Here is a 60,948-nt window from a genome sequence, read left to right on the forward strand (position 1 = left end):
ATGGGGCAGGTTATTTGTGGGACTGCCTCTCCTTGAGGTTATCTGCCTGCCCCATCATGTCAGATACAGTGGATATTCTCCAGGTCTCTTCCATTAAACGTCACCATTTAGTGGGATCTAGGAAGGGCATCTTTCCCATAATGGTCTAATAATAATGTGGTAAACCCTTTATGCAGTGATCCAGCAGGCTTCCAATCTTTTTAACCTTCCAAGAGTGCTGGCTCTTCCCCCAGGACAGTGGTGGGTTTCAAATTTTTTTACTACCGGTTCTGTGGGTGTGGCTTGGTGGGTGTGGCATGGCTTGGTGGGCGTGGCAGTGTAAGGATACTGTAAATTCTCCATTCCCTCCCCAATCTAGGGGAAGGTTACTGCAAATCCCCGTTTCCTCCTGATCAGCTGGGACTCGGGAGGCAGAGAATAGATGGGGGCAGGGCCAGTCAGAATTTTTACTACCAGTTCTGCGAACTACTCAAAATTTCCACTACTGGTTCTCCAGAACTGGTCAGAACCTGCTGAAACCCACCTCTGGGTTTAGGAGCTAGAATTGAGTAAAATGGGAGCCTGTGTATTGTTTTGTCAGCATCACCCAAGGAAAATGGCAGAGGTACCAGGTTTGTTTTAATGGCTTTGTTTGTGTTCTGTCCCCTCCTGGCCTCAGCCACACGAGCTGGCTAAATGAGCCAGTAATTGAGTTCACGGCTGCTATCAGTCCTGGCAGGGAATCTGCAGCTGCCTGCCAAAGTCTCCCTTATCTTGGGGTTGCCGAGGAAACAGGAAGTAACACTCCAGGCTGAATGTTCAGCTCAATTCTCCACGAGTCAAAGAGTTCAGCTCACTTCTCCACAAATCAAATAGTTCAGTTCAATTTTTGTTCGTCACGGAGCAGAAGAGCAGCCAGGGCTGCTTTTATACTCTGTGGGGTGTGGCTCCGTGACTCAGCACTCTCTAGGCCTGCCCCACCCCTTCCTTTGTTGTAGCCACCTCTCATATCTCCGAAACCTGGGATCTAGCCAGGCCTGATTGCCATCAGCCGGGTCTGGAGGCGTGGCCTGGGGGAGAGTCAGGGGACGGAGGCCTCGTTATCTCCTCCACCTGGCCTGCCTCTGGCTCCTGGAGCTGAGCCAGAGGAGCCGTGCTCCAGAGGTAAGTCCTGATGGCCCTTCCCCCTCACTTTCCGAGTCACTTTCTGGCAGGGGGCCTGGCTCGGGGCGCACAGACACAACAGTTTGTTTCTTGTTTTCATTATCAGGAACTGCCCAGAATTGTGTTCTAAGATGGGCAGACATACAAATCTTTTAAACAAACAAACTGTAGAACTAAGTGTCCCTTGTGTTTATATCCTGCACTTATTTTTTTTTATCAAGAAACCAGATCAGTAGTGTTGCACCAGGCACCTTCAAATCATAAGTTTTTCCAACCAGACATCCTTCAAATGTGTTGAGTTACAGCTTGTCAGATTCTCTCCTAGCAATCTGGACCGGAAACATTTAATCCCAAAAACAGATTTCTCAGAGCTCTAAGTAGCAACATTTATTAGAAAAAAAGTTTAAGGTCCCAATAGTACAGAATACATGTAACGCAGGGATGACCTGTTGGGTTCTTGGTGTTCTTTGAACTCAGTTGTTGTTTCCTGGTTCCTTCATTACCAGGCTAAGTAACATGATCAGTGCATGGAACAGTAGACTTGACTGGTTGGCAAGGAAAGAAACAATAGCCTAGTCAGGAACCATCAAGGATACTATACCCTCAACCAAGATTGGCAGGGCAAACTACTATATGTAAATAAATCAGCCAACTCCCCTCTCTGAATGTGTGCAAAAAGACAACTCACCTCAAGGTATACCAAGAACCCAACCAAAATCTAAGATTTATCATAATAATTTCAATGAATAGTCAATTTTGAAATGGAAAAACTTAAGCAAATCATTGCAGCTGTTATGTGACTCATGTGGTCAATGGCCTGTCCCATTGACTTTGCTTGTCGGAAGCTGGCTGGACAGATTGCAAATGGCAATCCGATGCCCTGGGACACTGCAGCCATCTTAAATACATGCCAATTGTCAAAGAGACTGATTTCTGATCTCGTGACCATGGTGGATGCTGCAATAGTCAGAAGTGTGAAGACCAATCACAAGTCACTTTTTAGTGAATGATTGCTAAACAAATGGTTATAAATTGAGGACTGCCTGTATGAACCAGATACTGTTGACTTCTAGATCTCTTAAAGTAAACTATCTAAAGGCCTAGACTTTAGCAAGGGGTTCTCTCTCAGTTGCTGGGTGGCCATGGCCATGGTGGCTGTGGCCTAGTCGGCCTCCTGCAGCACGGCGGGTGTGTGTGTGTGTTTTTGCCCTCCCCGGGCTCTGGAGGCTTTCTTCGAGCCTCCAGGTGGGCAAAAACTGCCTCCCCAGGCTCTGGAGGCGCTCTGGAGGCCGGAAACGGGCCCATTTCCAGCCTTCCCGAACTTCCAGTAGGCCCATTTTTCGCCCTCTCCCAGCCTCCATGCATGCCCTGCACTTACCTGCATCCAAAACGGGCCACGTGGGGACTCCTGGGATGGGCAGTGTGGGGTGGGAGGGGCCAGCCAGGAGTGTGGGATTTGGGGGTTCTCCGAACTGCACAGAATCTTAGAGGTTCTCCCGAATCCCTGCAAACCCCCAGCAGCCCACTTCAGTACTAATCCCCCACTCTTTTAAAAAAGATCTTAAGCAAGAGAAACACCAGCAGATGTTTCATCTGCTAAAGGAGTTTTGTTAAAGAATAGACCTGGAGATATTTTTTTATGATAAATATAATTATTAAATCCTTTGGCTGACTAAAAGTGAATTTTAAGAAGATAAGCGTTCCATCAATCACTTTGGACTACTTCAGGCTAGTAAACATTCGTTTTATAGAACATTTAAGAAATAAAAAGAAAGTTATTATCACAAAGAGTGGTTCACTGGGTAGATTAAAAGCAAGCACTGATTTCTGTTGCTACTTAAAATCTTAACTCTAACTTTTAGTGGAAAGAAGCATTTACTGCTGTTTCTGGGCTAATTCTATTATTTAACAAGTTATTATTTTTGCTACAAATTGTAAAATAAGTAAAAACAAATTTCTGGAGCAATGGCTCAAAGGAAGTTTCTTTATCCCTACAGATAATGCATTGTAATATCAGTCAAGAATCTGAGAAATGACCTTGTAAAATCAAACATATTTTTCCCAGAACACCCAAAGAAGGTATTTTTAAAGAAGCCCAACTGTAAAACCTGAATAGTTTGCTTTGACGTTGGCACAAGCTTACATTCCAACATAGCGTACTCTAACTACTTCACAATTGCCATGTTTGGAAGACTTAACAATATCATTCATAATTTTCTTAGCAGATTGTGGTAAAGTTGTAGCTGTAATGTATCTTGATTATAAAAGCTTTCGGACAAAGTATCCATGACATTTTTTTAATGCAAGGTTGTTAAGGGTGTGTCAGCTTTGGAAGCCATACTAGGCTGAAGGCTTCCACGCTGCCACTTTCTCCTGTGTGGGAAAGTAGGAGAAGAGAGGGGGGGTTGATACAAGGAGCCATTAGACATAATAACATTCTTCCTGCCGCTCAAGGTCAGGCCAAGACTGCATCTGGAGAAAGAGTGTTCGGAATGATGCCTCGAGATGGGACGGTTGGTGCTTGGAGCACGTGATCAGGCAGAGGAGTCAAGGGGGTGGTGGTCTGGGGTTTTGTACTACTGAGGAAAAACCCAGATCTCCAGATTCGGAGTTTATCCAGCTGTGCCAGTTTACCTATGCTAGTAAAAGAACTTTGAAAGATGTTTGCCTCGGAGTCTTTTCTGCAGGAGGGGGTTTTCTGGAACGTTGACAGGGTGAATAGCAGGGCAAACAGATATACAGCTAACCTGAACGTTGATGTCGTGTCCCACTCCTCCGCTGACGGCCGGGTCAGGGAAATCCGAATCAGGCTTGCCTCTGCAGCTCTGCCCAAAGTCCTAGCAAAGTCCTCAGGGCAGGCAGGAGACCAGTAAGTGACTTCAGCAAGATAAGTTCGACTTTTGCCTGACTCAGAGACTGCCAGAAAGCAGATCCTTTATATAGGCCATGGGGTGTGGCTCCATGACTCAGCACTCATTAAGGCCTGCCCCTCCCTTCCTTCTGTTGCCTCCGCCTATCCAATCTTCTGATGCGAGGGTCACTCCAATCAGCTGTTGGTAATAAACCCTCCTCAGGCTCACATGCTGTGGAGGAGGGGGAGGGGTCTAGCTGCTCCGTTTGCCTGGGCATGGAGTCAGGGCTGGGGCCAAGAGGTGCTCCTTCTTCTGCAGTTTGTCTGGGCATGGAGCCAGGACTGGGGCCGGGAGGCATACATTCCTCCGTGTTCGGGAGCAGATAAGAAGGCCCCGGCTGCTCTGAGGGCGGGCAAGACACTACACTACAATATTAAAATAGGCCCGCTGGGAAAGCTGTTTTATCTGTTTCGAATATAAGCCAAACGTAAGTTTTTATAAAACAAAAATAGATGCATCTTTCTCATCTATAGGCACATCTGTCTCATCATCTAACTATAAATAATATGTCATTTTTGTTATATGTTCAAATCAAGTTAGAAATCTACATTTACAAAAGACTGATGACAGATTGTCATTTCTATAATAGTGGAATTCAAAGTAATTTCTACAGGTGCAGTTTCTTTTCAGTCTATTTTCTCATGTATCTTGACTTTAATGAAAGTTGGACAAATCAGGAACTCTTTAAGAGCCAACAACCAATAATTTGACAATTAACAAATTATTTCCCACTTTTTCTCAAGTCTTTCCTTGTTTGTTTTTAATTTGTTTCTTTAGGTTTATTTTCACAGTAAAAGACACATTAAAATACACATTCTGTTCAAGGAATAGGATATATGTCCTGGCTTGCGCTTTACATTTTCTACTGTTTGACAGCTTACCTTTAGAGCAGAGTGACAAATAATCCTCTCCAGTATAGTATTTCAGTTTGTGTTTTTCTCTTCCTCGCTTTATTGTTCTATTGCTCTGCATCTGCTTTTGGTATAATCTTCAGTTTCTCAATACTGTATAAAAGTGCTTTTAATTTTTCAGCAGTTTTTCACATTTTTTGATTGTTGCGTTATGTTTTCATTTTCATTTATGTTGCCATTTTCTGGTTGAACATATGGAAAACATACCAGAACAGAATATAAATTTCGTTATCCCAGATTAGTGCCCTCGGGTATATCAGAAATTGGCTGGAAATCACCAGTCTAACAGTGATGGTGAACCTAGGGCACGTGTGCCAGAAGTGGCATGCAGAACCATCCCTCCAGGCACGCCAGTTGTCGCCTGTTGCTCTTCCGTATTCCGCTAACTGGTCTTCACATGTGAGGGAGCGCTGAAATCGGAAGAGCAGCTCCCTGGTGTGCATTTAAGGGAATTTAAGCTTTGTATCTCTGGCGCCCACATGCATACCAGCCAGCTGGTCTTTGCACGTGTATGTGAACCAGAAACCGGAAGACCAGGTGACCAGTGTGCATGCCAAGAAACCGGAAGATCAGCTTCCTGGTGCGCGCATCCCCGACTAATTTTTCTACCTCAGGAGTTTGCGGCTACTGCCACAAACAACGGGAACTTAGTGGGCGACATTCCTTCGTGTCTCATTCTACCCAGGGCTGAACTGAAATCTGACCACTTTGAATATCACAAAAGATTGCAAGTCAAGGAATTCTTCAAACCCAAGCAGAGGGATAGAATCAAAATCACGTGAAGTGTTAATATCACTTTCTAATGCCTTGGTAAGGCCACACTTGGAATATTGCATTCAGTTTTGGTCGCCATGATGTAGAGAAGACATTGAGACTCTAGAAAGAGTACGGAGAAGAGCAATAAAGATGATTAGGGGACTGGAGGCTAAAACATATGAAGAACGGTTGCAGGAACTGGGTATGCCTAGTTTAATGAAAAGAAGAACGAGGGGAGACATGATAGCAGTGTTCCAATATCTCAGGAGCTGCCCCAAAGAAGAGGGAGTCAAGCTATTCTCCTTTGGTCGCCATGATGTAGAGAAGATATTGAGACTCTAGAAAGAGTACGGAGAAGAGCAATAAAGATGATTGCTTTGTTGAAAAGTTGAAGTCCACAAATCTTAAAGTTGTCAAGGTTGGAGACCCCTGATCTAGTCCAACCCCTTGCTTAGGCAGGAAACCCTACACCACTTCAGACAAATGGTTATCCAACCATTTCTCCTTAGTTCTGGGTTGAATCTATAGCAACCCAGAACTAAGGAGAAATTTCCTGACAGTGAGAACAATGAATCAGTGGAACAACTTGCCTCCAGAAGTTGTGATTGCTCCAACACTGGAAGTTTTAAAGAAAATGTTGGATAACCATTTGTCTGAAGTGGTGTAGGGTTTCCTGCCTAAGCAGGGGGTTGGACTAGATCAGGGGTCTCCAACCTTGACAACTTTAAGATTTGTGGACTTCAGCTTGCTGGCTGAGGAATTCTGGAAGTTGAAGTCCACAAGTCTTAAAGTTGTCAAGGTTGGAGACCCCTGGACTAGATGACCTCCAAGATCCCTTCCAACTCTGTTATTCTACTCTATTCCTATTCCTATTTCTAACTGTACACAAGGACGTTTATGAAGTACTTTCAGTCTCTTCTCGAGGCAAGCGCGGAGAACTGCGCCTGCGCACTCCATTGCGGTTCGGCCGTTCCGCGCGCTTGGACATCATCCTCACTATTCAATGTAAAGAAAAACCTCCTCGGCTATTGAGGTGAAAAAAAACAAAAACCTGGACCAACGGGATGCTGGGCACAGGGAACGGGCCAGGAGGTGGGTGGGGGGGAGGGAGGGAAACACAACAATGAGGTCATCACTAAGCGTCGTTTTGAGGGTAGCGGGCTTTCCGAAAAAGTCCAGGGCCGCCCGGCTCCGGGCAAAAAAGCACTCGGCGCGTCCTTTTGTCGTCATCGCTTGTCGCTGTTGTCGTCGTCATCGCTGCTGCCGCCACCGCCGCCGCCGGGTCCCTTCTGCCCGTGCCTCACCCTCGCAGCTGGTTCTGCCTCTGCCGCCGCTGTGCAGGCGCTCCTTTGCCTCCTGGTCGGAGTGGGCCCGCGGTAAGGAAAGCGCGGGAAGCCGGGGACTAGCTGGAAGGATGCTCGATCGCCGGCCCGCCCGGCTTCCTCTCCCTCCTTCCTCCCCTCCCCCTTCCCGTCTTTGTCTCCATCTCTTTCTCGGCTCTGCCACGGGAGGCGTGGGGGGGGGGGCGGGGAAGCGATCCGGGAGGAGACGGTGCCGCTGGCGTGGACGGCGGGCCCGAGGTGCTCTCATGCTCGTGGTGGGCTGGGAACCCTGGTGGGGGGATCAGGCAAGCGATCCCCGAGGGAAGGCGGACGGGGAGGCTGGAAGAGAGGAGGGAAGATGGTGGCAAAAGTCGGGGGGGGGGAACCCCGAATAAAATAGGGAAGTGGGGGTGGGGCGGAAAAGCGGGGAGGGGGGACCCTCGAGAGACGGTGGAGGTGGGTGGGGGCCTGCTCGATTCTGGAGAGGAACGGTGCTGCATCGGAGCGAGAGACACAGAGAGAGAGAGGAGTTGTGTGTTGGTGGGTGGATGGATGGAGGAGAATAATAATGTGAGAAATCTGCCGTTAGGAGGGATGTGCGGTAGGAGTTTCGTTTCCTAACCAACGATGAGCAGAAGAGAAAAATAAATAAATAAATCGTGCCAGAAGGGAGGGGAACCCGGGATGATCTGCCCTTGAGCAAGGAGGAGGAAGAACGCCTTTATGATGAGATCAGAGAAATGGCCTTGTGGAAGATATCTCCCCTTTTCACCAGCAAGCTGGAAGAAATAAATAAATCTTATCTAACACAGAATTTAAAAAAAATATTCTTTAGCTGTTAGACATGCATTTTAAAAAAAAGACAAAACAAAAGGAGAGTGCTGACTGTGTAGTGAAATAATGATCCATTGGTCATGGATGGGAATGCAAGCCTTGAAGCAACTTGATTAGATTAAATTAGAATAGAATAGAATAGAATAGAATAGAATAGAATAGAATAGAATAGAATAGAATAGAATAGAATAGACTAGACTAGAATTGAATTGAATTGAATTGAATTGAATTGAATTGAATTGAATTGAATTGAATTGAATTGAATTGAATTGAATTCTTTATTGGCCAAGTGTGATTGGACACACAAGGAATTTGTCTTTGGTGCATATGCTCTCCGTGTACATAAAAAGACAAGATACATTCATAAAGAATCATAAGGTACAACACTTAATGATAGTCATAGGGTACAAATAAGCAATCAAATCATACCAGAAACAATATAAATCGTAAGGATACAAGCAACAAAGTTACAGTCATGCAGTCATACGTGGGAGGAGATGGGTGATAGGAAGGGTGAGAAGACTAATAGTAATAGTAATGCAGGCTTAGTGAATAGTTTGACAGTGTTGAGGGAATTATTTGTTTAGCAGAGTGATGGCATTCGGGAAGAAACTATCCTTGTGTCTAGTTGTTCTGGTGTGCAGTGCTCTATAGAGTTGTTTGAAGGGTAAGAGTTGAAACAACTTATGTCCAGGATGTGAGGCATCTGTTAATATTTTCACAGCCCCTATTTTGACTCTTGCAGTATACAGGTCATCAATGGAAGGCAGGTTGGTAGTAATTGTTTTTTATAGCAAGTCCTCTTTGCAGCTGTCTCATCTAGAGAGTTAGGGTGGTGATGAAAACTTTGCAACTGGTTCTTGCATTGGTGATCTTTACTGGTTGTAAAGCAAAGGAAAGCTGAATGAAGATCATAAGCACAGTGACAGTTTCATTTAGCGCCCACTTGGATTGGCGGCCTGAATTGCTGATCCCACTTGTGATCACTATTAAATGAGGACTACCTTTACATTGATCATATGCAAACTGTTATGCAATATAATGATCTAGGTCTTTTTCCGTAGCAGGATGTGCAGTCTTGGTTTAATTGTAGAGACGATTTGAAATAGTTTGATTAAATGATAAAAATGTATTAATGACTGTATTTGTAAAAATTAGTGGGTTTGAATTATGGGGTGTTTTTATATTCATACAGAGTTAAAAGTTGGTTGCAGACTGTTTTATAGTAGAAATAAAGTATGTGAGAATAAATTCAGTGCTTAACCAATGATTCAATATTGAGAGCACATAAGGCAGTGCCCCTTGATTTTTTAATATGTATTTTTTACATAAACCTTTTCTTGGGGTGAAGTTAGAAGTCTGTTGGTTGAAGGCATGAATATACGTAAAATGTTAGCATATGAAAATGTTAAGGGAATATGGAACTGCAAATTAATGTATCAAAAAGATTGAGGGGGTTGTATCAGACATAAATAACATAATGTTGCAAAGTAAATGTTAATGGCAAAATATGCAGCAAATAAGTGGCTATATGAATCTTGGTAGATTGTTCCCTGAAAATAGAAAAATGAAGGAATTTTAAATACAAATGCTGATAATAAAATTCTAGGTAGTTTGTGATCTGTAGCAGGGGATCAACATTTATTAAAAGAATTTAAAATGTGTATAAAATCATGCTTCTGTCTACCTTGTTATATGAAAATAAGAATAGATTGTGTCATGAAAAATATAAAAGTAACTTTAATGCAGTGCGGATGTAGTATAGGTAGTCCTCGACTTACAACAGTTCATTTAGTGACCATTCAAAGTTACAATGGCACTGCCAAAAGTGACTTATGACTATTTTTCACACTTATGACTGTTACAGCATCACTATGTTCATGTGATCAAAATTTGGATGCTTGACAACTGGTTCATATTTATGATGGTTGCAGTGTCCTGAGATCCCATGAACAGCTTTTGCAATCTTCTGACAAGCAAAGTCAATGGGGTAACCAGATTCACTTAAGAATCATGTTACTAACTTAACAAGAGAAGTGATTCAATTAACTGCGGGATCGTAAAATGGGGCAAAACTCACTTCACATAAATTTTGGGTTTAATTGTGGTAGTAAGTCGAGGACTACCTGTACTTAATATGATAAAACAAGTAAAGAGAGTCAAGAATGAATGGGAGTTGAATCACTAGATTGAAAAGTGAGTGACCACAATAGAAAAGTACCTTGAAGTTGTTTAGTCACACTGAGAGAATGAATAAGATTTCAAGTACATGAATGGAGAGTTAATGGTTCTATAGGAAGTTTGGGCATGGTGATCAGATGGAAGAGGTGTTGACATCCTTAGAGAGAGGACTGAAAGTTTATAATGTGGAAGGCAATGTATATCTATTGTAGGGAAAATGGTTTGAAAGGATAAAAAGGTATTGGATAGAACAGTTAATGGTGGCATATTGTAAATTAGATTTACTTAAATAGCATTTTCTTTTCTGTGGTTAATGTCCACTATTTCTCATTTACTTGCTATACTTTGCATTACATTGTCTACTGTGAAAGGATAACTTAAAGCATGACAATAGTCTGCAAAGACTCATGTTGCAAGCCCACCTTGCAAAAATGTACATTTGCGCAAGACTACATTCCCAGTCAAAGCACATTCCTGCATAGAGCTTCTATAACGGGTATCAAACTCACGTCATCACGTGACGTATCGCAACTTTTCTTACCTTCGCTAAAATGGGGATGGGCTTGGCCAGCATGTGATGCACCTGGCCCATGGGCCGTGACTTTGACACCCCTGTTCTATAACTGCAGATCTTGAATATGGGAAGAAAGCTCATGATGCTGTTAAACTGCTGTTCTTGAAATCTCAGCAAGATGAAAGAAAATGATAGCTGGAATGACAGAGGATAAATGAAATTCGTCACCCTCAAATTCTCAGGTGTTTTCTAGGCATACAAATAATCACTGTCATTAAAGTGAAGCTCTTTGTACATATTTCCGTACTGTAATATATTCAACTTCGCTCTTTCTAGGACCCTCTATGTAGGCTAGTCAAATTAGAAACATAACAATTCTGTTTAAAGGGCCTCAAGTGTTGAGACTAACACAGGGGTGGGCAATTAATTTTTATCAGGGGCCGCATGAGAAGCCTGAATTGTGTCAGGGCCACCAACTTTCTTTCATTGTAAAATACTTAAATTAAATATTTTGAATAGCTGGTACTGATAATCAGAAGAATAAAGCACTCTGTAAATATGTATATTAGGTTATGTGAAACTGTGGTCTATTGGTTAAATAAGAAAAACAATTATTGAACCAGTGCAATTTATTTTTCAAAATAAAAGTTAAAAAAAAAAGTTTAATGGACGACTTCCGGTATCCAGCGGCAACGGACGTCTGGAAGGCTTCTCCTGCCTCCAGCGCCCGAATCCGGCCGCCGCCGAGGCCCCCAGGGGCCAGGTGTTCCGAAAAGGACACCTGCCGCACGGACGGCTCGCCAGGGGTCTCCCAGCCGACATACAGGACTGAGGGGACCGATGCTGGCGCGTCCTAGGCTCGGCGGGGTTCGGAGGCCACAGGCCGCGGCCATTATTTTGGTCGTCGCCTGGGCCGCTGTGCCCGGTGACACCGGGGCATTGGATTTATAACTGCAGCAGCCTGGTGGTGAACAGGGAACGGAGAAGAATTGAGGAGGAGAAGGGAAGGGAATATCGGTAAACGTGAGTGGACTGCTCCGGAGTGCGGGGGGGTTTTTTCTCCCCTGCGGTTGGAAGGAGCACGAGTTATTCTGGAGAGAGGAGAACTTAAAATAAGAAGATTACCGGTTTTGTGGAGCTCTGGAGAGAAGAGGTGATGGAGAAATTTAGGAGGGAAGGTTTGAGGCCCCTCCTTCTGGGGAACAGTGGTGGCGCCCAGCTTCCGCCTTCACTATGAGAATTTTGATGACATCACTTCCTTCGGCTTCCTGGTTGACTAACTGTACTCTGGACTCGTTGCTCCTGTGAGTGCCCCTGGTGGATCCGGAGGAAATTACAAGGATACTGTGCTTGCCTGAGGATTTTGATTCTTTTTTTCAAATGGCAAAGGTCAGAAACCAACTGCTGGAGAGATGGAGAGAATTTTGGAAAAGTTATCCAACATGGACAAGAAACTGGATGATTTGCAAAGAGGCCAAACGGAAATAAGAGCAGAAATTGTGACTATCCAAAAGGATTTAAAGGATACTCAACAAGTTTCAGCAGAAAACAAGCAGAAAGTGGAAGGTCTGGAGGGTGAGATGCGGGCAGTGCAGAAAAGAGAGGAGACGACAGGCAATGCTGTGCTTGGACTACAGATGGATAAAATGTCTTATTTCCTTAGGTTTCAAAATTTGGAAGAAGTGGACCAAGAAGACTTGAGAGATGTTGTGACTAAATTGTTGGGAGAATTTCTTGGGAGAGGTGTTGATTTCATGAATTGGGATGTGGATCGAGTTTATAGAGTTAATTGCAATATGCACGCACGCATGCAGTTCCCAGAGAGGTTCATGTCAAATTTGTGAGAAGAGGCGAGATGAAATTCTTAGAAAACATAGGAGTGGGGCACTGATTTACAGGGGCAGGAGATAGCCATTCTGAGGCAGATTCCCAGACAGGTACGTGAAAAAGAAAGAAATATTATTTTTGTCAAGCAAATTGTACCAGAAGGAGTGGGCTTCAGATGGCTGATGCCAGAGGATTGATGATTTTCCGGGAGGGCATTACGAAAAAAATCAGTACAATTGCGGAGGCTACGGCCTATGTGGAGGAACACAAAGCCTTCCTGGAATCAGATGACCCAGGAATTGAAGAAGGGGAGGTTATAGATCATGGGGCTGAAGCGGCTGCCGCTGTTGCGGCCCTGGAGTTGGGTCAGGCTGAACCCAGAGTTCTGAGATCCAAAACTAGGAAGTGATAAAGATATTTGGGATTGTGTTGGTTTTCCTTATTCTCTTTTGTACGATATTCTGTTTATTCTTGACTCTTCTTTATTACGTATTTAAAATTTGCAAACTTTGCTACTTCGTGTCACCTGCTTGCCTTATGGCTGTTGTATGTGTTAAAAAATTTGAGTAAAATTCTTATTTTAGATAAGAAAAATGAAAATTTACCATACCTGATATGTATTTGTATAAACCTTTTTTGACTAATAAAAACTTTTTGAACAGAAAAAAAAAAAAGTTTAATTTATGGTGTTTATGATTGGCCTCACGCGGGCCGGACAGGGACGTACAAAGGGCCGGATGTGGCCCGCGGGCCTTAATTTGCCCAGGTCTGGACTAACAGTTTTGTAAAGGGAGATGGTGAACTTAAACAAACACATAAACTTCTTTGTATTATGCAGAAGGTGAATGTATTTTAAATGTTTGGACATTGAACTAAATTGTGCCACAACCTTCATAATCTGGGTCAGAGTTTCAAAGTAAAAACTTTGTGAGTGCATCTGAATTTTATTTATTGGCAGCAGCTTTCAGAGTTAGAACATTTGCTCCACAGAGGGAAAAGGGTGAAATTAATTGTGGATTTATTCATGCGGTAGGTACAAATGAATGGTTTTGTTAGATCTTTGATAGTCTCTAATAGGAAGGTTAAAATGTGAACATGATCATTCTGAAGGCTATAAGTCTTTCTAGTCTTCAGAATGATGGTGTTTGCTATCTTTCTGGCGTCTTTAGCTATCGTTCTGAAGGCTAAAAAGATTTATAGCCTTCAGAATGATCATGTTTAGCCTTCAGAACAGATCGCTAAAGAGGGCCAGAAAGATAGCAAACACTATCATTCTGAAGACTAGAAATCTTCTAGGCCCTCTTTCGTTCTGAAGGCTAAAATTGGGTATGACTCATTTAATAATTGCCTTGCTTAGCAATAGAAATTCTGGTCTCAATTGTTCTGGTCCCAATAATTCAAGGACCACGAGTATAAGGAAATTTCCCTGTAGTGGTTTCTTACTGTTAGTTTCTCTCTTTATTTTACCCTTTTGACTAATTGTGTATGGAGATTTTCAGTCATCCAGGTTGTGGTGTCCCAAAAGTGCTTTTTTAGGAGGCAACTGGACATTCTTGGGGGTTTTTTGTGTGTTTTTTTGTTTGTTTGTTTTTGTTTCTCATCCAAGAAACTTCTTCAGCTCTGACTGGATGGTGGTAAATGGAAGGATTTATATTCCTTGCAGACAGCTGAACATTGGCATTCTTTTAGAGAGTCCTTGAGGCCACTAGGAGCTTTATCTGTGTCCCTGGGTATCAGGGTCACTTGTGTAGTGCAAACGGGTGTGGAGCCTTCTTGGCTGCAAGATGTCTTCTGTCCTGAGTCCTTTCACTGTTGAAGGCAGGTGCAGGCTGTTGGGGATGAGCTTGTGTTGTCTGCATCTCAAACCGAAACCTTTTGACTAATGTAAATATTTTGGTTCCATAACATTGTTGACTGAACAGACTGGTATAGTTCATATTCTATATCTATTTAATGATCCAGTCTGGCTGCCAAATAACTGCTTGAGATAAAACAGCTGTGCAAATTCTTCAAATGAAGTTTTTTTATAATATGTAGGAACATGTACTTTTCTCTCTGAACACAAAAGTAGCCAAGGCTTTCTCTAGACTTGCAGAGTTTCTTTTTAAGCTTCTTCTGTCAGATTCGAGTGGGTATCATATTCTCTTGTCTGGGTATGAGAATATGATGAATATGTATGTACAAGATTATTGGTGGAATGACCCAAATACCAGATTTCACAATATTTGTCTAAATTTTACCCTGATTGAAATCTTAAATGTTTGCAGTGGAATGCATTGTACTTATATTTTTGTCTGTAAAAATGCTCAAGGTTTATTTGTTTTTGTTTTAGAGTGCCATTTGGAATCATGATTAGGGTTTATAAATTATGCCTAATGGCCTAGTATGACATATTAACTAAGTAAATTCTACTTTAGTCAACAAATAGATATTTTACCTTGACTTAGTGTGACATGTGCATACAAGAATAGCAGAAGTGGGACTAGCAGAAGCTAATATTGATTCATGGGGACTCCTCCGTATTTATCTAAAAAAGATCTATACTGCTTTTTCAGGACTCATACTTTAAAGGGTCTTATAAAATAGGATCCTATAGTATAAAAATCACTAAAATTAATTTAATCTTAGAATTAAGAATTATCCAATCTAATACATCTAAGGAATGTATGAAGAGAATGAGTAAACATTAAGAGTTTTCCTAGCATCTTGCAATGAAGGAGTTTGTCTTAAAATGTACAGCATTAAAACAGTTTGGAAAGAAATGTCTGAAAAAACTAAGACAGCAATAAGAGCAGTGCTGACTGATGACCACAGCTGAAGCTTGGTAAAATACAAGCCTTACACTACATTATATTGTTGATTATCTTCATTAATAACTTGCCTTATTTTTTCTCCAGTTACACTTTATTTATGTAGGGCTGTTATAATTCCCAGCAATTTTAAAACTGAACATTATAAACTGTGGCAAAAGTGAAGCACGAAGATCATGAATTTGTTTAATCTGGACCGCTTTCGCTTTGAGAAGAGGGCCAATGTTGAAGGACAAAATGCTCCATCTTCAGATTCTCCTGAAGATCAGAAAGAGCCCACTGCTTTCAATACTGTAAAGAAGAATTCTTCAATTCCTTCTCCTTCAGAAGATCATGCTATTACTACTGGTGGAGAAGATGATGATGATCATACTAGTGGACCAACCTCTCCAGCATCTGATGTGTCTGAGGAAACCGGTAAACTCTGGGGTTGTTTTTTTCCCCTAATTTATAAATTAATCAAGATTCTATGTACATCACTATTGGTCTAAGGCAGGGATCTCCAACCTTGGCAACTTTAAGCCTGGAGGACTTCAATTCACAGAATTCCCCAGCCAGCTTTGTTGGCTGAGGAATTCTGGGATTTGAAGTCCTCCAGGCTTAAAGTTGCCAAGGTTGGAGACCCCTGGTCTAAGGAACACTTTAAAATAAATTAATCCAAAACAAAAATACTGGTATTCTCTAGAAAACTAGTTAGTTAGCTATTAAGTTACAAGATTCAATCTGGGTTGGTCACCGGGACTAGAGGTTTTGTTTTCCGAGCCTTGAGAGTCGTGCTGGAACCCATCTTTAGGGAAATTCTCTCTGTAATCTGTCGAATCCCCTGCATGGATTGCCCCTGTGACAATGTAGGACAGACGGGGAGGAAGCTAACCACCAGATTGGAAAAACAGAAGCGAGCTGTCAGACGAGGAGCCCCGAACTCATTGGTAGCCTCATACTGCAATGAACGAGGACACACATTCAATTTCTTTTTAAAGATTTTTATGTTTAAAAAAACAAAGATAAAACATTCCCATCTTGACTTAGTGTGACATGTGCATACAAGAATAGCAGAAGTGGGACTAGCAGAAGCTAATATTGATTCATGGGGACTCCTCCGTATTTATCTAAAAAAGATCTATACTGCTTTTTCAGGACTCATACTTTAAAGGGTCTTATAAAATAGGATCCTATAGTATAAAAATCACTAAAATTAATTTAATCTTAGAATTAAGAATTATCCAATCTAATACATCTAAGGAATGTATGAAGAGAATGAGTAAACATTAAGAGTTTTCCTAGCATCTTGCAATGAAGGAGTTTGTCTTAAAATGTACAGCATTAAAACAGTTTGGAAAGAAATGTCTGAAAAAACTAAGACAGCAATAAGAGCAGTGCTGACTGATGACCACAGCTGAAGCTTGGTAAAATACAAGCCTTACACTACATTATATTGTTGATTATCTTCATTAATAACTTGCCTTATTTTTTCTCCAGTTACACTTTATTTATGTAGGGCTGTTATAATTCCCAGCAATTTTAAAACTGAACATTATAAACTGTGGCAAAAGTGAAGCACGAAGATCATGAATTTGTTTAATCTGGACCGCTTTCGCTTTGAGAAGAGGGCCAATGTTGAAGGACAAAATGCTCCATCTTCAGATTCTCCTGAAGATCAGAAAGAGCCCACTGCTTTCAATACTGTAAAGAAGAATTCTTCAATTCCTTCTCCTTCAGAAGATCATGCTATTACTACTGGTGGAGAAGATGATGATGATCATACTAGTGGACCAACCTCTCCAGCATCTGATGTGTCTGAGGAAACCGGTAAACTCTGGGGTTGTTTTTTTCCCCTAATTTATAAATTAATCAAGATTCTATGTACATCACTATTGGTCTAAGGCAGGGATCTCAACCTTGGCAACTTTAAGCCTGGAGGACTTCAATTCACAGAATTCCCCAGCCAGCTTTGTTGGCTGAGGAATTCTGGGATTTGAAGTCCTCCAGGCTTAAAGTTGCCAAGGTTGGAGACCCCTGGTCTAAGGAACACTTTAAAATAAATTAATCCAAAACAAAAATACTGGTATTCTCTAGAAAACTAGTTAGTTAGCTATTAAGTTACAAGATTCAATCTGGGTTGGTCACCGGGACTAGAGGTTTTGTTTTCCGAGCCTTGAGAGTCGTGCTGGAACCCATCTTTAGGGAAATTCTCTCTGTAATCTGTCGAATCCCCTGCATGGATTGCCCCTGTGACAATGTAGGACAGACGGGGAGGAAGCTAACCACCAGATTGGAAAAACAGAAGCGAGCTGTCAGACGAGGAGCCCCGAACTCATTGGTAGCCTCATACTGCAATGAACGAGGACACACATTCAATTTCTTTTTAAAGATTTTTATGTTTAAAAAAACAAAGATAAAACATTCCCATCTTTCCTTATGCAGTGTATCGTCTGGGTACAAACATCTCTCTGCTACATCATTCCTCATTTATCACATCTGTCATTCACATTCACATCAATATTATAATAGATTAAATATATTAAACATTTAAATAAAACTCTCAATTTTCTTCTTAGTATCTTTTAGTGATAATACCATATTGACATCAAATATCATTTTTCTCTTCATACACATACTAACAATTTTCATCTTATTTATATCTCTATCTTAATATATTTTCTACTTATTTTTGGTTTCCTTCATTGCTAAACTCCATTTTCCAACCGTTGATAAAATACTTCCAATATCATACAATACTCTGTTTGCTCTTTCTCCTTAATTGCTAACGTTAATCTATTCATTTCTGCACATTTTAATATTTTCCTTATCACCTTCTCTTCAATGGGAGTCTCTCCACTTTTCCAATGTTGTGTAAATACAATTCTAGCTGCAGTTAATACATGAATAATTAAATACACATTCTCTTTATTATAAATTTCAGTAAAAGTCCCAACAAAATATTTCTGGTTTCAACTCAATACGTTCTTGTATCATCTCTTCCAACCATGTCTTAATTTTTGTCCAGTATTTCTTTGCTTCTTCACATGTCCACCACATATGACAGTAAGATCCAGGTAGTTGGTGACACTTCCAATATTCCAGTATTTAGCTGATTTATCTTTAAGCATCTTTGCCAACCTTGCCAGTGGTAAATGCCGTCTGTAAAACATCTTATACAAATTCTTATATGCAGTAGAAATCATTAATTTATAATTCCTATCCCACAATTGACACATTCAATTTCTTTTTAAAGATTTTTATGTTTAAAAACAAAGATAAAACATTCCCATCTTTCCTTATGCAGTGTATCGTCTGGGTACAAACATCTCTGTGCTACATCGTTCCTCATTTATCATATCTTTCACATTCACATTCATATTATAATATATTACATATATTAAACATTTAAATATTGTAAGACTCTCCGTTTTCTTCTTAGTATCTTTTAGTAATAATACCATATTGACATCAAATATCATTATTCTCTTCATATATATATACACTAACAATTTTCATCTTATTTATATCTCTATCTTAATATATTTTCTACTTATTTTTGGTCTCCTTCATTTCCAAACTCCATTTTTATTTTCCAACCATTGATAAAATACTTCCCATATCATATAATATTCAGTTTGCTCTTTCTCCTTAATTACTAACGTTAATCTATTCATTTCTGCACATTCTAATATTTTCCTTATCACCTTCTCTTCAGTGGGAATTTCTCCACTTTTCCAGCGTTGTGCAAATACAATTCTAGCTGCAGTTAATACATGAATAATTAAATCCACATTCTCTTTATTATAAGTTTCCGGTAAAAGTCCTAAGAGAAATATGTCTAGTTTCAACTCAGTAAGTTGTTGTATCATCTCTTCCAACCATGTCTTAATTTTTGTCCAGTATTTCTTTGCTTCTTCACATGTCCACCACATATGACAGTAAGATCCAGGTAGTTGGTGACACTTCCAATATTCCAGTATTTAGCTGATTTATCTTTAAGCATCTTTGCCAACCTTGCCAGTGGTAAATGCCATCTGTAAAACATCTTATACAAATTCTCTTTGTATGCAGTTGACATCATTAATTTATAATTCCTATCCCACAATTGACACATTCAATTTCTTTTTAAAGATTTTTATGTTTAAAAAAACAAAGATAAAACATTCCCATCTTTCCTTATGCAGTGTATCGTCTGGGTACAAACATCTCTCTGCTACATCATTCCTCATTTATCACATCTGTCATTCACATTCACATCAATATTATAATAGATTAAATATATTAAACATTTAAATAAAACTCTCAATTTTCTTCTTAGTATCTTTTAGTGATAATACCATATTGACATCAAATATCATTTTTCTCTTCATACACATACTAACAATTTTCATCTTATTTATATCTCTATCTTAATATATTTTCTACTTATTTTTGGTTTCCTTCATTGCTAAACTCCATTTTCCAACCGTTGATAAAATACTTCCAATATCATACAATACTCTGTTTGCTCTTTCTCCTTAATTGCTAACGTTAATCTATTAATTTCTGCACATTTTAATATTTTCCTTATCACCTTCTCTTCAATGGGAGTCTCTCCACTTTTCCAATGTTGTGTAAATACAATTCTAGCTGCAGTTAATACATGAATAATTAAATACACATTCTCTTTATTATAAATTTCCAGTAAAAGTCCCAACAAAAATATTTCTGGTTTCAACTCAATACGTTCTTGTATCATCTCTTCCAACCATGTCTTAATTTTTGTCCAGTGCTTCTTTGCTTCTTCACATGTCCACCACATATGATAGTAAGATCCAGGTAGTTGGTGATACTTCCAACATTTAGCTGATTTAACTTTAAACATCTTTGCCAACCTTGCCAGTGGTAAATGCCGTCTGTAAAACATCTTATACAAATTCCCCTTATATGCAGTAGAAATCATTAATTTATAATTCCTATCCCACAATTGACACACATTCAATTTTGCAGCTACTAAGATTGTTGGATGAGCAGGCACAAAAACAGCCAGGGAAATGATTGAAGCCTGGGAAATAGGCCCCTTGTCAGTCAACAGGAGTGCTGATTTACCACCAGTCTATCAAGTACTTGGAAGGTGAGGGCTGGACAGCCGAAGCAAACAACAGCTAAAGACTTAAAAGACAGCCATCAACACACCCCAATCAGCATCTAAAAAGCCACATACAGCAGGCACCATATAAATACCACACACAGAACTTTAAAAGTCCTTATTGAAAAATATATCAATATGCATACAAAGCAACTCTTTTAGGGACTTTACCTCTGCCTTTGAGTCCATTGACAAATCTCAAGTATGGGAAAAACTAGCTGACAGATATTGATAAGCACTTTCTTAAACTAATTATTGAACTACATACAATTCTGACATTACAGTTAGAGTAAGAATAGGCCCAGCTTTGTTTTATATGCTGTGTGTCATTTAGAGTCTCCAGATAGGTGGAACTAAAATTTCCACAGTTCCTTCTTTCTGTGCCAGATTGATAGGAAAATTTACTGCAAAATGATTGATGGACATCAGATAGCCTATCTCTGATTTCAGAACATGTTCAATGTAACCTGTGATATAAATAATATAAATTATTTAAAATGTCTGCTAGTTAATTCCTTATAAATGATTGTACATATAAAGGGTAACCTAAATATTAGATTAGTCTCAATTCAGGTAAGAGGGAGCTTTTATTAGAAGATGATTTTGTTAGTAGACGATTTCGCCAATTAAGTGGCATTCAATCTCTTCTAAATAGAACTTGTTGTGTATATTGAGTTTTTTTAAACAAAATGTTCCATTTCCTTGGCCTCATATATTACAAGTCAAAATCATAAAACAATTAGTTTGTTTATAAATTTTGTTAATCTTTAAAAACATATTTTTGTTCTTGTTCAATGAGATATCTGTTTCTAATCCATTCTGAATTTATTGAATGCTTTGGTGCATATATTCTAAACTTATGAATAAAACATTCTTGACTCAGATTTGGTGATAGTTATATAAATCAGAAAATTTTGGGAAAGCATATATTTCGTTGGAACTGCTATCAAATAGGGTATATATATATATAAGCTATGCTTTATTGAGTCCAGTGCACTTCAAGTTGCAAGTTCTTCGTTTATTCCCATCTTTCTATATCAGTAAAATCTTTCTAGCCATATGTTACTATTACAGCTTGTCAATAAATTTTCATTATGCTTTAGGGGGACATATCAAATATGCCATTTTATGTGCGTGTTCACATTTGTCTCTGCCATCAGCTAAGAATTCAGTTAAGAATTATCTAAGTTAGGAATTCAGAGTTAAGAACAAATTTTTATTTATCATTGTATCACAAAATACATCTTAGTTACAAAAAGCATTATTATTCTGTTTATGAATAATGTATATTTTATATCTTTCATTCTGATTCCAAAGATGACTCCAGTATTCCAGAAACTCCTGAAGCTAAGAGGACAGTGCAATCAAAGTATTTTAAATATAAGAAAGATGTTATTGAATTGTCATCTGAGAGTGAAGAAGAAGTACAAGGGAAATGCAAAAATACAAAGCAATCCTCGGTTTTTAGAAAGGATGTTATTATAATGTAAGTTTTATAACTTCTTTCAGATTAATTGCTTATTTTAACATTAAAAATCAGTCTGGAATCTTTAGGACTTGATGTTCAAGTTTCCTGTGACCATTCGGGGCATGGCTCAGAGATAATACATGCAGCTGGCAGTTCAAACCACCCTTTTATTGCTTCAAAATTCCCCAAATGCTCCCATGTTTCTAGCAAGTCCCAGAGCAAAGTGATGACAAATACACACACACCTCAAGCAGCCTCTGGTTGCAGATACTCCAACCCAGTGCTGTGAACACCATGGCTGCACAGCAATAAATCCAGCAGGGCAAGTTGAAGAATCTAGGAAGCACGGGAGCACAGCAAGTAATCCAGAAATCTAGAAAGAGTTCAAGGAATCCAGGAAAGTTCAAATATTGGCACTCCAGGAATTCAGTGTTTGTTCCCGACAAATGCCCCTCCCCACTGAGTCTCCTTAAGTCTTAGTCCCCAGGTGTACCTTGTGAAAAGGGGTGAGGCGCTCTCCTCCCGAGTAGCTGGCTCAGTCTGCACTGTTCTTGCCTTCTCTCTACTCTCTGTGCTTGCGGATCAGGACGGGGTGGTCCTTGCTCCTTGCCTGAGCTCTGTCTCTCATGTTCACTGCTTAGCCTCTCCTGGTCATCCAGCTCTTCTTCCTCCCTGCCATAAGCCCTGGCCTGATTGGCCCTGATCCTCCCCATTTACCTCCAAAGCCAATGAAGTTTCCCCCTCGATCTCTGTCTGCTCCGGTTCCAGATTCAATCATTTTCCCCCGCAGATTCAGGCTCTGACAGGGGCATGAGATTTCCTATGATACAATATAAAGGTAATAAGGTGGTAAACCAGGAATTTTTGTGAACTTAATGGATCTAGTTCTGAATAAAATACAGAGATTCACCATAAAGTGTTTTTTTTAATTAGTAACATTGTGAAAGTTGTCGAGGAAGCATACTGAATCAGAAATCAGAATCAGAAATGAAATTAAAAAAAAAATCTTAACTAGAATAAAATATTCCAAACTGGAGCTTCAAGTGCAAGCCCTCGCCACTCAAGCAAATGGAGCTTTGTGCGCGAGTGCTGACCACTCACACAAGCAGAGCTGCGTGCACACACCTGTTTACCACCTCCCTGGGTGGCCTGTTCCAAACAGGCTACAACCCAGAATGGGCTGTGGCCTGGGGGTTGGGGACCTAAAATCCTGATCTAAAAAAAACCCTCTACTACATCATTGTAAAAAGAATGCAATTTTTTTTCCTAAATTAAAAAAAATAAAAAAATTGTTCCTGCTTTTAGTAAGATTTTATAATAGGGCTATAATTTTTGATTTCTAGGAAATTTACCATTATCTTCTAATGTCTAAATCAGTGGTAGTCAACCTGGTCCCTACCGCCCAATAGTGGGCGTTCCAGCTTTCATGGTGGGAGGTAGGGGTTTTGTCCGATACTGAAGCACTTTCCTTTTTTTTAATTTAATTGACTTTTTAAAAAAATTTCATAGCATTATTTAAAAACATTTTCATTAGGTTTTCATAAAATTCCCCGTGACAATTTAAATTTCTGAAAATATACTATTTGTATCACCCGCGCATAACTTTAGTTCACGTTACGTAAGTGAAACTAAATGGCGCTGTAGTGCGACCACAAACAAAAGAGCCTCGTCCCAGAATAGTCATGCATCTCCCCCCACATTACCCAGCTGTAACAGACAAGCAGAGCTGGTAGCTAGCGCCCACCTCCCAAACCCAATCCACGATGCGCGAGAGGCATGCGCAGATGACGATACATGGTGCATTACTGTGGAACCGGTGGGCAGTTAGAAAATTTTACTACTAACTGAGATACAAAAGTGGGCGGTAGGTATAAAAAGGTTGACTACCCCTGCTCTAACCACTGTTACCTAATGTCTGTTTATGTATTGTATGATGTATTTTTTAATTCGACAGTAAAAATTGTCATAATATTTTATCTCCACATTTACAGTTCTGAACCTTCTGATGACGAAAGTGAGAATGAATCATCACAATCTCTCCCTAAAAGTAGTCCAGTTGAAATGTCAGATGCCACAGAGGAGGAGGAGCAGGAGGAGGAAGAGGATTTGAATTATTGTAAACTCCAAACACTAAAAGAACTTTTCCCACAAAAAAGTGACCAAGCATTATTAGAGGTACAGTGTTATAATCATCAGGAAATATCCACAGACATACCTTGAATGTCTGAAGATAAATCTCTTTCAGAGATTCCTTGTCTTCTCTTTCCCTGTATTTCAACAGCCTTAATCAGAATGTAGGTGGTCACTAAATGAATGGATGTAAACTAAGGACTGCCTGGATTAGAAAGAGGATAATAATGATGTATTCAGCCTCTCTGTCTCACACACACATATACTGCATATTGCATTTCCCAATAAAAATGCATAGGATTTCGTAGCAAAATGTTAAAGTAATAATAATTTCAATTTAGAAAAGAAATGTTTTTCTCATCTTCTTCTTGTAGCTCATAGAATCAACAAATACTATGGATGAAGCTATAGCTGCTGGTCTAAAATTGTTTGATGAAGGTATACGGCTATTTTTTTATTTATTTTTCTCATTTTTTTTGTAATTGACATGTTTTTACTCTTTCATCACACCATCTCATTTATTATTGTTCAAATATTGTATAGACTTACTGACATAAATACTAGCAAAAAACGTACATAAAATACTGAAATTTATATACAAAGAGAGTCAAAATACCTAATGTCACATGTTCTTAAATTCTTTTTTCCAAAGTTATGAGAAGTCACTGTCTCTCATTGCTAAATATGCACAAATAGGTGATTAGTTGCTACTGTGCATATAACTTTTTTCAGAAATCAAACAAATTAAAACCATCATTTTATGCATATAAACTTATCTTTAAACTAAAATATATTTTATAATATACTGCATGTACAGAAATCTATTAAAATTGCTTAAATTGAGTCCTTGTAGATGTACTTTAAACAAAATGCTGTTTCAATTTTACAGTGTTTAAATACTTCACAAAGATGTTTTGTTTCAATCTGGTTCTTTGTTTCCCCATTGCCCTAGCTTCTGTTTTTTTTAAATAAGAGTTTTAACATAACACTAAAATTTCAGATCTTTTTTATAGTAACTGACAAAGACACTAGAGTGGGTATATTCATGTGTACAAAGAGTCAGGGAAGAATAAACAAATCTGTAAACAATGGCCAAGTTTTATGTTCAATTATTGAACACCTGTATGTTGAAGGGGGGGAAATTATTTATTCTTCTGAAAGACGACAATTGATTACATTGTGAAAATGAAACCATGTAAAATAAATGTAATTAATTTGTTTGATTAATTTGAACTAACGGTACTATTACCATGTAATATTTCCCATATTATTTATCATATTAACAGATTTAGAATTTGTATGATGGTTGGTCACAGTCTGCCACATACGTTTGGCATTTTTATCTATTTACCATGTCCTTCCCAAGACTAGGGATATGCAGATGCTGTTTAATAATATTGCCTGTATCATTGCAGGATGTAAGCTATTCCAAGTAAAGCTGTAGTTTGCAGTTGACTAATGGTGATATTGTCAATGCCAATGGTGTTCAAGTGAATGAAGCAGCCTAATGTTTTTACTGCACATTGGACTGCGACTGAATTTAAGCAAACGTGTTTATACAGACTAGAATTTATAAAATTATAATTTTTACTTATGGGTTAGGATCACCACCTTGAACTAACCTAAAACCAAGAGGGGGGAGTGTAGTGAATAGACACATGACATTATATATTGATGATACTGAGCTCACACACTCATCTGAATTGTAGTTTGTGAGAAGACAAAAAGCTGTGTTTGTGGCAATAGTGGGAATAGATTTGCCATTAAATTATATACATCTTTCACACTGTAAATTGCACATATATTGCATGTGCATGAACAGAACTAAAAATACTGTGTAGAACATGTATCTATCTATATAAAAGCAAAAACCACTCATGCCGTAATCACAAACTCTCCAGAACCGTAAAGCCTACAAACTTGAAATTTGCCACATATGTTCCTCTTGGCTTCTAGATGCTCACTAAGAAAATATTTTTCGAAATGACCATCAGAGCACTAGTATTTCTTATATTATTATAACACGGTTTGATGCTAAGTAGTTAGATGTTCTACTCCCCCTGCTCTGTGGGGCAAGGGTGAGGGAGAGAAGGGGATAGGATAGGGGAGGATTTTGTGGGGCAAGGCTGAGGGAGAGAAGGGGATAGGATAGGAGATGTTTCTGTTGGGCAAGGCTGAGGGAGAGAAGGAGAGGAGAGGCCGATCATAACTACTCATTAATTTTCAAGCTGTAAGTGTCAATTTTTCAAGCGTGATCACATAGCTTCATAGCGGAGCACGGGTATTCAGCTAGTAAGAAATAAGTGTTTCAAAACATGGGGTGGGAGGCTAATCTTAATTGTCCTACAGTGCTATTCATTTTAAAGAGAAAGTTATTGTGAGTTTAGTTTACATTTTTAAATAAGACAGACGGTCCAACATTATTATATTATTTAACTCTTCCTGAAATAATACAAATAACCCATATCACTTAGATAGTAGACTGAAAGTCCTTTTCAAATATTAATTCAATGTACTTTTTTACTTATAAAAGGAGGATCTCGAAAGAGAAAGCTTGAAGAAGGTGCGATGAATGATTCTGAAGATAAGGATGACCAAAGTGCAAAAAAGAAAAAACTTGATCCTGTGAGCATTTGGTCCTATTTTCTATATATAACCAGAACCCAAGCTAAAGGGAGAACCCAATAGCAAAAACAGAGGATAGTAAACTTCACTAAACTTCTGATAACTCTATTCAAGAAGTGGAAAAATTCCTCCTTCAGACCCAGAAGTCTTCGTTGATGATACTGGCTTAATATATAAGGATCTTGCTCTGCTTCCTGTACTCCTAAATACGTACATCTACTTCATTTTCACAGTTAATGGTGATGTGGCTGCTTGGGTTGTGCCATTAAATGCTAAACATTGCCTTGAGCCTGATTGCACAATTTCTCTGTACCATGGTCTGTGTTTGATGGCAATGATAGTCATGGGATACAATGGCTGGATAAAGCATTAGGTGGAGCTAGGACAAAAAACTGGTTTAAAATTAATTTAATTAAATAACTGGATGTTACATTATTACCCTGGATCTATTTTAGAATTTTCTCCTGTTACATTCTAAAATATAATTTATCATCAACTTTGGGAGTTTTCTGAAGGGTTCCAAAAGTCCTGAGACCCTAGAGTTATGTAGCACCACTAAAGATAGCAGTCTTTAGTCTAAGTATCAATCTGTCATTAGACTACCTTCACCTGTCTTTGATTAAAATCTTTCTTTACTGAATCAGTGGAAAGTAGAGAGGGAAAATATTATATAGTCATAACTCTGATTAAGCTACAGCTTTTAGGTATAGTTACAGCGCTCTCTTGTGCTCTCCCTCCCTGTCCCTCTCCCTCTCTCTCCGAGAAAATTGAATTTCAAACTTTCACCTTTGTATCAGACATGCTAGTTTAATTTTATGAAAAATAATGTATTGATCCAACCATTAAGCAGTGCTAGTTTACCTAAAATGGGTTTTCTGGTCACTGATTTTATTTTATTTTTTTTATTAAATGAGGATGCATTTGTATTATATTTGTAGGATTGTTTGAATTCTTTTATAAAATGCATAAATGTACTTGTATTTATTTAGTAATCTAAATGGTAGACTGAATTGCAAAATAAAATTTATCTTTTTTTTTCAACCATAGTTGCAAAATCCTGAAAACCAGGGGGAAAATCATGAACAGTTAGTAAGCAAATTGCACAAAGAATTTCCAAGTTTACATAAAGAGGTATGGTTTTACTTGACACAGTATATGTTTTAGGCTAATATTACAAATAGATCTGTAGCACCATTAAAGATTGTGTATCTGTCTATTTGTCAAATATACCTTTAGGAACTTGGAGCACTTTAAACTGTAAATAGGGACATTCCAACCTTCCCTAACCAAGTTTACAGTCTGACATAAAGGCTGATGGATTGAAATTTTCCCTGAAATTGAGACTTCTTTTGTACTGCTATAGCATCTCAGTCTTAATTATTAGATAAAATATAAAGACTTGTAGATTTAGCAAGCTCTGCATTATAGTTCTCAATACCGGGATTCTTTCTTGAACTACTTTTTAGATGAGACTATATACATATATGCAATTTTGATAGCAAGGTCTCTGTATGTGTTTTATATGGTTTATTAATCCTGTGATCATGCAGGATTTATTTATTTTGTGAATTAGGAACTGAGAGATGTACTTCAGGAACATAACTGGATATATCAAGAAGCTTTGGATTCTTTAAAAGCATTTATGGAAGATCAAGAGGGTAAAGATATTTTTATTTTAATTAGCATATATCATTAACTGAGTAAGCATGCATCTTTCTTATTGCCCACATATTCAGCGAGATCCATACTCCGTTTCTAATAAAAGGTTTGAAAGAGGTTTAAAAATTATTCTGTATGGATTTTGTTTAATTTAGTGAATCAGGACTTAACATAAAAGAAGCAAAATAAATTACAGTAATGCGATAAAAATATAAGACATCATAGTAGAAAATTACACCTAATAAATGAAGAAAGGAAAATCCTTATGCAAATAAGTTTTAATCAGATTTAAAATAACAGAATCAGCACCATTTCGTGACATGGTGTTGTTAAGTGAGACTGAGTGTCATTACGGAAGAAGCTCTCTGTCTCATTCTTACAAAGAATTAGCTAAAAGAATTGTTGGCAATGCATATTCTGGTAATCTTTAAACATGAGTGACTTAGAGCAGGAATCTCCTGACTTAGAGTAAGAAGAATTGGTTATTTTAGGTACTGTGTCCCAAGCCATTTAGGACTTTAAAGGTAAGCTCCAGCCTCTTGAAGTAAGCCTGTAAGCAAAAATACTGCTGTTTTGATTCTTTCTCCGAGCTTGTGGGTTGGTTTCCAAATGTTTCGTTACCAGGCTAGGTCACATCTTTTTTTTAAAAAGTTTTTTATTTTTTTATTTTTATAAAAATGTCAAATCAATATGCGAACAGTGTGGCACCTGGGCTGGGCGCCATGCATTCCAATACAGATGAAACTGATCGGGTTAAACATTATTATTACATTCAATCAACTTATGTATTTCTAATAACCAAACACATCCATATTAGATTAAAATCTAACATTATTCAAGTATTCCACCTATTTCTCATTGTTACTTTCATTTTATCAAATAAAAATGTATACATTAATATTCCCTTTATTTCTATCACTTGGTCTGGCTATTAATTATATCACCCTATCTTAAAAGGCTTTTTCTTTCTTTCATGTCTTGTTTCTAATCATGTCACCTGCCTTAAAAAAAGGGAAAAGATGGTGATGTGTAGGGGATGTCAGTGACAGTGTTCTTCTGTTTATAAGGGCCTTTATAAGGACGCTGGTATCCCCTACACTCCGCTGAAGATGTTACCTAGCCTGGGAATGAAACGTTTGGAAACCAACTCACAAGCTCAGAGAACAAACCTTCACCCTCCTCCTATACCCGAGCTACAGCTATTCACCAATATTGCATACCTATACATATATTTTAAACCCTTTCTTGTCTCAGGGGGTTCTCAAGTTCAGTGAGGCCTTAATTGAGAAGTTATGTACTTAGTATGCTTTTTCAGAAATGTGGTAAGTCATCTAGAAGAGAATATTCATCTGATTCCTAGATATGAGGACCACCTACGTTCTCCATCTTTCTGAGTTCAACTTATGTTTATCCTATAGCCCAATACTGACTCCAGGCACTAGAACAACAGCTGCTGTTGCTTGAATATGATAACGTAGAAAGATAAATAATTTCACCATAATGATAGAATGCATATGATAGGGCTTCACAGCTTTGTAGAGATGGTAAAAAGTATGGCAAATGAAATAAATGCTTTGTGAGTCCCCCAAGGGCTGTGGAGTTGAAGATTCCCCCCCCCCACTTTAAAAGTAGACATTTGTGACTCATATTTAAATGAGGAGGTCTTTTCAAGAAGAAACTGAATTTTTATCCCTGGAAACTTTACTCATTTTTAAAGAAATATTCCTGGATTCCATCCAGTCAGTCTCCATTGACTTACCATGAAAATTCAAGCGAAGCAAATATTCAAGAACGAAGGAAATTTCTCAAACCCCTCCATGTGTTCTGCCCATGTTCTTTTGCTAGGATTGAAACTCTTCTATGATCTCTAATAAGCACTTATTTAACGGAATAATGTGGTGAAGTAAAAATACTTTGTGCTGCAGAGTAATAAAATAGCATGTCCTCCCAATATCCATTCATTGGCAGTGTGAGAACTCACAATGTAAGGAGGATTTTCACTGCTTCTTGCAGTGCATTGTCAGATAACATGTCAAATACTGCTCTGAAATGTTTTCTTGACTGTTTTCGATCATTTCGATAGGAGTGACATGGGGCAAGACAGCTGTACCGAGTCTAAAAAGTTATTAAGTTTGAACAGAAGCAACTTCATGATGCTTTTTTAGACTCCTGCTAGATTCAGTGGGTTTTGCTATTATCCTCACTTTTCAAATTGTCCTTTTATGTTTTATATATATATATATATATATATACAGATGCACCTTCAAAGAGTGAAGTTTCAAAGAGTGAAGTTTCAAAGAGTGAAGTTTCAAATGGAAAGAGCATCTCGGTTAATAATGCCACTGACCACAAGAAAGATACCAATATGAAGCCGAAAGAGAAATCATCTAAAACATCTGAGAATGGCTTCAGGAAAAAGGAAAAAAAGAAGAAAATTTGGAGTACTAAAAAGGACTCCCAGGAGGTACAATACGAATCTGCTTCGGAAGCCGGTAGCTCCCTTGATGAGGACTATAGCAGTGGTGACGAAGTGATGGAAGATGGTTATCGAGCTAAAATTCTTAATTTTCTTCAACATGCTTCTCTTGGTGAACTCACTTTGATTCCACAGTGTTCTCAGAAAAAGGCTCAAAGAATAATGGAGCTCCGTCCCTTTAATAGCTGGGAAACTTTGGTAAGTCTGAACTCTTTCCTTATTTTTTAAAAAAATCAACAGCATATAATATATTCAAGGGATGTCTTCCTACTAAGAAGGCATATATGTGTCGCTTTACCAAGCTAAAACACTTTGCTTCTTCTAAGCCAGTAGCATTTCAAACAGTGTCAGATGACCTCACTTTGAATGCATTAAGGGATGATTTTCTTGAAAAATAGAAGCTGATTGGCTGGCAACTCTGTCATTAATTCTTGAGCTCGGAAACTTGGTTCACTTTACTGCAGAAGAAGAATTTGGAGCTTTCATTTGTGAAGCTGCTGTTTGCTAGTGTCTCCTGATCTCCTGAAAAACCATACAGAAATGCAGAATGTGGCAATTTTTTTTAACTGCAGTTACCTCAGAGAATCAGTAACCAACTTGCAGAGTTTCTCCATGATTGAGATGCCAGGATAATAAGTGTGTTAAGCAGTTGATGAAGAAACTTTTGTTATTTTTTTTTTGATTCCTTCATTTTAACTCATCGCTGACTTTTTAATTTTAATATTCAGCAGTTTTGGTAATTTTCTTGAGTACTATAAGGGTGTTTTTTTAACTTTCAAAAACAAATTAGAAGTCTTGACATGGAAATGAAAGAAAGAAAGCATATCTGTTGGTGAGTACTTTTTATGCTGCTCCAAACATTTTAAAAAATATTTTTAGTAACTTTATTTCATGCTGTATCACTAAAATGAACAATCTTTGGTTTTAGAGGTATGACTTTGTGATTGGGTTTGTTTGTTAATTTTTCAATGGAAAAATTGTGGGATTTTGGTATTTTGTCTCTTTAGAGTTTTATTTGTCATTGTTTTAGATAAATTGTTGGAAGTAAGCTACTTTATCTAATTCTTCTGATGTTTGTTCCTTAAAACATTATTTCTAGGAGTCGAGACCACAGCATTTAAGCATTTTTTAAACCGTACCTCTATACATATGCATTAATTGTTGGACCCTAAATTGTTTGGGTCACGTTTTTGAATGAAAAAAAATATTTTTTTTGCATATTTTAAAGTGCATACATGAAAAATACATGCAGATAGCTTTCTAGCAGTGCTGCCTCTGAAGTTGTTTTGCCTGAAGTCTTATACTTTGAACAGAACATCTGTCCCTTAGAAACATGTTGAGTTTTGTCTCAACAGCTTCTTTGCAATAGTAATTGCTAAAGGGCTGCCATTCTTTGAAATAGTTCCACAGAATTAAATTGTGTAGGCCTGTTTTAATTCAAAACCTCTTTCATAAAGGATTCATTTGTCAGTACCAAAATATTTACTTAGCTTCTGTAATAACATGCCCCAATATTAATGAAATTCAGCAAATTATATTCTTGGGAGTTTTCAAGAAGAAATAGCTTCTTAAAACGCTGGCAGCAGACTATTCAGCTGTCCAGCATTTTTGTTACTATGCATTAAGGCAGTGTTTGGGGAGAAGAAAAAGTCATACTTTGAAGCGAAATATAAATAAAAAATGAAAGTATTCCAGTTTCTTTTTAACAAAGAGATTAAACAACTTTAATTTTAAATGTGAAATCTAAGAACTGAGATGGATTTGATGGTTCATAATACATTTTAAATGTGGTTTTTAAATTTAAATAATGCATAAATATACCAAAAGAGACTATAAACTTATAATTTTCATATGCCAGTTTTGCTTTATAAATTGTTCAGTTATCAAGTAAAACTGCTTGCAATATTTTTTAAAAAATCTAATAAAAGAATCATAGCGAGTTTATGGCACAGCAAGAATTTGAATTGTATAGGTTAGTGGACAGTTATTGTATGCAAGCTTAATCAGTTGTAAACCATAGGTTAGTTTTGGATATGGCAAATACATTTTTATAAAGTTTTTGCATTAATTATTGCAATTGGCCACAGCTATCTTTTCAATAATTAGAATAGTCTAGTAATGAATACGTAAAACATTGTTTAAAGTTTGGAATGGATATTAATATATGTTTTAGAACAAAATGAGTGCCATTTGTAATAGATAACTCCATCGAGTTAACGTTGAATGTAGTTGATGAGATTCATATCTCAAAAATAGATATGAGTAATTTAAGAACAAAACACAACATGTCAAGCAGCATATGGAATTGGAGGATGTAGGGCAGCGGTGGATTTTATATAATAATAATAATAATAATAATAATAATAATAATAATAATAATAATAATAATAATAATAATAATATTTTAATTTGTATACCACCCTTCTCCCGAAGGACTCAGGGCGGTGAACAGGCAGAATAAAAACAGCAATAAAATACATACTATAAAATATCAATTAAAAAGCTTATTAAATTTAGCCCGAATTTAAATACCTTTAAAATCCAAAAACCTAATTTAAAAATTTAAAACCCTAAAAACAACCAAAAAGTTCTATGCCAGTCCCGCACGGGTAAATAAATAGGTCTTAAGCTCGCAGCGAAAGGTCCGAAGGTCCGGAAGTTGGCAAAGTCCAGAGGGAAGCTCGTTCCATAGGGTAGGAGCCCCCACAGAGAAGGCCCTTCCCCTGGGGGCCGCCAGCCGACATTGCTTGGCTGATGGCACCCTAAGGAGTCCCTCTCTGTGAGAGCGCACGGGTCGGTGGGAGGCAAACGGTGGCAGTAGGCGGTCCCGTAAGTAACCCGGTCCTAAGCCATGGAGCGCTTTAAAGGTGGTAACCAACACCTTGAAGTGCACCCGGAAGACCACAGGCAGCCAGTGCAGTCTGCGCAGGATTGGTGTTATATGGGAGCTCCGACCAGCTCCCTCTATCACCCGCGCAGCTGCATTCTGGACTAGCTGAAGCCTCCGGGTGCTCCTCAAGGGAAGCCCCATGTAGAGAGCATTGCAATAGTCCAGGTGAGAGGTAACAAGAGCATGAGTGACTGTGCATAAGGAATCCCGGTCAAGAAAGGGGCGCAACTGGCCGATCAGGCGAACCTGATAAAAAGCTCTCCTGGAGATGGTCGTCAAGTGTTCTTCAAAAGACAACCATCCATCCAGGAGAACGCCTAAGTTGCGCACCCTCTCCATTGGGGCCAATGACTCGCCCCCAACAGTCAGCCGTGGTTGTAGCTGACTGTACCGGGATGCCGGCATCCACAGCCACTCCATCTTGGAGGGGTTGAGCTTGAGCCTGTTTCTCCCCATCCAGACCCGCATGGCCTCCAGACACCGGGACAGCACTTCAACAGCTTCGTTGGGGTGGCCCGGGGTGGAAAAGTACAGCTGCGTGTCGTCAGCGTACAGTTGATAACTCACCCCAAAGCCACTGATGATCTCGCCCAGCGGCTTCATATAGATGTTGAACAGGAGGGGCGAGAGAATCGACCCCTGCGGCACCCCATACATGAGGCGCCTCATGGTCGATCTCTGCTCCACTGCCAACACCGTCTGCAACCGGTCAGAGAGGTAGGAGGAGAGCCACCGATAAACGGTGCCTCCCATTCCTAAACCCTCCAACCGGCGCAGCAGGATACCATGGTCGATGGTATCAAAAGCCGCTGAGAGATCTAGTAGGACTAGGGCAGAGGAATAACCCCTGTCCCGAGCCCTCCAGAGATCATCAACCAACGCGACCAAAGCTGTCTCCGTGCTGTATCCAGGCCGAAAGCCGGACTGGAACGGGTCTAGATAGACCGTTTCATCCAGGAACTGGGGTAGCTGACATGCCACCACACTCTCTACAACCTTCGCCACAAAGCAGAGGTTGGAGACAGGACGGTAATTACCTAAAATGGCCAGTCCAGGGAAGGCTTCTTGAGGAGGGGTATCACCACCGCCTCTTTCAAGGCGGGAGGGACAACCCCCTCCAACAAAGAAGCATTAATAATTCCCTGGAGCCAGCCCCGTGTCACCTCTTATGTGCCCAGCACCAACCAGGAGGGACACGGGTCCAATAAACATGTAGTGGGATTAAGCCTACCCAGCAACCTGTCCACATCCTCAGGAGTCACAGGAGCAAACTCATCCCAAACAGTCTCAACAAGACGAGGCTCTGACCTCTCATCTGGATCTACCCAATTTTGGTCTAAACTGTCTCGGAGCTGAGCAATTTTATCATGCAGATACTTACTAAAATCCTCGGCTCGGCCCTGCAAGGGGTCATCCCACGCCTCCTGCTGCAGGAGAAAGCGGGTCACCCGAAACAGGGCGGCCGGGCGGTTATCTGCCGATGCAATAAGAGAAACGTATGTATGCTTAGCCTCCCTCAATGCCACCAGGTAGGTCTGAATAAATGACCTAACCAGTGTTCGGTCAGCTTCGGAATGGCTAGACCGCCAGACACTCTCTAGGCGTCTTTTCCAGCGTTTCATCTCCCTCAGCTCCTCAGTAAACCAAGGAGCTGGTTGAGACCTACGCCGGGTCAGAGGCCGCAAAGGCACGACACGGTCCAGAGCCCCAGCCGTGGCCTGTTTCCAGGCCGCGACTAGTTCTTCGGCCGTGCCGCAGACCAGTTCCTCAGGAAATGGCCCAAGCTCCGTCAGGAACCTCTCCGGGTCCATCAGGCACCTGGGACGGAACCAACGCATTGGTCCCGTCTCCCTGCGGTGTTGGGTAGCGGTCCGAAAGTCCAGACGAAGGAGAGAATGATCCAACCATGACAAAGGTTCAACGACTATATCACCCAGTTCCAGATCATTCATCCACTGACCCGAGATAAAAATCAGATCTAGTGTGCATCCCCCGATGTGAGTAGGGCCGTCCACTACTTGAGTCAGGTCCATGGCTGTCATGGAGGCCATGAACTTTCGAGCCGCCAAAGATGCCGCGCCGGTTGATGGCAGGTTGAAATCCCCCATGACCATGGTATGTATAGTCTTACCACCGGTTCACCGCACGCACTCTTGCTTCGCATGCGCACGCACCTTCCGCATATGCGCTTTGCTCTATTTAGCCATGTTTTTGGGACCAGGCGCATGTGCGGAAGGATCACGCACGAGCAACTTCTGCATGTGCGCCTGGCCTCAAAAATGTGGCTAAATAGAATGGCATTATGCTGGGGCGGGTGGGCAGGCCCACCTGTAGTTGCTGCTACTGGTTGGCCCAAACCGACTGAATGCCACCTCTGATGTAGGGGTAATTAGAGATGTTTGGAGAGGTGAGGTGAATGGTGTTGCCGAAAAGTAGATTGCTGTTTTTCCTACCTCATATTTTAATACCTTTTATAGTATATCATATTCGTATCTTGCACTTAGCAAAGCATTTCTTATCTTGAAAAGCAATGCCATGATGAGTACGTATGTCCATTACAGTAGAATAACAGATGCAGAGTTGGAAGGGACCTTGGAGGTCTTCTCGTCCAACTCCCTGCTCAGGCAGGAAATCCTATACCATTTCAGACAAATGGTTACCCAAGCTCTTCTTAAAAATCTTCAGTGTTGAACCACCCACAGCTTATGGAGATAAATCATTCCACTGATTAATTGTTCTAACTGTCAGGAAATTTCTCCTTAGTTCTAGATTGGTTCTTTCCTTGATTAGTTTCCATCCATTGCTTCTTGTTTTGCCTTCTGGTTCTTTGGAGAAGAAGTTGACCCCCCTCTTCTTTGTGGCAGCCCCTTAGATATTGGAAACACTGCTATCATGTCACCCTTAGCTCTTATTTTCATTAAACTAGACATATCCAACTCCTACAACCATTCTTCATATCTTTTAGCCTCCAGTCCCCTAATTCTGTTCCTCTGTTAATGCAGCCACAAGGACTGTATTGGCTTTTATAGCCTTTGATATTGTTTTAGTTAATATAATTTAAAACAATATTTAACAAAATATTTCATAATAAAATAAACATTTCCTTAAAAAATAATAGGTTACTTAATATATCTTGTTAAAAAGTCAACAGAACCAGAAATGAAAAAGCAACTTGAAATAATTTTTAAGGGGCTGATTGAGTGCTTGAATCAAAGTAGGCTATTTACAAGTCTATTAGAAGGTTATTCATCAGTTGATGCACAGTTGATTGAAGAAATTGGATTTAAAAATTTCCCTGGCCCAACCCACAAAAATGGCTACTTAGGTATACCTAAAGCACCGGTGTCAAACTCGAACACATCACAAGACATGACTTTTTTGCCTTTGCAGAGCTGAGGTGAGTGTGGCCTACACATTAACCCGTCCCGCTCTCAGGCCGCCAGTTTGACAGGCCTGATCTAAAGGGATAAATATATCTGATCCTTTAGGTAACTGGAACACAATCTTTGGATACATAAATGCTCAATTTCCAATTTAGGGCTCAACTGTCCAATCAGTTGATTGTCTATATTGTTAAATAGCACTAGATAAAATCTCAGAAACTGACTTTGTTGTATCTTCAGGTGCTTGTATATAGAAACTTTTATTTACCAAACAGCTGAATACCCATGCTCCGCTATGAAACTATGTGATCGGACTTGATAAATTGACACTTACAGCTTGAAAATTAATGAGTAGCTACGATCGGCCTCTCCTCTCCCCTTCTCTCCCTCAGTCTTGCCCCAAGAAACTTCTCCTATCCTATCCCCTTTTCTCCCTCAGCTTTGCCCCACAAAATCCTCCCCTATCCTATTCCCTTCTCTCCCTCAGCCTTGCCCCACAGAAGCCTCCCCTATCCTATCCCCTTCTCTCCCTCAGCCTTGCCCCACAGAAGCCTCCCCTATCCTATCCCCTTCTCTCCCTCAGCCTTGCCCCACAGAAGCCTCCTCTATCCTATCCCCTTCTCTCCCTCAGCCTTGCCCCACAGAAGCCTCCTCTATCCTATCCCCTTCTCTCCTCAGCCTTGCCCCACAGAAGCCTCCCCTATCCTATCCCCTTCTCTCCTCAGCCTTGCCCCACAGAAGCCTCCCCTATCCTATCCCCTTCTCTCCCTCAGTTTTGCCCCACAGAAGCCTCCCCTATCCTATCCCCTTCTCTCCCTCAGCCTTGCCCCACTGAAGCCTCCCCTATCCTATCCCCTTCTCTCCCTCAGTTTTGCCCCACAGAAGCCTCCCCTATCCTATCCCCTTCTCTCCCTCAGCCTTGCCCCACAGAAGCCTCCCCTATCCTATCCCCTTCTCTCCCTCAGCCTTGCCCCACAGAAGCCTCCCCTATCCTATCCCCTTCTCTCCCTCAGCCTTGCCCCACAGAAGCCTCCCCTATCCTATCCCCTTCTCTCCCTCAGTTTTGCCCCACAGAAGCCTCCCCTACCCTATTCCCTTCTCTCCCTCAGCTTTGCCTCACAGAAGCCTATATATATTATCACTTTCATTGTAGTCAGTGGAAGGTTGGAGTTCATAATTTTGACATGGGTTGTGTGTATACTTAAGTAATAGAATTTGTTTAATCTGACTTAAATTTGTACAAGATGAATGTTTCAATAATTCATAAGATTTATTTTGGAGAGTGGCTAAAGTTGTTCCTTATTTTTACCCAAGACTTGGAAACAGATGGAGATAATGCAACATGGAACAAACTGGGTGGTTTTTTTAACAGATGGTTTCACTTAAGGTGTAATATTTAAAAATTACAAGTCTTCACAACATAAATCTGGCTTTCAGGCATTTAAAATAATTATTGAAAATGTTAATTAACCTATTAAACTATCTTTACAGGTAAAATAAATTCACTTTTAGAGGTTCAATCCTACTTAAATTCAAGCATATTTCATAACAGTTTAAGAGAGTTCATAAGAATTGCCAAATAAAAGCCACAACTTTCTAAGGAAGAGCTGAAATGCACTTCAGAATAGGTTACTTAATGTGGCTCAGGCTGTAAGAAGCCTGTTATTAAAACACAGCTGCCTGCAGTTACTGCAGGTTCTAGTCCCACCAGGTCCAAGGTTGACTCAGCCTTCCATCCTTTATAAGGTAGGTAAAATGAGGACCCAGATTGTTGGGGGGGCAATAAGTTGACTTTGTAAAATATACAAATAGAATGAGACTATTGCCTTACACACTGTAAGCCGCCCTGAGTCTTCGGAGAAGGGAGGGATATAAATGTAAATAAATAAATAAATAAATAAAAAATATTGTTGGTATAAATTAAATAATTAATATTTTACAAGATTAAATCGTGTAAATCCCATTATTCTGTTATTTTGCCACAACAGTCCATAAAATAAGGTGCTTTGCTATAATTCATTAGCTTTGGCTAAGAGCTAAATAAGTTTTGGCATTCCCATTGTTGCTATGGCTCTTGTTCCCCATCATAACATTACAGTTGAATTAGAATTAATATTAATTGATTTTAATTTTTTTAAAAAGCTTCAAGATTAGTAGAAAGTATGTGTGTGCTTCCCTAAACTTTCCATAGGACCTTACAAGCTTTCTGTTCTATCTGATTTTTATCAAACGTTCAAATGTTTTAATTTTAAAAAATAGGAAACAGGCATGCTGGAAACTAATAACCTGTAGCATCAGATTTATTTCCAACCATGGTGTTGGAAACAGATGGACTTTTTATAAATTTTTGATGTTTCTGTAAGATGCATTTAACTTATGTTCTTATTATGAATCTGTACAATACCAAGATAAAAATAAAAGGACGCCTATTTAGCCTGCACACTATGAAGGAGATTATCTTCTTTAGAAGCAGAGAACATATGTATTTTTTTTTTACTAGATTAGGAAAATAAATCTTACTTTGCATTCTGTTGCATATAACAAGTTATTTCCCTGTTTAAACAAGCACGGAGAGTATTTCTTAGTGCTGGAGGCAATCATAAAATTGCAGATAGATTTTTGACAGGTATTGTCCAGGTTGATTATCTTGGCTTTAAAAGGACATTCCATCTTTTCCAGGTGGGTGGTGAAAAACTTTAGCTTTGAAAACTTTAAAGCAGACTTTAGCTGTTCTTTCTCTTTTAGAAATAATGGTTTGTGTATAGCAACCTTCTGCCAAAGAAATTTATCACTGCGAGCCAAGGACATAGCCTCAGCATTTTCTAAATAAGTCCTATGAATGCTTTGCAGTGCTTTATTTTTGATTTTTTTAATCATTTTGTTAGCTTTGCTTTGGACCAGCCTAATAAATAAAAGCACATCAAAGAAATTAAGTATATAGATTCTAACAAATTTTCAGCTCCATATTAATAGTGCCCTCTTTTGTTGAAATATGATTTTACAGTTTTTATACTTTGTGATAATCAAATGTCAAATGTTAAACTGCTAAAGCATTTTGAAAAATCCTGTTTTGGGTTCATGTGTTTGTGAATTCATTCTAAAAATCCTGAAGAATATTAATTACTTAATATGTGTTACTAGGGGCAGGCCAGAAAACTGTGACCATATGCTACTCCAATATTTAATGAATAAGAAGACAATAATATATGAAATTATTATATTTATTAAGTTAATTTTTTGTCCAGTTACCTTGGTTTTTGAACTTTTTTCCCCTTTTTGTAGTTTGTATTTTAATGTTTTGAATAAAAATGAAAATTTATTGAGAAAAAAATAAGTTAGAATAACCAAAAAGTCTGAGGAATAAAACTGAAGGATTCTCTATGTTCAATTTATTTTGATTTTGTATTTAAACCTAGCAACTTTCCTCCCCACCCACTCTTCTCTCTCTCTCTCTCTCTCTCTGGCAGTTCACAAAAATGTGTAAGACCAATGGTTTGTCGGAAGATATTATTTGGAATTGCAAAACACTACTAAGAGAAAGAGATGTTGTGCTAAGACTTATGAACAAATGTGAAGAGATCTCAAATAAACTGACCAAACAAGTAACAAAAATAACTGGAGAAGGAGATGGTGGATGGAACATTGCCCAACCATCCATCCTAAATCCAAGGTTAGCAAGTTTGCTTATTAATAAATGCATAAACAACATAATCAGAAAAGTAACACTATGATATACTTTAGTGGTTGAGATGCTAGATTAAGAGCAGAAAAACTCACATTCTAGTACAGCGGTCCCCAACCTTTCTGTCTTCGTGGATTGGCAGCGGTGGAGGAGGTGCTGGTTTCAGGCGTGTGCCCACCACTTGCACAAATAGAGCTTTGTGTGGAGGAGGTGCTGGTTTCAGGCGTGTGCCCACCACTTGCACAAATAGAGCTTTGTGTGCTTGTGCGCTCACTTACTTGCACAGACTGTTTACAGACAATTGCAGCCATGTTTAAATGTCTTCCATAATTTAATTTCCATTAAAATTAAAAGGACTAATTTGTGAGCTTTGTACATCGAGACTTGTTATAATTATTGTAAATGCTTTGAAGCATTTAACATATTTACATGTTCTAATTAATCCCAAAACTGTAATATAATTAGTATTATTTCCCATATAATAGTGGGAGAGTTGAGGACCGCATAATTGTAACATGAAGGCAAGTTTTGATTAAGGAACTTGTGTCTTTTAGCTACTATGCTACATGTTTGGAAAATTGTGTAGGTCAGGGGATTTGAACTCACACAATAGTAACTTCTACTTTCCCTTTTCTATTGTCAGCATGGAACTTAAGCCATATCAGAAGATTGGTTTAAATTGGCTAGCACTTTTGCATAAGCACTCACTGAATGGTATTTTAGCTGATGAAATGGTAAGTTGAAAACACTAGTTTTTATTTGCATTGAAATAATTTATAACACATGTAGCTGACCCAAAGTCACCAGTGAATTTCCATGTATGAGAAAGGACTTAAACATGGGTCTTTTCCAGCCTTAATCTAACCATTGCCTTAACCATTGCCTCACATTAGCTAATACCACCTTATCCTTCTATGAAAGAGAGAAAGTGACACATCTGAATGCGTTAACATGAAAACCTGGGACTAAATCATACTGTAAGTGTGTTGACTGGGGCATTCCAGATGAGTTTTGGAAAAATGGAATTTGGCTGTCTTGCAACTTCAGAAAGGTGCTACTAATAGAATCAGTTTTGAGACTGCAAAATATCAAAAGCTAAAAAAACCCTTGAGACTGAGTTTTATGGACAAAGAAGCAGCAGTCGCTAAGAAGGACCTGGCTCTTTCTTTTAAGTCTAGACTTATTGCATGAATGAAGAATGAAGGTTTAGCGGTTGTACTGTGTAGATTAGATACATTACAAATGATTTAAAGGAGAAAATATTATGTGTGACATTTTAAAAAGTGTATCATTTACTTCTCAATATGTTTCTATATTTCAGATTTAACAATAGCACTGTGCTATAAAAATAATTCTATTTTAAATTACTTTTTACTTAGGGTTTAGGAAAAACCATTCAAGCAATTGCTTTTCTGGCATATCTTTATGAAGTGGGTGATGTAGGTCCACATTTGATCGTTGTGCCAGCATCAACATTAGGTAGGTAAAATCTTGGATCTTTGTGTGGGAAAAACACCAAGGGAATTTAAATATTATTATTTTTTCTTACAAATTTTGAAAAATTGGATTTATTACAGCTAAGAAAAAGCCTCACAGAGTTAAAAGTGCGATACAACAGATTTCAGAGTAGGTAATTGAACATTCAACATCTGCTTTCAATTGTGTTTAAATCTAGGAATATTATCAGCCGTATAGAACAGACCAGCCTAAGAATCAAATGCTATATGTTGTATGCGTAAAAACTACCTTTATTAGATAGATATTGTAAAACATCTACAAACAGACATTTGTTAAGTGAGTTTGCAAGTCAGAATGTACTTCCCTTACCTAGGAAAAGGCCTATCCGAAACATTTTTCTTCATATTTCTTGGAATGGAATTCAGTTGTACTTGTCCAATCATTGACTTGGTAACATATCTTTCAAGGTCCTTCAACGCCATTCTTTATGCCCTCTACAGGATAGAAATCTAGCGTACTCTTAGAGCCCCTGCATATTTAAAGCTGCCTGGTATAAATTACAGCATCATGTGATAATAAAAACGACGCTATAGAGCACTGCACACCAGAACAACTAGACACAAGAACAGTTTTTTCCCGAAGGCCATCACTCTGCTAAACAAATAATTCCCTCAACACTGTCAGACTATTTACTGAATCTGCACTACTATTAATCGTTTCATAGTTCCCATCACCAATCTCTTTCCACTTATGACTGTATGACTCTAACTAGTTGCTGGCAATCCTTATGATTTATATTGATATATTGATCATCAATTGTGTTGTAAATGTTGTACCTTGATGAACGTATCTTTTCTTTTATGTACACTGAGAGCATATGCACCAAGACAAATTCCTTGTGTGTCCAATCACACCTGGCCAATAAAAAATTCTATTCTATTCTATGTGATAATCCTAGAAGTCACTGAAGTACAGGCAGTCCTTGACTAATGACCACAATTGAGCCCAAAATTTCTGTTGTTAAGTGAGACATTTGTTAAGTGAGTTTTGCCCCATTTTACAACCTTTCTTGCCATAGTTATTAAGTGAATCACTGCCATTGATAAGTTAGTAACCCCGTTGTTAAGTGAATCTGGCTTCCCCCGTTGACTTTGCTGGTCAGGTCACGAAAGGTGATAACATGACCTTGGGACACAGCGGTCCTAAATACAAACCAGTTGCCAAGCATCTGAATTTTGATGACATGATCATGCAGATGCTGCAAATGTCATAACTGAAAAAACATCATAAGTCGCTTGTTTTAGTGCGGTTGTAACTTTTGAACCGTCTTAAATTTACAATTTAACTGTTGTAAATTGTAAATTGAGGGCTACCTGTATTCCTCAAAAGTACTGAAACAGGCATTTCCCAGAAACTAGCTAAGAAAGAAGGCCAAAGGCATTGCAAATTTCTAAAAGTGGAAAAACTACAAGATGGCTTTGGAACATCTAAATCAGGGGTGTCGGCCCATGAGGTGCTTAGATCTGGCCTGCAGTGCCTCTCTCTTCCCTGGAAACAGTGAAGGACCAGCCCGCAGTGCCTCTCTCAATGAAAATAGAGCTTGGGAGGGCCACATGCGCCCCCCCCTCCAGTTCTGTTTTTGCTGGCAGAGGTGCTGCAGGAGACCATCACAGCCGAAAACGGGGCCTGGAGTGATGGCGAGCTGGCCAGAGCACCTTGGCCGCATCCATCCCAGCCACGGCCCCCAGCCCCCCTGATGGGGCCCTCAATGAAATAGAGTTTGACACCCCTGATCTAGGTTCATTCCTATGCTCATTTATCTTTGAGCCAATATACTGCCTCAGGCAGTCCTTGCTTTTACTGCCACAGATACAAGTGTGTGGAGCTGCCCTACTACTTACTTTCGGATAGTTGCAGTCAGGCCTCACACACCTCAGCCCATCTCTTCTGCAGCCGGCAAGGCTTTTCTGAAGGCCTCTGTAGCCGATAACAGAGGTCCAGATCAATCTGGAGTTCTGTTATCGGCTACAGTGGCCTTCAGGAAAGCCTTGCCGGACAAAGAAGTTCCTGAAGGCCCCTGATAGTGAAAAAGAGGCCAGGGGCGATGTGCACAAGTGAGGTGAGTCAGTAGACAGCATCCCCCCTGAAAATAAGATCCGTTTTCAGGGAAACACGAGTATGTAAAGAATTTTAAGACTGCAGTGCAAACAACTGCCCACCCTCACCCCAGTTTCACTATGTTTAAAACTTTGTATACATTGAACCTTTCCTCCAAAGCAAGGGTCTCCAACCTTGGTCCCTTTAAGACTTGTGGACTTCAACTCCCAGAGTCTCTCAGCCAGCAAAGCTGGCTGAGGAACTCTGGGAGTTGAAATTCACAAGTCCTAAAAGGGACCAAGGTTGGAGACCCCTGCTCCAAAGAGTGTAGGGCTCTTTCTACTAATAGTGCAATCCTACATACATTCATTCATCTGATGATTGATGAAGGATCCCAAATGGCTTTTGTTAGTGGGGAGAATCCCAGCACAGCCAGTCACAGCTGTATTGTACTTTAGGGTGAGCAAGTTAGGACTAATGTTCACCTGTGGGTAGATTAATAAAATGCTTCTTTAACAATTTCATGTATTTTTTTTTTAACAATAGATAACTGGATAAGGGAAGTTAACCTGTGGTGTCCAGAACTCCAGATTTTATTTTATTACGGTAAGAAATTGTGTTTCAAGGTAACATCATCTATAGCCAAAATATAGTTATCTGTTTTTATGGTATAATGTAGCAAACTGAACTTGTGAATTGCAATCAAATTCCTAAGAATGATTTAATAAATTACTTGGAATTATTGAAAAGTCTAACTCACTTTGCATTTTTGCCTAGGATCTCAAGAAGACAGGAGGCATCTCAGAATGGATATCCATAATAATGTAACAGATTTCAATGTGATCGTGACAACGTAAGTAGAAATCCATTAAAAAATGTAGTTCTAATCTAACAAAATAATTCTTTTCAAGCATTTCACTTGAGCATCACATTTTAATTTAGTATAATTTCAAAGAGATGTACAACACATACAGTAATATTTCAGACATTTTGTAAAATCCAGAGTTGATTTGCACAAATAAAAATATATTAATGCTCAGTAGTTAGACTGAGGAGAATACGTTTTTTCTTTTCTCCCGTTAGTATTATTACTCGTTGCGTGCAGAAAGAAAATATGTTTGGGACAGTAACTACAGTGGAAGAAAACATTGCTTTTGTAATAGGCAGTGAATAAATCTATTACAAGAACTTTGTGTGGCCTTTCTACTGTGTCAGCATATTTGGAGCAAATAATTATTCCCAACTTTCTCCCCAAAAAAGATATGTGTAGAAAAAAAGATCTATATAATTCAGTCAGCTATAAGTCATAATAATGGATTATTTGTAGGGCTGAATATTATCAGAAGAGGATTTTTTTATTGGAATTTTTTATTTTAATAAATCATGTTATTCCCGTTGATTGTGGGGAGATATAAATGATTATATTCTTGTAAACACACCAAATGTAATAGATGTGGCATAATCCAAGATGCATTACTGGTTATACTTTCCCAGTAAAAGATTATCTTTAGAGATTTTCTGTATGTTGAATATACTACAAGTAATCTTATTTGTGATTCAAGTGGGACTAGCAATTCAGTCCTTAAGCAAAGTGTTCACTAAGTGAAAAATCACATGACCATGGCTTTGCTTATGATTTTACATAAAATAATGCATACTAACTGACTTTTAAACAAGAAACATGCATTATTATACTATCAGAACTGACTTAATGAATGCTAGATATATATATTTTTATGTGTGTGTATAAAAATTTATGCATGTTTGTAAAGCAACATATGCTCATAATTTGTTTTATCGATAGGTATAACTGTGCAATTAGTAGTCCAGAAGATCGTAACCTGTTTCGCAAGATGAAACTTAATTATGCAATTTTTGATGAAGGTCATATGCTAAAAAATATGGGCTCTGTACGCTATCAACATCTGATGACAATTAATGTAAGGCATTGATTGATTCTTTACTCTTGGTTCTTTTTGTCAGTTATAATTTACGTGTTCAAGGATTACTAAATGCTAAATCATAAATAAAATATTTTAATACAATCTGTTTCTCATTTTGCAACATTAAATTGCAGTGCTGTAAAGAGTTATCTAACTGAATTCTGTAGATATACAGTAAGCCTTAGGTCTAAATATAGAAGCTATATAAAGCCATAGGTGTCACAGAGCTACAAATTACGAGTGAGGTGGCTTTAATTTTTTAAATAAACACGCATGCATACTGTTGTGATTTATTGCATAGCCAACCATGGTAGCTATTATCTGTCAGGTGACAAAAACGGTTGAGATTTTCACTGTATTGTTTCATTCGGTGACATTTTAGGCTGTTGTTTGTAACTTCCTGATCATTTTAAATATTGTAGGCCATTTTTAAAATGTGTAACTATGACAATATTACACTTTTCAACAGTGAGATGAACCTCATAATACAATGTTTTGGCAAAATGTTGGTGATTTAATGTTTCATCTTCTAATGTCTGCTTATTTATTTTTATCAAAACAGGCAAAAAATCGTTTGCTGCTAACTGGGACTCCTGTTCAAAATAATCTTTTAGAACTTATGTCCCTATTGAATTTTGTAATGCCGCACATGTTCAGTAGTAGCACCAGTGAAATTCGGAGGATATTTTCTTCTAAAGCAGTAAGCATATTTTGTATGTGTTTTTATTGTTTTGAAATGGAGATAAAAATTATATGATTATTGTTAATTTTGCATTGTAAGTTCAGTGATAATTTTAAAAAATAGTTCAAAAAAATCATCATGCAATCTACAAATTAGCAACTGTAGATACTATTCTGTACAATAGTAAACATTTTAGTAATTGTAATAACCACAATGTAGCTGGACATGGACATACTGTGATTTGACAGTGGTTTGTTTAATAAAAATGACTGGGTTCAAACGTTGTATTAAACTAAAACAGGACACATTATTGCTTAGCAGGGAATTTGAACCAAGCTATTTTGAATCAAGATATTCATGTTAACGACAAATACATATGATTTCTGTTCATGTTAAAATACCTTTCTTTCATTGACGGTATGAAGTGGTCTTTATGTTTTTGATTTTTTTTTATTAGAAAGCATCTGAGGAGCACAGCATTTATGAAAAGGAGAGAATTACACATGCAAAGCAGATAATAAAACCATTCATCTTGAGAAGAATAAAAGAAGAGGTATGCCTTTATTCTATGGTGACAAATAAATATTTGATATCAGGTTACCATAAATAATTGTGGAACTTCCAGATTTGTATCTGTGGATTTAAGTTTGTTGTCCTAATACATAGAATTTTGGTCTTGGTCTGCCAGGTGCTGCAACAACTGCCTCCCAAAAAAGACATTGTTGAGTGGTGTGAAATGACTGAGAAACAGGGAAAACTATACGAAGATCTTTTTAGCTGCCTTAAGAAATCTATTGATGGTCAAGGTATTAATGCATATTAATAGTTCTCAGCAATTTTTCTTTTGCATGAGGGAACAGAAACACTTAAGCTCTACTGTTTTTTTAACTGTATCTGTTTTTTAAAAAAGACTTTTTAATTAACATGCTTGAAGCATGTAGATATGTTTTCCTGATGCCTGTTTCTGTTCCTAGAAAAAAATTCTGAAATGGGTAATGTCATGATGCAGCTAAGAAAAATGGCTAATCATCCCCTCCTACACCGCCAGTATTATACCTCTGAAAAACTTAGAGTCATGTCAAAACTCATGCTCAAGGTAAGAAATATATGCATTTTAGTTTTGTCATAAGGTGCATTTGCCCCAGAAATGGGTGATATATTAAGTAAGTACAGGTAGTCCTCAACTTACAACAGTTCACTTAGTGACCATTCAAAGTTACAACAGCCCTGAAAAAAGTGACTTATGACCGTTTTTCACAGTTACGACATTTCCAACATCCCCATGATCATGTGATGAAAATTCAGATGCTTGACAACTGGTTCATACTTATGACCATTGCTGTATCCCAAGGTCACATGATCGCCTTTTACAACCTTTGGGCAAGCAAAGTCAATGGAGAAGCCAGGTTCACTTAACAACTGGTTTGCTAACTTATCAACTGCAGTGATTCATTTAACAACTGAGGTAAAATGGGGCAAAATTCACTTAACAAATGTCTCAACGTTGGAAATTTTGGGCTCAGTTGTGGTTGTAAGTGGAGGACTACCTGTAAATGGGCTCCTTGAGGTTTTCTTGGCAAGGTTTTTCAGAAGTGGTTTGCCATTGCCTACTTTTTAAGGCAGAGTGAGCAACTGACTCAAAATTCCCTAGCTGATTTTGTGCCTCAGGCAGGACTAAAACTTACAGTCTGCCTGTTTTGGTACATTAACCATTATACCAATCTGGTTGTCTTGTCAAGAGTAATTTTATATTTTTGGAGACACTATGTCAAAATCAAACATTAAAAATTGAAAAAGATTGGGTTCTAGAATGAAAAATGGTTTTATATGACAAAATAAATAAAAGTGTTCTAATTTTGTAATCTGCCCAAGTTATGAATGGATTAAAAAAAACGGGTAAATGATCACACAAGGTAGATTTGTCCTGTTTTCTCGCAGTTTGAAATCTGGCTTTAGTGCAGTAGTTAATAGGTAATGTACCTCTCCCTGCACGATCAAGACAAATTCAGAAGGTTCTGCCTTTATTTATTTATTTCATTTTATATAGGCACCAATTTCCCAATGCAATTCTGGGAGGTAACAGATTAAACTATAATAGATAGATAGAATTCTTTATTTGCCAAGTGTGATTGGACACACAAGGAATTTGTCTTTGGTGCATGTGCTCTCAGTGTACATAAAAACAGAAGACATTTGTCAAGAATCATAAGGTACAACACTTAATGATAGTCATAGGGTACAAATAAGCAATCAAATCATACTAGGAGACAATATAAATTGGAAGGATACAGGTAACAAAGTTACAGTAATACAGTCATAAGTGGAAGGAGATGGGTGATAGGAACGATGAGAAGTTTAATAGTAATAGTAATGCAGCCTTAGTAAATAGTTTGACAGAGTTGAGGGAATTATTTGTTTGGCAGAGTGATGGTGTTCAGGGAAAAACTGTTCTTGTGTCTAGTTGTTCTGGTGTGCAATGCTCTATAGCGTCGTTTTGAGGGTAGGAGTTGAAACAGTTTATGTCCAGGATGTGAGAGGTCTGTAAATATTTTCACAGCCCTCTTTTTGACTCGTGCAGTATACACGTCCTCAATGGAAGGCAGGTTGGTAGCAGTTGTTTTTTCTGCAGTTCTAATTATCCTCTGAAGTCTGTGTTTTTCTTGTTGGGTTGCAGAACCAAACCAGACAGTTACAGAAGTGCAGTTGAAGACTCAATAATTCCTCTGTAGAACTGGATCAGCAGCTCCTTGGGCAGTTTGAGCTTTCTGAGTTGGCACAGAAAAAACATTTTTTGTGTTGTGCTTTTTTAATGATGTTTTTGATTAGGTGTCCATTTTAGGTCGTGAGATATGGTAGAACCTAGAAATTTGAAGGTCTCTACTGTTGATAGTGTGTTTTCTAGTATTGCAAGAGGTGGTAGTATGGGAGGGTTTCTCCTAAGGTCTACCACCATTTCTATGGTTTTGAGTGTGTTCATTTCCATATTTAATATAAATACATAGTTTATTTAAAAATAAAATAAAACACTGTGCCCATCTGAATAAAATAAAGTGACAGCCAAATGAAGCATTCACCAATAGCTTTGGGTCAATTACTCTTCTGGCCTACATACTTATGAAATCAGTCAGGTGTAAGGACAACAGAGTTAAAGCAGCTGATCCTCAATCTTCTAGAACATAGGCATGGCTAAGGAAAGGGCAAGTTTCCTGAGCCCTATAGATGACAATCTGTAGTAGGTGGGACCAAAGCATGTCCAATCTAATGGAGAAGGTGATCCCTCAAATACTCTGTTCCCATGACTAGCACTGATGATATCACTTAGTTTGGGTAATGAAATTTCTGCAAGAAAACAAGCAAGCTCAGAGCCCTCTAAAAAACGGGATTGTGGGATAAAATAAATTACAGGACAGTAGGTGTATTTTGCATGTTAATACTATTCATTTGCAAATAACTAAGGTTTGTTGTTGTTTTAGGAACCTACACACTGTGAAGCAAACCCTGATCTTATTTTTGAAGATATGTGTGTGATGACTGATTATGAACTGCATTTGCTTTGTAAACAGTATGCAAATATTCATGACTTCAAACTTGAAATGGATCTAATTTCGGATTCTGGAAAATTTAGGACACTTGTACGCATTTTGTCGGATTTTAAAGAAAAGGTGCACCTTTCATACCAATCCCTTTTGAAATACTAACCTTTACAAATAAATGAGCTGTTTTCAGCGGTAAACTGCCAGAAACATATTTTAGAAAACAATAGTTAAAATGTGGGAAGCCCTCTTCTCTTCAAATTCCTCACCTTTGAAGATTCTTTGAAAACAAAATAGATAACAACATTAGCCAGGGCTAAAAGGTCAGCAGTTGCTTGTAGGATTATGAACTCATCTGCCCTCTCAATACCCTTTATCTAGGTTTGTCATTAACCATGGCTAAAAATCCTGCCTGCTCACAATTTACCCATGGCTAGTGTAACATGTGCATAGGGATTCTTCATCAGTAGGTTCCTCAAATGTTTGTGTGAAAAATAGTATATTGTGGGGAAGGGTGTAAATGCAGTTAAGAATTAGCCTGCAAAACTGCATTATAACCACCACCGCTCAATGCTACTGAGAACTTCCTTTACTTGGGAAAAATCTATTGAAAGTTGACATTAAGTGTTTTTAACTTTCTGACCTCTTTGCAAAATAACATGATGGGAAGTTTTTTAGCCCAAACTCCTACTTTTTAAAGACAAAGTAGATGTATTCTTTGGAAATAAAAACAAGCCTGCATATGTGGCAAAAGTAGAAATATCTTTGGTAGTAATCTGCTACTGAGTGTTCCAGGACTGAAACACTCTTTAGGAAATATCTATGCACTTAAGTTTATGTTCAGATTGTATTTTTCTGCTACTTAAACTAGAATGAAGTAATTTGATCCTAAAGTATTAGACTGTTTTATTAGCAGTGTATTATTGCTGCACCCATAGAGTTTTGCTTATGTCCAAAGTTACAGTTTTCTAATAATTAATTCTTATTAGACACTGCTGATATATATAGATTACAGCTGGCAAAGACAGATGTTCATTTCATTTCAAAAACACTGTTCATTTCATGATGAAGTGAAGCCATCACAGTGGCTGTTTTGTCCCTTGAAAACAATAGACAACTTAATAAGTATGTTAAAAATTTGAATCCTGACTTTCAAATGCATTGCTTAGCTTTAAATTTAGCCTCTGTAGCCTAAAGCAGCTTAATTTTTTTTAAATTTGCATTTATATCCCGCCCTTCTCCGAAGACTCAGGGCGGCTTACACTATGTTAGCAATAGTCTTCATCCTATTTGTATATTTATATACAAAGTCAACTTATTGCCCCCAGCAATCTGGGTCCTCATTTTACCTACCTTATAAAGGATGGAAGGCTGAGTCAACCTTGGGCCTGGTGGGACTAGAACCTGCAGTAATTGCAAGCAGCTGTGTTAATAACAGACTGTCTTAGCAGTCTGAGCCCTGTATTTGTGTACTTCACTTTTTGATGGAAGTAGGAGCTTTTTGCTTAAATTAACCCTTTGTCCATTAGGGTGACAGAGTTGTCTTGTTTAGCCAATTTACCATGATGCTGGACATCTTGGAAGTTCTCCTGAAACATGAGCAACATCGCTATCTTAGACTGGATGGAAAAACACAGATCTCCGATAGGTAAGAACGTATCTGCTATATGAGATTTTCTTTATATATGCTTTGATGCTATGCTCAACAAATGAACAGGTACGTATGCCAGCTTTTATAATATGACCAACCAATAGGGCGGGGTGTCAAACTCGAGGCCCAAGGCGGCCTGTGGGGTGCTTAAATCTGGCCCGCGGGGCCAGCCTGAAAATAGCTAAGGACTGGCCCGCGGTGCCTCTGGCAGCCAAATCAGGGCGCAGAGGGGCCACGCACACACCGGTGCAACTCATTTTGGCCGGCAAAGTGTTACAGGAAGCATCCGTCCCGTCTCTCCCTCCCCCCCCCTCCTGGGCCTGTGGAGGAGAACTACAGTGCTGATCCGGCCCTCGAAGAAATCCAGTTTGACACCCCTGCAATAGGGGATTCATTTTTAAAAAAAAAAAAAAGACTTGGCGTGCTAATGAATTCTTTGCTTTTTCTTTCCTTTTGGATAGGATACATTTGATAGATGAATTCAATTCAGATATGGGTATCTTTGTTTTCTTGCTTTCAACTAAAGCTGGGGGCCTTGGGATTAATTTGACTTCAGCCAACGTGGTCATTCTCCATGATATTGACTGCAATCCTTACAATGACAAACAGGCTGAAGACAGATGCCACAGAGTTGGACAGACTAGGTATGGATTGATAAGAAAACTTTCTCAATTTTATAAAGTGCTGATTTTATTATGATTAATTTGTTGTGTTGGCATGAATACCTCAATTGGAGATAAAACTTCAAATCACTCTCTCCTTCGCCTGGACTTTCTGACCGCCATTCAACACCGCAGGGAGACGGAGCCAATGCGTTGGTTCCGTCCCAGGCGCCTGATGGACCCGGAGAGGTTCCGGACGGAGCTTGGGCCACTTCCTGAGGGTCTGGCTCACGGCACGGCTGAGGAACTTGTTGCGGCCTGGGAATGGGCCGCGGCGGGGGCCTTAGACCGTGTCGTGCCTTTGCGGCCTCTGACCCGGCGCAGGTCCCAACCGGCTCCTTGGTTCTCCGAGGAGCTGAGGGGGATGAAGCGCCGGAGAAGACGCCTAAAGAGTTCCTGGAGGTCTAGCCGTTCAGAGGCTGATCGGACACTAGTGAAGTCCTATAATAGGGCTTACCTAGTGGCATCGAGGCGTTGCTACGCCTCCTCCCTCATTGCGTCGGCAGATAACCGCCCAGCCGCCCTGTTTCGGGTGACTCGTTCCCTCCTTCACCAGGGGGAGCGGGATGACCCGTTGCAGGGACGTGCTGAGGAGTTTAACGGTTATCTATACGATAAAATCGTTCAGCTTCGGGACGGTTTGGACCAAAATTGCGGTGACTCAGGTGAGACGTCTGAGGGTGGTCTTGGTGACATTGTTTGGGATGAGTTTGACCCTGTGGCTCCCGAGGACATGGACAGGTTGTTGGGTAGGTTGAATGCCACCACGTGTTTACTGGACCCGTGCCCCTCCTGGCTGGTGCTGGCCACTCAGGAGGTGACACGAGGCTGGCTCCAGGCGATTACGAGTGCTTCTTTGGTGGAGGGTGTCTTTCCGGCCGCCTTGAAAGAGGTGGTGGTGAGGCCACTCCTCAAGAAGCCTTCCCTGGACCCGGCTGTTTTAGGTAATTATCGTCCGGTCTCCAACCTTCGCTTCGCGGCGAAGGTTGTAGAGAGTATGGTGGCATATCAGTTTCCCTTACACCTGGATGAAACTGTCTATCTAGACCCGTTCCAGTCCGGTTTCCGGCCCGGTTACAGCACGGAGACAGCTTTGGTCGCGTTGGTGGATGATCTCTGGAGGGCCAGGGATAGGGGTTGTTCCTCTGCCCTGGTCTTATTAGACCTCTCAGCGGCTTTCGATACCATCGACCATGGTATCCTGCTGCGCTGGTTGGAGGGATTGGGAGTGGGAGGCACTGTCTATCGGTGGTTCTCCTCCTATCTCTCCGATCGGTCGCAGACGGTGTTGACAGGGGGGCAGAGGTCGGCCCCGAGGCGCCTCACTTGTGGGGTGCCGCAAGGGTCGATTCTCTCGCCTCTTCTGTTCAACATCTATATGAAGCCGCTGGGTGAGATCATCAGTGGCTTCGGTGTGAGGTACCAGCTGTACGCGGATGACACCCAGCTGTACTTTTCCACACCGGGCCACCCCAACGAAGCTATCGAAGTGCTGTCCTGGTGTCTGGAAGCCGTACGGGTCTGGATGGGGAGAAACAGGCTCAAGCTCAGTCCCGCCAAGACAGAGTGGCTGTGGATGCCGGCATCCCGGTACAGTCAGCTGAGTCCACGGCTGACTTGGAGGCGAGTCATTGGCCCCGATGGAGAGGGTGCGCAACTTGGGCATCCTCCTGGATGAACGGCTGTCTCTGGAAGATCATTTGACGGCCGTCTCCAGGAGAGCTTTCTACCAGGTTCGCCTGGTGCGCCAGTTACGCCCCTTTCTAGACCGGGATGCCCTATGCACGGTCACTCACGCCCTCGTGACGTCTCGCCTGGATTACTGCAATGCTCTCTACATGAGGCTCCCCTTGAAGGCATCCGGCGGCTGCAGTTAGTCCAGAATGCGGCTGCGCGGGTGATAGAGGGAGCCCCTCGTGGCTCCCGTATGACACCTATCGTGCGCAGACTGCACTGGCTACCTGTGGCCTTCCGGGTGCGCTTCAAGGTCTTGGTAACCACCTTTAAAGCGTTCCATGGCATAGGGCCGGGTTATTTACGGGAGCGCCTACTGCTACCGAATACCTCTCACCGACCCGTGCGCTCTCACAGAGAGGGACTCCTCAGGGTGCCGTCAGCGAGGCAGTGTCGTCTGGCAACGCCCAGGGGAAGGGCCTTCTCTGTGGGGGCTCCCACCCTCTGGAACGATCTACCCCCAGGACTTCGTCAACTTCCGGACCTCCGAACCTTCCGTCGCGAGCTTAAAACACACTTATTTATCTGCGCAGGACTGGATTAGATTTTAAATTTATTGGTTTTAAATGGGTTTTATTATTTATACTGTTTTTAATAATTCGGCCTTTTAGAATAAGTTTTTTAATTGTTATTTTAATTGTATTTATATGTTTTTTATTTGCCTGTGAACTGCCCTGAGTCCTCCGGGAGATAGGGCGGTATATAAATGTGATTAATAAATAAATAAAAAATAAATAAATAAAACTTTGGTTCATTGGTTCTTTTTTTTTTTAAGCCTAAATAAGACTGTATAGAGTCTCAGACAATTACAAGAATTATCTGTCCGTACATCCAACTTCACACCGTTGCCAAGCAACGTTTATCTTGCTTATATAAGCTAAAATTGTTTTTATATTTCTCAGTCTTGTTTTTTGTTGTTATTCCTTTACTGTTTGAGACCAAACCATAGTTTCACTTCATTGAAATTATGAAATTAGCCGCAAAACAAGAACAGATACAAAGGCAGACTTTAGGTCACTGCTTAAAGTAACTCCCTTTTTGGTGAAATATTTTAGTGATTCGTATATGAATATAGGAATTCTCAATGTTAAAGTTGTTTTGCAATTTTTGTCTGATACGTTGCATGTATGATATATGCCTATGACATATGTAACTACATGTATCATACATATATGCATCACAGTTCTAAACCATGGTTGCTGTCACTTTATATATTTGTCTTTGCATGAATAAGGTTAGTCACCAAATACATTGCTAAAAAATAAGCTTCATTTTCTATAAAATTATGCCGGATGGGAAATAATATACTTGTAATAAACTATAAATACTATTTTACATAATTATATAAAAAAACGTTTGACGTGGTTTGGTTTTATTTTGTTTAGAGAAGTGCAGGTCATTAGACTTATAAGTAAAGGGACCATAGAAGAATCCATGCTCAAAATCAGTCAGCAGAAGTTAAAATTAGAGCAAGATATGACAGCGACAGAAACAGGTGAGTTCTTGCAGAATACTTTTTAGTAGGCTAAAAAGTTTGGGTTCACAAGTGTGTGTGGTAGGAAAAAATAGTATTTATAAAACCAAAGGAATATGGAAATAATAAGCATGCCGCCAAATCTATAGTTGCTTTTGTAAAAAAATTAAACCATAAGTTCAAGTTCATATATTCAAGCAAAACTTAATTATTTTTCAGTGCAAATCACTGTATAATAGCTATTAAAATCTTCTACCTGGTGAAATCCCCGTATGCTTCTCCTGCTTAGGTACTTTTCAAAAAAGTAGTCTGAAAAACGTATCTGAATCAAACAACATAGCATGTGATTATTTAGAATAAATGTTCAACCTTGTGAAAGTGATCTAAGGTCAATCTATGTTGAATTATATATTCAGAATCTAGAGTGCTAAATTGGATAGATAAAAGTACTGCAGTATGTATATTAATTCTTTTAAAAAGAAAGACATTTAGGGACTACATGGACTGGAAAGCTAGAATGTAGCATGCACCGGGTTTTGTTTTTTTTATGTTTTATACCAAGGATGTCAAACTTGATTTCATTGAGGGCCACATCAGGGTTGTGTTTGACCTCAGGAGGCTGTGGGGGCTGGCCGGGAGTGTGGCCAGTTCGACGTCACACATTGAGGCTCCATTTTCAGCCGTGTCAGCCTCCCTGAGCTCCGTTTTCGCTGGCAGAGAGTTGCAGGAGGCCATTGCGGTTTTGGCCTTGTTGGCTTGCTCAAACATTTGAACCTGGGTTCCAGATTTAATTAATGCCAGCTACCATTTTGATTACAGCTAATTCAGACATAACAAGATTAATCAGAGTAGTAACTATTATACAAAACCCCGAGAGTAATTTGGAAAACAGATTAAATTAAACCAGTGATTTGAAAGCAAGCAAATTTAGCATTCCACTGTTTTAATAAGTATTCCATTACAATAATATTCTCATGTTCAGTTGGCAAGATAGCAGAAATAATATTTTGGTTGCATTGATCGTAAATATTAACCTGAATGAAATCTTCTTTGCGCATGAAAATCTGACATATTCCTTTTAATTCTACAGGAGAAGAAGGAGCCATTCCAGCAGATATAGCAACACTATTAAAAACCTCATTAGGTCTCTAATGCTAATATAAAAAAGGCGATGTAGATTTTTTTATTTACGGGAAAATATGTGGTGCTTCAAGAAATTTTTGTTACAAAATACATTTGTATGAACATTTATAGCTTTTTAAACAAATCTTGTTGTATTGGCCAAGAAATAAAATTTTTCCCACTACCGGTACTCAAATTAAAATGTACAGATGCCATAAAAATGTAGTGCATAAAATGCCATCTGTAACTATCTTACCAAGGCAGTTTCTAATAGGGACCCTAGTTTTAACAGAACTGCTAAAGGTTAAAATTGTTGCATATTTTTGTAATTATTTCTACCTCTAAATATAAATATATATATCTATATATATATATAGAAACTTGTCTATTTCACTGGATGTGTGGTTTTTTTACATGTGCCTTATTTGAAATGCCCCGTATTTGTTGTCTCTTGGTTTTTTTTGTTTTTTTTTTAAGTACTGTAATGTTTTATATCAGATTGTTCACATAATAAAAATATTAATCTTAATTCTGTTTTTTTATACGATTCTTTTAACTGCAAAAAAGGAAAGAGAAATTAAAACCCCTCATATTTGTTTTCTTTTATCCATGATAGCTTTTACATTAAGGCCTTCTCAGTAGTGATGATTTAGACATTTTCGCCAAACTTCGTTGACCTTTAAGAAAGCTTTTATCATTTTTCCCCTCCACAAATAGACCATTAAGGTATTTTTTTTTAAATCATATATCATTGTGCATTTGTTTGGTACCATTTTAATTGTCATGTTAGTTAAAAGTTGTTTATTTAATTAAATTGTTCATTAATTTAATGAATCCCTGTTAAGGTATATTTCTGTGTTTGGGGATAAAAGCTCTCTTAAATTTATGGGAATAGACAGATTCCTAATGCTGCTCAGAATGCATGCAAGGCATAAGCAGCATCTGGTCAGATTGCAATCTGTTATCAGTCTAATAAAGTGATATCTATCTTACCATGATCATCATCTTTCAATGACCCCATAATCCTTTGCGGGGTGGAGTCTGGGCAACTGAATGGAGATGAGTGTTTATGATGAGTCTACTTAGGATCGAAGTCACAGCCTCCAGATTGTGAGGTGAGAGCTCCACCTCTAGGTCACCATACCACTCATATCTATTTTATAGATATGCTGGAGTGATACGCGTTGCCTTCACCCAATAGGGTAATAGAGGAACACAAAATCTTCACAGCTCAGTTGCTTAGGAAATGGTAAGCTAAGTTGGGAAAATGTGTTGTTAGATTTTTTAAAATATGCTTCGATCTAACTTTCTGTATTTTTGCTAAAACAATTTATTTGGAATGTTTTTTGTTAAGCAAGGATGGACTAGTTTTGAGAACCAGGTATTGTTTGCGCTGCAGATGTATTATAGTACAGTTTGCACAACAAACTGGGCTGGCTGGATAAAAGAGTTAATTCTCTTAAATATCTGACAATTATAAATAGATATAAAGTAATAAATGGAGATACATTTCCTACCCCCCTGCAGAGCTGAGAGATCATAGAAGGGATTACAAGACACTAAGCAGGCATGCAGCGGGGAATAGCTTTAAGTGCAATGCATCAGCAGCCACAAGCACACAATACAAACAGCTCGGTGTATTCTCCATGGTATCCCTTCAACTCCAATCTCTTTGCCTTGTGGGAAGGTGAAGGAAAAACACAAGCAACTTCTGTAAGCAATCTCCTATGCCTGATACATCCACCTCCAACCCCGCAGAGTAGAGAGCTTGGAGAGAAAAGTATTGAAAGAGAGGAAGACGCTTAATGAGGAATACACCAGCCTCTTTGCGTAGAATATTGCTTTCGATATGTATACAAATACAAACATGAATTTGCTTCTTGCTAAATATCCAAACGCTTGGGTAAGCATTCCAAAAGTTGGGTGACTTGATTATGAGGAAACCGAAAAATGGAAGGGTGAAACTGATTAGTCTTGTCAGTTTTTAGCCAGCTATCTAGGAGTAGTGAGAAGAACAACTCAGTTCTGATTGTATGATTTCCCACTTAACAACTGCATCACTTAATGACAGAGCTGCCGGTACCAATTGTGGGCCCAAAACAAGGACTACCTGTATAAAATGTTTGCTGAATTGCACTGGGCCACTTAATTTCATTTAGTCCAATTTAGTTTCCAGATTGTATAAAGGATGGAGCTTGGATAACCATTTGTCTGAAGTGGTGTAGGGTTTCCTGCCTGAGCAGCGGGTTGGACTAGAAGACCTCCAAGGTCCCTTCCAACTCTTTATTCTGTTCCCATTTCATTCCATTCCATTCCATTCCATTCCATTCCATTCCATTCTATTCTATTCTATTCTATTCTATTCTATTCTATTCTATGGGAGTCCTTGGTATCTCGGTGAATAATTCTGACTTGCCTTCTTCCTGACATGAATAGCTGTGTTTGTCACATCCATATTAAAGTTGTTCCACAGTGAAAGTGGAAGTTAAACTAGATAAAAGAAGCTAAGGTCATACCAGTGACAAAGCACTCAGCTGAGCATTTGGAGCCTTAGTCACCAATGTTACAATCCCACCAGACCAGAACCTGGGAAAGAAACGATGTTTCTAAACAATTATTGCTCCCCCCCCCCCAGCCCAACTCTTATGTAGGTATGCTGAAAGGTCACAGAGGACTACCTGTGTAGTCCTATTCTTGTGTGTTCAGTGGTGAAAAAGAAGACATTACCATAAGTAGAAATGGCCTGTATGTATATCTAATATTGTAACCCTTTATACTCGGGATTTCTACAAAGTTCTTAAGTAGGTTTTATTATACTTGCAGAGAGTGCACTGTTTACATCCCTCTAATGCTGGGGTCCCCAACCCCCGATCAATGGTGGGTTTCAATTTTTTTTACTGCCGGTTCTGTGGGCATGGCATGGCTTGGTGGGCGTGGCAGGGGAAGGATACCGTAAAATCTCCATTCCCTCCCCAATCCAGGGGAAGGTTACTGCAAAATCCCCATTTCCTCCCGATCAGCTGGGACTTGGGAGGCAGAGAAGAGATGGGGCAGGGCCAGTCAGAATTTTTACTACCAGTTCTCCAAACTACTCAAAATTTCCACTACCGGTTCTCCAGAACTGGTCAGAACCTCCTGAAACCCACCTCTGCCACCAATCCATGGACCGGCCCCAGTCCGTTGGCATACCAGCAATCGGTCTGCACAAGCAAAGTCCCATCCAGGGGATGCAGGCAGCATGCAAAACCACACACACACCCCTCTGGTTTGCGGAAAAACCTTTTTCCATGGAATTTGTCTCTGGTGCCCAAAAGGTTGGGCCACACTGCTCTAATGCACTATTGGGGAAACAATTCGAGAGGTTTAAGCAGAAGCATTTTCTACAATCTGAAATCTGGAGATTTAAACTATCAAAGATGAGTCTATGTGCAGGGTTTGGCCTTCCTTATACTCTCTCTTCTGGTTGGCCATTTGTACCCAAAAGAAATGCATATTCTCTTCCCCCTCCCCGCCTCAAAAAAGGGAGATAATACAACATTTAGCCCTTTAGGAAAATTTTACTCCTAAACATAATCAATAAATGGTTCCTTTTGTTGTGTATCAAAGGAAGTAGACTTATGCTGAATCAAGCCATGCAGATCACGGTATTATCTTCATTGATTAGTAATAGCTCTTTTTCATCCCTTTTTCCGGATGCCACAGAGTGAACCTGGGTATCTTTTGCGTGCTCAGCAGAGGTGGTATTCAACTGGTTAGCACCGGTTCGCACGAACCAGCTGGCGGAAATTTGGCCAAGGTCACCAAACTGGTAGCGATGGCCAGCTGGCCACGCCCCCAAACCTGTCCCCCGGTTGCCATGCTCTTCACATATGCACACCCCATTGCCTTGCAAGTCCAGTGTGATGCGCATGCATGAAGAACATGGTGGCGATGGCAGCAGTTTTTTCCGTGACCTCTTG

At 39.3% G+C, this 60,948-nt stretch overlaps 1 protein-coding gene across 2 annotated transcripts; it reads left to right on the forward strand.

Annotated features, from left to right (window-relative positions):
- Positions 1–16,385: 16,385 nt before the first annotated feature.
- Positions 16,386–57,674, forward strand: SMARCAD1 (SWI/SNF-related, matrix-associated actin-dependent regulator of chromatin, subfamily a, containing DEAD/H box 1). Of its 2 annotated transcripts, XM_058192362.1 has the most exons (23): positions 16,386–17,019; positions 21,638–21,806; positions 23,780–23,963; positions 24,293–24,356; positions 26,452–26,543; positions 27,591–27,674; positions 28,117–28,201; positions 30,458–30,876; positions 40,419–40,621; positions 41,277–41,367; positions 42,013–42,112; positions 44,735–44,794; positions 44,966–45,041; positions 45,993–46,128; positions 46,694–46,831; positions 47,271–47,366; positions 47,502–47,619; positions 47,788–47,909; positions 50,287–50,475; positions 51,876–51,994; positions 52,459–52,641; positions 55,779–55,888; positions 56,958–57,674. In XM_058192362.1, exons 1-23 carry the CDS (start codon positions 16,779–16,781, stop codon positions 57,017–57,019), a joined length of 3,141 nt encoding a protein of 1,046 aa, XP_058048345.1. In that variant the 5' UTR covers positions 16,386–16,778; the 3' UTR covers positions 57,020–57,674. The 2 variants fall into 2 exon arrangements, with proteins under 2 accessions (XP_058048345.1, XP_058048346.1); XM_058192363.1 differs by lacking the exons at positions 16,386–17,019; positions 21,638–21,806; positions 23,780–23,963; ... (3 more) ...; positions 28,117–28,201; positions 30,458–30,876 and adding an exon at positions 31,128–31,510 and having other exon boundaries at positions 56,958–57,525.
- Positions 57,675–60,948: the final 3,274 nt, after the last annotated feature.

Source organism: Ahaetulla prasina, chromosome 8 (genome assembly GCF_028640845.1).
Source record: "Ahaetulla prasina isolate Xishuangbanna chromosome 8, ASM2864084v1, whole genome shotgun sequence".
Taxonomy (NCBI): Eukaryota; Metazoa; Chordata; class Lepidosauria; order Squamata; family Colubridae; genus Ahaetulla; species Ahaetulla prasina.

What these genes read in the sequence shown, in the direction of transcription:
- SMARCAD1 (XM_058192362.1), top strand. Translation starts at nt 16,779, where the DNA reads ATGAATTTGTTTAATCTGGACCGCTTTCGCTTTGAGAAGAGGGCCAAT. An exon ending in TTCAATGTGATCGTGACAAC is followed by an intron (nt 45,042 to 45,992) that starts GTAAGTAGAAAT and finishes TTTTATCGATAG; the next exon opens with GTATAACTGTGCAATTAGTA. An exon ending in TGTCGGATTTTAAAGAAAAG is followed by an intron (nt 50,476 to 51,875) that starts GTGCACCTTTCA and finishes TTTGTCCATTAG; the next exon opens with GGTGACAGAGTTGTCTTGTT.